This window comes from Ochotona princeps, chromosome 20 (genome assembly GCF_030435755.1).
Source record: "Ochotona princeps isolate mOchPri1 chromosome 20, mOchPri1.hap1, whole genome shotgun sequence".
Classification (NCBI taxonomy): domain Eukaryota; kingdom Metazoa; phylum Chordata; class Mammalia; order Lagomorpha; family Ochotonidae; genus Ochotona; species Ochotona princeps.
Genome location: NC_080851.1, coordinates 37,337,449 through 37,409,537, shown reverse-complemented (window position 1 = coordinate 37,409,537; position 72,089 = coordinate 37,337,449).

The window sequence follows — 72,089 nt, the reverse complement described above, 5'->3', positions numbered from 1 at the left end:
TAGCAGATTCTTCTCCTTGGGGCAGGTTTCTAAGCTCTGTCACCCACAGGTCTACAATGTGATTTTACTTATTGCCATTGTTACACAACTTTTGCTTGCAGCCACTTGTGCCACAACCTCCAGCGAGTTCCAGGTTTGGGTTCTTATGTCAGATTTTCACCGTCATCTCCACAGCCCCAGCTCTGGCTCACCACTCTCCACCTCCTGTGATACTGTGCTGAGGCTGCACCGTTGTCTCTGTAACCTTTCTCCCACTTCCGGTTAGAGCAGGTCCCAGGATTAGAGAAACCCAGGTGTCCTATATAATTAGGTTGTTGGTGGTGCTGATTTTGTCAGAACCTGTTGGATGTTAGGTCTCGGTGCCACACGGACCTATTTTGGCCGGTACAATGCCACAGTTTGTATTATTTTCCTGTGTGACCAGTGCAATTCACTGATGTCAGCAAGTTCTTGGAGCTCAGCACATGCACAGTTCACTGTTGTCCACTGCGGTCCCAAAGCTATTGCCACAGTGCGCAAAATGGCACCTGACGTACCCCACTACAGTTCTTGATCCGAGGGCTATCCCAGACCTGCTCCAGGTGGAACCCGTAGAATGCCACGTTGTTGCAGTTCACCGAGTCAGAAATGAGCTCACTCCCAGCTCAGCGCATGCTCCGTCCTTTCCCTTGCCCTTCCCCCCACCACGCAAAATGGCGCCCAATTCAGCTCTAGGGGGCTGACCGGGCTGTGAAATCCACCCTGTTCTCGCACTGCCCATCTGTGATCTGCTGCTCTGTCTCTGCTCCTGGTCAAATCAAACGGACCAGCAGGACGGACAGATCTTTGTCTGGGTTCACTTCCCGAGCTCCCAGTGAAATTCCCTCCCCACCTGGTTGCTGCTGGAGTTCCAGCTGCTGGTGGAGTTCAGATCGCCGTGCTGGAGTATCAGTCACTGCAACACCACACTGCTGTGTCCGCTGCTTTCCTGTGTCTGTCAGTCTCAAGGTACCCCTCTGCTGTTGATCTGTCCTTTCCTATTTCCTGAAATATGTTCTCTCTGCTTCATACTGATTAAATGTTTTTCCATCCGTTTAAATGTGTCCTTACCCTATTCCGCCATCTTGATTCTCTGGCTGCATCTAATTATGAATACCTTTCCAACATGACATTTTTAAAAAGCAGAATGACATATGACTTTTTGCTTTCAAACAATATCATTTTAATGATACTAATCTATTCAAGAGAATAAAGGCAAAGCAAGGCTGCATTTGGAAAATTTAACAGCCAGACATCATCAAATCAATTGAGGAAAGCTCATAACACTTTGAGGAAGTGGTGATTTATTTCTTTAGGAAATGCAATAGTCATTCTCACAATCAACAAAAATATGCACAGTCCAGAAACTGTGAATCTTTGGAAGGACAAGCCACACCCATTATTATGCTTTCTAGAGTAAGGACAGGTGTCAGTGAGTAACAGAATATGTTCAAATGTTCTATAGTAAGGCATTGGTGAATTACTTTAATTATATGGCTCACTGAATGCATGTCCATCTGATCTCGGGTTGGTCTATTTTCTTATGTATCTGGAATTATGATTAGTGAATTTCAGGCCCTTTTGAAGAAGTGGATTGTCACCTGCCAAGCAGTGATACCAATCAAGCTGAGGCTCCCAGATTCATTCCAAAGTCCTTCTTGGAGCAACGCTGAGGAACAGGTGTGGAGACGCCATGTTAAATAGCACGTAACTTCTAGTTCACTCTCCTGGAGCGAAAATCCAAACTTTTTATATTAGAAAATCTCATGAGGGATTGAAAATCATATGTTCTAGTAGCTTCACTCTTCCCATGATATAACTTTACATCTGATTTATTTTACTACTAATTTTATCCTTACTAAATGTGCAGAACACTTTTCTTCCTCCAAAACAAAGGTAACCTTTTGCTTTGTAGTTCTATTTTGGGAAAAAAATGTACTAAATGCAATAGTAAAGATCATAGTAATCAGAAACATATATATAAGCAAACTGTTTTACTTGAAGTACATCAAAACCACATCATGATTAAGAACCAATATTCTTTGTATAAAGGTGCATTTGTGGAGAACTACTCTCAATTTGCTCCTTTCGGAAGACACATTACAATATTATTCATTTGCTGTAAGGGAACATTAATATATTTCAATAATCAAATCATGAAAAATGACCACTGACACCTATGAGAATAAATTTTTAGATTATATGGAGAAAAAATGGGCACAGAGCATTTTTAAAAACAGTCCATTATTGATATTTTTTAAATTATTTGCTGGCTATTTTGGTTCTGTTGTTCCTTATTTCCACTGTTGTCTTATTCTTTATGATTTATTGAATTTTCACTGGTATATTCCAATTCCCTTTTCTTTATATTTTGTGTTTTTACTAAGCATTTCTTTTTTGTCATTACCATAAAGCTTAAACAGGCAGTTTCATAGTTTTAATATTCCACTTTAAAACACTAATTTCACTAAAAATTACATTTAGTCCTCCCTTCCTTCATGTTATATTATTGGTATTACATATTGTTTTGTGTATTAATAATTCATTATTGTAGCTACTGTTATTTTTATACTTTTTTTCCAGCTTTTGTACTAGGTTAAAGTGTGATGGATATACCACCCTTACAGTAGTGTTGTATGCGGACTTGGCTCTGTGCTTACCTTTACCAATGCGTTTTATACTCCTATGTTCAAACCTGTGCAACAAATTTGTTGTAAGGTGGTCCTCATGGTAATGGATTGTCACCATTCGTGTTTTTTTGAAGATGTTCACCCTTCCTTCATTGCTGAAGGACTGCTCTGCTAGGTATAGTATTCTTGGCTGGCAAGAGATGGCTCACCAAAGGCTTAATAGGAAAACAACAGATCTTAAAAACAGTACAGCCAAACAGATCTAACAGATATAAATGAGCGTTTGATAGAACTCTAGCAGGATATATTCTTCTCATGGGCACACATTCTCCAGCTTTGATCAAATATTAGGTCACAAATCTTAACAAATTTGAGGAGACTAAAATAATCTCAAATGTGTTTTATTTTTTATGTTTTATGTTTATTTATATGTAAAAATCAAAAGATGACTTCAAGCACAAATTAAAGCATTAGAATCAATAAATTCTTCAAGACATGAAAGCAACCTGTGAAAGTTATCTGTAGGGGCCAGGCCTGTGTGGCTCAACAGGCTAAGCCTTCGGTGGCAACATCCCACATAGGCACCTATTCATATACTGACTGTTGCACTTTGAACCCAACTCTATATATGTGTGTGTGTATGAGAGAGAGAGAGAGAGACAGAGAGAGTGTGTGTGTGGAGGGTATATTGCATCAGATATATATATATATATACACATACTATATAATAGGATAGCTTGCTGCAGGTGGTTCCCATGCTAGGGACAGATTCGGAACAGTGGTTAAATATTGCCTCAAGAAAGAGTCCAGTGTGAACTGAACTCACAGAGAACAAGGGAATGGGAAACAGGTGTGACTGACAGCCCAGCAGAATCAGAAAAGTGAGATTTTACAGAGGGTTAGCCATCTGTGTCTTTTCCCTGGCCACCAGTGTTGTTAAAATGCTGTCCTCCTGCAGAAGGTGAGCCAGGCCTGGGAGTTGGCAGGAATCAAGAGTGCAGTGCTCCGGCATTCTGGGTTTCCTAGTGCAAGGGCTGTAAACGGGGCTGGATCATCTTGGGGATGCTGCCTGGGACTGTTAGAACCAAGGAACATGACTCAGGAGAGCCTAGAGTTTAGCCAAAGAGAGAGAGGCTGCCACTTATCTAGGAGTACATAGTTAACAAGGAACAAATGTCTGAAGAATGAAGGTAATTTTTGGGCACTCGAAAGGTGGACAGGCTTTCCATGTATAGTTTTTTCATAATATACATTTTCATAAAGTTTCAAAGAACATTACATGTCAATTTTAACATAAGTGAGCCATTCCAAAAGAGTATGAGAGCTTTATAAAGGCCTAAAAATTTTTTTTCCTTAAAAATTGACACACATTTTGGATTTTTTCCCCACTCTTTCCATGCAGAGGAAATCACATTTGGAGGCATTTGCTGGGTCCTTCTGCTCTTTCAAGGCACTTGGAGCTTTGTGGATCTCTTGTGGATACTTGCAGCCTGAGCCGTGATGGGAGAACATTCTTCCATTCATGGTGAGTGACAACTGATGGCTTTCCCCAACAGATAAAAAAGGAAGAATTTCTATTGTTTACATGCATATGTGGGAAGAAGGAATACTTTTCCACATTTGGAAAATGAAGATAATCCCCAGTTCCATAAACAAAGCAGCAACCATGCTTCAAAAACCTTTCACCAGTGATTGTCATGGATTTCACACACACTGTTGTGTTGCCATGTAGTCAGGAAGCAGAGACAGTGTTCACAAAATACAGTATCAAATTAACTATTCATTTTGCCAAAATAAGATTTAAAAAGAGGAAACACTGTTTGTAAAATCTTTAGTTTCCTTCCAACATCTTTACTGGCTCTTTTAGGATACTCAGGAAATGGACTCTGTTGGAAAGACAATGGTCAACAAGGCACAAGGTTTAAATGACTCAAAAAGCCAGCCATTGATAATATGACAGCTCTTTTGCATTTGTTGCTCCATTTATTGCACATTTGTACAAGTCATTATTGCTATCACCATATTAATAATTTGACTTAACCAATAAATTTTTAGCCTTCCCTTGCTGGTTTAGAAAAATTCGTATACTTCTTGGGAGGAAAAAAGACTGAGGATTCATATTGCACATAAAAAATTAATTCTTGGTCCATTATTATTTTCATCCTGTGTTAATAATGTATTAGATGGGCTTATTGCATAGATGTGTATGTATGGATGGCCATGCTCGGAGGTAAGCTGGTCAGATATGACTCTGAGCTCATTCCTACTCCTAACCAAATCTAATGTTCATTGGGTTAATATCGTAAGAAATATGACTCAGCTCACGAAAGGGTGCTAGTCAAAGTGTGCTTACCAAAATGTTGCTCAATCATGACGATATTCCTGACATGATCAAACCATATTCCCTTGGTGCTATAATCACCGATTTATTCTTAAATTTTGTGATATGAGTAAGCCATCAAACAGCATTTTTAAAAGTACTGAAATACAAGTATACCCACCAAAAAAGACACCAACAACTTACATATTTCTTAATATATCTATGTTCATAGTATATGTTTCTTTTAAATAAAAGACTTGTTTTCTTTTTGTTTGAAGTGCAGAATTACAGGGAAATGGTAGAGACAGAGAGAAAATAGTCACCCATCCACTGGTTCATTGCACAGTGGCTGGACCTGAGCTCATGTGCAGCCAGGAACCAACAGCTTCTTCTTTTGTTGAATCCACCATATACAACAGTACTGCAGCTATTTTTCAAGAATATATAAGCCATATATTCCAAGAAATAAAGAATTGGCTAAAAATAAAGTAAAACCATAAGTAAGTATCAAATTCTTTATTGAAGTACATTTCATCCCGAAGAAAACCTTAGTTTTAGGAAATTGCATTTTACTTTCTGACTGAATTATTTTATAGCTTGATCAAATTAAAACATGCTGAGAATCTATTTCCAAGGTTAAATGTTTCTGATAATCACTTTTTAAGAATTTTTAAATATAAAAAGCATTAGAAGCTTAAATCATCTGAAAATCTCCTTGTCTTCCATACCTGAGCCATGAAGTGTGTGAGAACAGACATCATCCATGAAGACAGTGAGATGTGTGTAACTGCTCACCTCCGCCCATCACTGCAGCACCAGGGCAGCTGAGTTCCAAGACTAACTTCACTTAGAGTGTCTCTGATTCGCTTCTTCATTCAACAATAATTCCTTGAGTGTCTATAAAATGCCAGATCTCGAGTTAAACACTGGCATTGCAATGGTGGACAAAATACCCATAGTCTAGAGGATATAGTCCAGTCTTCAGTTGGTACCTGTGGAGTTTTCTGGAAGCATTATGTTATGAAACCTGAGTTGATTGTGGGATTCACTTTCAAAACTCAGCCTGCCCTTTGAATCATGGTCCTGCCACCTGTCTCCTGTTGTATCAGCCATGATTTAATGTTTTCTCTATAGTGCTGGCTTCAAGATTAAGAATGTCTATTTCCACGGAGCCAAACTATGACCTATCAGCAACAATAGAGTGTTGTAAGTGAATAAGAACCAGATTTCCAAAGGGGAGACGTTTGCTAAGCCAGATTTTTTCCACTGATCAAAGCTAAGGTGTAATAGCCTTTTAAAAGTAATACAAGATCATCAGTTTGTCAATCAGATTTCACCTTTCACTAAATTCCAGAAATTTGTATGCCAGAAAAATCCACTTTTAACTTCTTAGGCCGTCTAGTCTTGCTGTTTTTTTTTTTTTTTTTAATGTTCTTTTCTGTATTTAGTTCTCAAGGCCAATATTTTGTTCAGGGATATTAGATCATATGCTTTTGTGATATTCACTTTTCCATGATGCCTTTTGTGACAGTTCCACTGTACATTGATTGTTCTCCAGTGGGACCAAAGCCTTGGTTTCAGTACTTACTACATCTGAATGACCAGGCCTTCTCTATGTCAAATGTTCAGTGGTTGGAAAGCTGGGACACCAGAAAGGTATGTGTGGAACCAGAAGTTTAGCATATGTAACTAAAGACAATGTCACTATGCTTTAGCCATACAGTAATAGATCAGTTTCTCTAGTGTGTGTATGAGTATTAGGTATTCTCAGGATCACAGCACACAGTTTATTCTTCACTTTTTTCTTTACAGTTTTTACTTTACAGTTTATTCTTTATTTTGGAATATGATCTGCTCTAATTTGAAATAATATTCATGATGAGGTCATATACTTATATAGTTCCCAAATATGACTAAATCTACTCTCTACAATATTAAGCATCTGTCTCTCCACCTGCTTTGCAGAGTCGACAGATGATGGAGCCATTCGTGGACGAGATAGTCCTCTCCAGCCCATTGGGGGCGTTTCTTGCTTTGATGACACTGTTTCTTCCAGAGAAGACTGGTGTCCGAATGTACCTGTTGGCTGGTGCTGCATTCCCAGCTTTAAAGGATTTAACTGCCAGGAATTCCAGTACACTTTCAGAGAAAAATCAGAGATTTTCAAGGGCAGACACTGAAGGCAAACAGTCAGCCTCTATGTGTCTCCATATAATATGAATCTTTACTTTCAGATATTGGCAAATCTAAATGACATCGTTGAAACGCAGGATCATAGTTCCCAATGAGTCGTCTCCCTCTTGTATTGGGCAGACAATAAGTTCATTGAGAACTTGGCACCATTTTATAGCCCAGTAGAAGGCTAACTGTTCTTTCCTGTCTACTGGATTAGTCACAATAAACCAACTGTAGTTTCCACAGACAGTGATCCACAAAACCTATGAAAGTTGATTTATGTTACTTTGTAGAGCTCAATGTTATGTTAACATTTCCAAGGGTATATCAACATTCGACCTGATATGTAACGGCAGAGATTTCTGTTTATTACTGCATTCATTTTTTTAAAGAGTTATTTATTTTATTACAAAGCCGGATATACAGAGAGGAGGAGAGACAGAGAGGAAGATCTTCCATCTAATGATTCACTCCCCAAGTGAGCCGCAACGGCCAGTACGCGCCGGTCCGAAGCCAGGAACCTGGAACCTCTTCCGGGTCTCCCACACGGGTGCAGGGTCCTAAGGTTTTGGGCCGTCCTCGACTGCTTTCCCAGGCCACAAGAAGGGAGCTGGATGGGAAGTGGAGCTGCTGGGATTAGAACCGGCGCCCATATGGGATCCCGGGGCGTTCAAGCTGAGGACTTTTAGCCGCTAGGCTACGCCGCCGGGCCCTACTGCATTCATTTTTAAAAGAACTCCTAAAATAAACAAAACAGCTCTGTTTTTGCATATTTAAACTAAATTTACTGGACCCAGGATATATCTGTGAACAAGCTCCTACCTTCACAGAATTTTCTTTCTAGTATTGAAGGGAGGTTAAACATAAGCATATACATGTTCCACAAACGCTTAAGGTAATGACAAGTACTTTGCAGACAATACTCTGTTTTAAGTGGAGAAATGGCACTCCCCTTCAAGTAGATGAAAAATGATCAGGGAGGTGAATGCACAAGAAAGAGCAATCAACAATGTGGCTATCCACAAAAAACAAATCCAGGCAAAGGAAAACCAAAGGAAAGACCTGGAAGAAGAAGCAAGCTTGATGTTTCAAAGCAGCAAGGCCGGAGTGTTTACAGAGTGGATATGAAGATGTAGAGCAAGAAATGAAACTGGAGGAATTTGTTAGCCTTGAGAAGAGGCTGAGAACCTACATAAAGAAAATAGAAGGTTCTCGAGTATTTTAAGTGGGTGTACTGTGGTGTGGTTTGTGTGTTTTCTGACGCACAGACAAGGGCAGGATGAATCCAGACAGAGGAATCCCAACACAAGGCTCTTGGGATAGTTCATCAGCAGTAAGGGTCACAGAATAGGATGCGATGAAATAGGTGGTAAGAGGTTGCAAGAATGTATATGACGGACTCAGTACAGGGAGCCCTGAACAAATGTCTATTTCATCTGCATCCTAAGGGTTTTCTTCCCAGGTACCATTAGGATAAATCTTATGAAAATGTCCCTTAATGTTGTGGGTCATTTTTGTTCCTATAAACACATACACATGTATAGCCACACACCTGGTATATGAAACCAAAGCAGTCTTCTCTGAAATTGATGCTTGCTTGTTCCTCCAAATCAGCCCAGCAATGAGAGAACACCTGCATGAGGCTTCCTCTCTTTGCCACCCTGTCAGACAGAGCAGCATTCCAACGGGGAGCCTTACACATCTCATCTCATTCAGAGCAATACTCCAGGATACCAACCTGGGAACTAATATTAACAAGCAGGGCTCCTTACCAAGTTACAGACCTGTGCTTTGTAAAATAGTATTTTCTTTCTGAAAGCTCAATTACTATATTCAAGGCATGGAAATGTGAAATCACAAGATGATATTCTCATGTGTGTCTTCCCCTCCGACTCAAAGTCTCTGAAAACCCTAAGACACCCACACTTCCGTCTGCACTGACTCCGCCCCCAACTGCAGACACGTTCTGTTCATTTCTGCTGCAAATTTTGAGTCCATATGGCTGTGATATTGGGGAAAATCTGATCTTAAGTTTATGGAAAAACAAAAAAAAATTAAGAAGAATTCTTATAAGAATCCTTAAAAAGCAGTAATTTGAAAGTAGATCAATGCTCTGTGCTTTCTGTTGATTTTCCTTGTGCGGCACAAACACCGATGCATGAATTATGTCTCTTCGTTGTACAAAGAATCGTGCTGTGTGACCTAGCACTGCTGCTCCTGCAGCGACTCCTGTCCACACTCAGAGGAAACCACAGTCAACAGACGCTAGTACTTCCTCCTGACCTCTCGTTCAGACACAGGACTATTGTCCTCATAAATGAGAAAAAGGCAAAGAAACAACCACATAATCACAGATTTTTCTAGCAACATATCAAGCAATTTGAAAAACTTCAACTCCAAAAATATCTAGAACGTAGAAAACACAACTAATTTTTTTCATTTGTTCTCTTCGTATATGCTCATTTAGACAAATACCATCTACCCATCCGTTTCCATCTTATCCCTCTTCTAAACAAAAGGAAAACTTGGGAACAAAGTGTTTCTTAATGAAACTCAGTGCTACACAATGTCATAGTGTGGCTCCCTACCCTAGTAGTCATCTGTAAACATCACAAGCCTGGCCCATGTTCCCCTTCGATGGGGTCCACGTTCCTGCACATACAGACAGTAGCAGGCCTATACTGAGAGGAAAAATTCCCAGTCTTCCCAAATACCAGTTCAACCTTGCCATGTTGGCTTTTAATATTCTCCTCGATAATTTACCTAAGAGTTTCTTAGTTTCTAATCTTGCCCCAGTGCCTCAGCAATATCATGCTTTCTTTTTCATGTTTCATAATGTTAGGGCAGGACCAGAGAAATGCCCACATGTGTTAGCTTAAGACATTGAACTGTGAACATTGCAGGATTTGTTTTTGTTTCTTAAAAAATAGCATTATGATCTTGGCACAGTAGCCTAGTGGCAAAGCGGCGAGTGAAGTCCTCGCCTTGCACAGGGATCCCATCTGGGCACCAGTTTGTACCTCTGACGCTCCATTTCCAATCCGGCTCCCGGCTTGTGGACTGGAAAGCAGTAGAGGATGGCCCAAAGCTTTGAGAATCTGCACCCACATGGGAGACCTGGAAGAAGCTCCTGGCTCCTGAGTTTGGATCAGTTTGGCTCCAGCCATTGCAGCCATTTGGGGAGTGAACCAGTAGAAGAAGGATCTTTGTCTCCTCCTCTTTATAAATCTGACCTTCCAATAATACATAAATAAATCTTTAAAAAGAAACATATAATGTTCACAAAAATGTAGTCATATATGTAACTTATAAAACGACATTCCTAAGCTTAAGAATTCTTCTTTAAAAAAGATTTATTTGTTTTTATTGCAAAGTCAGATATACAGAGAGGAGGAGAGACAAAGAAGAAGATCTTCCATCCAATGATTCACTCCCCAAGTGGCCACAATGGCTGCAATAGCCTGAGCTGATCTGAAGCTAGGTTCTCAGAGCCTTTTCCAGGTCTCCCATGCGGGTACAGGAACCCAAGGCTTTGGGCCGTCCTTGACTGCTTTCCCAAATCACAGACAGGGAGCTGGATGGGAAGTGGGGCTACCAGGATTAGAACTGGCGTCCATTGGGATCGCGGTGCACGCAAGGCGAGAACTTTAGCTGCTAGGCCACTGCAGTGGGCCCAAGCTTAAGAACTCTTAATTGCATTGTGAAAAAATATATTTGTTATTGTTTTGTATTTTATTGTAGCTCAGCTCCTGAAAGCTTGATTTCTATGCATGAAAGTTTAAAGAAACTTGCATTTAATAAACAATTACTACAAACTCCCTGCCCATTAAATAAGAGAAACACAGAGATACATGGTCTGTATTTCTGTGCCTCATTTGGCTGAGTTATTCTACTACAAGACACAATTTTGAAAAGAAGAGATAGGCAGATTTTGCAGGCAGAACTAAGCTACATTCCACTTACACAAGTTTTGAAATGTGCATGGGAGCCATTGGAGTCGTAATAAACTAGACTTGAGTCTTATTAAAAAATGAAACACTTCTACGTTTCATTTTCAGAGTTTGGAACCGGATGCATCTTTCTTCTAGCTGAGAAATACTGAAAGCGTACCCTTCGCAATTATAACAGATTTGGGGATATTGCCCTGGCTACAGCATCTTACGGTTAGCTGAGTCTGATGGAAACAACGGAATGTCAGTAGGTAAAAGAGTCCCACAGCCGGGGCATTGAGAAGATGAAGCATTGACTTTGGGGTGATTTATGAGTGAAACTGATCAAGCAAAATGCTATGTAAAGGGCACAGATAACATTTTACTTGACTCTTGGGTCTGCTCATGAGAAGAGGTACAGCATATTCACCAACTTCGTCATGCTGTGTGTACTGCTGAAGGCAGTTACGCACAGTATTCAAAATTTTAATGGATACATATCCTTCTGGACTCATTGAGCAGGTTGTTTAAATTCTGCCATGACTTATTCCTAGCTTCTGTGTTTCTGCCTTCTCCACTGGACATGCATGCAGACAGTGGTTACAATGCATCCAGCTTTTCCTCTTCCATGGCCTCTTTCAGTTATACAAACGCAATTAAATCAAAACACAACCTAAACATACATGAAGGCTGGATAGTGGAGCTGGTTAGATGGAACAAGGTTTTAATACCCATTGACATGTATGAGAGCCAAATGGGATGTGGGACAGACTGGACTAGTCTGCCACACATACTGGCAAACCAGGGCAGGGGGCGGACCTGGTCGGGGTTATTGTGGGTCGCTCCAACTAGGTTGCAGCCCACATTGGTTTGTGTGAGGGTTTTGTATTGCTGGGCAGAACCAGGCTGGTCTGCGACACCCATTGGTTCCAGTGGAAGACAGGGATGGAAACAGAACCAACCCAGCAATTGCAACCACCAGCTGATCGGGCCAATGGACTGTGCCGGGCCCTGTGCTTGCTAGTATATACAAGAGTCTGGTCTGGGAACACCTCAGACAAACTTTCTTTGGGGATCCCCCAATCGAACTTCCTGACTCAGAACCCTACCCATCAAAAGACAGAGAACGGAACAAGTCAATCAACCACCTCAGCTATATGTTAGCAATGAAAATACTGGGCAAACGGAGACTCTATGATGGACTATGTCAATCAGGGGATTCTTCAACGACCTCATCGTGCTTGGAGTGGTGAGAGTGGCAGCAATTCAGAGCTGTTGAACTATCAAAACCACTTGAGCAAGACCCTCGAAGCATGTCCCACATCCAGGACCTGAGGAGGGTGGGAGACTGGATGGGACTTCTCCCTTAAAATCCCCTTTTACATGAGATGCATTAAGGAAACAATACAGCACTAATTGTTTTGCTCATCTTCCTGTAGCGCTTGAACCTTTTTACCCAATTATGTCAGGATTGTCAAAAAATAAATTAAAAAATACACAACCTAACATGGTTGTGTAAGACAATAAAAATGATAATAGGTAAAACTATTGAAAATAACAACAGTTATTTTATTATTATTATTTTTACGATGGTTAAATTGTTATTTGTAATATAGGCATGGAAAACATACTTGTGATGTTTAATTGCCATGATTCTACAGACAAATTTTTGGGTTCTAGAGTATCACTGGCATGAAGAGGAACATATTATTAGGCATTAAACTTGAATGCCAGTACTGAGATAAACTAACAAGTAAGAAATGACAGTGGAAAGCTGATCACAGAAACAGGGGAAGTTCCTATAATTGTGAAATATTTAGAGGACTAGCAAGGCCTAGTAAAACGTGCTTTCTTTCCAGGTGATTCACCTACAAATACCATCATGTGCTTTGAATGACAGCAAAGACACACCAACCCTTAGTCCAAATACTCGTTCCATGTACGAAGAGTTGAAGAAGTCAGTGGTTAACTTTCTTTACTTCATTGGAACATGGGAAAGCATCATATTTACATAAGGAAAATATATGTCATAAACAAAAATTATATTTTTAAGGATTTATTTTTTATTGGAAGTGGAGATTCATTTTTTAACATGATTTTTTTAATTTCTATTTTTATGGTTTTTTGATACAGTTTAGTTGGCTCTGGGGTCTCCGTTCCCCTCCCCCAATCCCTCCCCTCCCCTCTGTTCTCCCCTCTAGTTTCCCAATGGGTGTCTTTCATGGATTTTTCTAAGTTCATGAGATTCACCAAAAAAATGAACAACAGAGAGAAAGAGCTTCCATCCGCTGGTTCACTCCCCAGTGTCCAACACAGCCAGGTCTGAGCTAATCCAAACCCAGGAGCCAGGAGCTTCTTCCAGGTCTCCCACACAGGTACAGAGTCCCAAGGCTTTAGGCCATCTTCTTCTGCTTTCCCAGGACACAGAGCTGGTGGGAAATGGAACAGTCAGGATATGAGCTGGTTCCTTTTATGCAATGCTGGCACATGCAAGGCAAGGATTTAACCACTAGGCTACTGTGCCTGGCCAACAAAAATGATAGTTTGAAAGAAATGCTATTGAACTTTAATAAATCGCCTTCATTTGTCCATTTAAGAAAATCTTTTCACCTAAATATATAGTATTGTACATCAAAATGTGCAAATTATGTGACCAATTTATCTTTAAAATTAAAATCTTTTATTCAAAGACTACAAATTTTAGTAATCATATATCATTGAAACAACCGTATATCAACATTAGCAATCAAAGATTTAAAACAATTTTTCTAAAACACTATACTGCAAAACTAACATGTACAAGCACACATCTCTTCTTTTTCTGTTTTTTTTTTACAAAACAGCTCCTATATGTAAAATAGAGTACATGAGGTATAAGATGTTATAGATACCTTTCCAGAAATTTACATTGCTATAGACAAAGCTGTCATATTTATATACTAAATCTAATTGCCTAATTAATGAACCAACAACAACATGCTAATGCAGACTTTTTTTTTAAATTACAATCATGCATTTACTCATGCACATGTGAACTCATGTATACATTGCTTTCTTATGCAAATTTAAACACCTTTATCACCCTTTTGTTTTTCAATAGTTTGGAAAGGACCTCTGAGTGAGGATGGATAAAGTCCTGTCCACTAGTGAAATTTTCCTGTGAGAAAATACAGTGTCACACCAGGATATTTCTTTTCACTGGAAACAAGTGAAAGTATGAGCCAAACGCAATGAGATTCTATCATCATCATCATCACCGTCCCAATAGCCTCTGTTCCTTTGCTGCTAAGAGTTAAACACCCAAAAGCATTCACAAAACATTTCTTTAATCATGTAAAATTGAAATTGCCTGCTAATTTTGGAAGTTTCTTATTAGTGGAGTTTCCTGGCACTGATTCTCTTGCAGATCCTTGCATACATCTGAGCTGTTGAGCATTCTGGAAGGTTAATGCCCCATTGATGCTGCATAACTCAATTAAGATTCACTGTCATTTAGAAACTAAAGCTGAGATTCAAAAATGAGTAATGTTCACTTACGTTGGGCTAATATTATCATTTAGTATCAAATTATTTTGAAATTAGTGATTTTTAAAATGAAGCCTCAAAAATGATTATAAGCGTAAAGTTTTTTTTCCCAAATTTCTCATTGATTTTATGCAGTTCTGTTGTAATACTAATTAAGAAGCTCAGCTAATAAAAAAAAAGTCTTAGAAATCAATTGCAATATGGAATACCTATTAGACCTTTAACCTAACAGCTTAGCTATATTTCTAATGATATGTCAGAACAGTAGTGGCAGATCCAAATGTATTTTCAAATACAAATCAAATGTCTTTTCAATACAAATCAAACTTAATAGCCCACTAAGAGAAGTGTCAAATGGAAAAGAATAATAGAAAAAGCATTTAAAAATTTCTGAACAGTGCTTAAACATTCACACAGCACCTAGTGTCACAGTTCAACACATGCATACAAGCATGAATTGATTCCATCGGGCAATTATTATTTCCATTTGCTTGTCAGTTCTTTAGGCTTGGTGCCTATGGCATTCCATTCTTCTTTTCTTCCTGCTATAGATACTTTGAACAGTAGTCACCCCCTTGTGCTGTGAGACTGTGTTATGGTAGCTGTTACATATAACTCCATCTGTCCTGCTGACACTGCACAGCTCAGCCCATGAAGGTCACAGGTATGCATTCAGATGGCTATCTTTTAGCGTGCCATAATTATCTCCCTGTGACTGGTTCATTTCTTTTAGCAAAATAATCAGCAGTTCATCCATTTTTTTTGGCGAAACACAAAATTTCTTTTTTATGGCTTAATACTCCACTGTGTGTGTGTGTGTGTGCAAAACACATTGTTCTGTATTCATTAATCTGTTGATAGACATCTTGATTGCTTTCATGACTTACTATTGTTAGTAGTACTGAAGTAACCATGAGAGCGCACGTAGCTCTTTCACCCGGTGAGTTCATTGCCTTTGGAAGTATATCCACAGTATTACAGCTGGGCCACACAGTAGGTCTGTTTTTGAAGGATCTACATGTTGTTCTCAATAATGCCTAGGCTACCTTGCATTGCTGCTGCTTCTGTGTAAGGTTCCCAGCATTTTACATCCTTAACATGTCACCTTTGTATTTGTATACAAGTCGTTTTAACTAGGGTGGAACATTTGTTTCTCAATAAATCTCTGATTGATGTACAAAATGCTAATATTTTAGATGTTGATTTTGTATCCTGCTACCGTAATGATCAGTTTTAATTGTCATGATGAAATAAAGATACAGATATATCTGTAAACAGGGATTGATTTGGTTTTATCTTTTCTGCTTCTCTCACTTCTTCTGCTTCAGCGCAATCAGTACACTTCTTATTAGGTTTTCAGTTGTATGCTCATTTTTGATCCGTTCATGTTTTTATGTCTCCAAAGTTCAATTTTGGTTAATTACACGTGTCCAAGTATTCATTTATTTCTTCTAGCTTTTCCGCTTTATACTTGCTAATGTGGGACTACTGTAGTGTGACTGGGAATGCCTCGTTTTTTAACGTGTGATTTTATTTATTTGTGTCTTTTCTGCTTTTTCTTGATTAGTTTGTCGTTTGTCATTTTTTTCTTTTTCAAGTAACAGACTCTGTTTCCTTGATCTTCCATATCGCTGACTTCTGCTCAGATCCTGTTGTCTCTATACTCCAACCATTGGGGTTTATTTAGCTCTTGTTTCTCTGGGTTCTTGATTTCCATCATTTGCTTTCTTTCTAACTCTCCCTACTATAAACTTCCCCCTTAGAACTACTTTTGTGACATCCCATAGGTTTTGCTGTGACAGTTCTGCTCTTCCATCTGCTCATTGACATCTTCCTGTCACAGGCAGCCTGCTTCTTTCCTATGATTCTCCTGGTTCTATTGGTTCTACCACATTTCCTCTCCATCACATTGGCTACTTTGCCTTTTTTCAATGTTGCCTTGAACTTTAGGGAGTAGGACTTACTCGTATTTCCAGTTCCTTCTATTTCTTGTAAGTATTTAATATTATAATGATTTAGGTATTCTGTATCTGACAACTTCAAAAATGTAAGGCGGGTAGGCATTTGAAACACTTGCTGTATTTCCATCTCAATCGTGGTGATTTCTGCGTGGCTAGTAATTAATCTCACAAGTGGGAGCCTTTGGAGGTCGCTCAGACATGCTCCCTAATGGGAGTGGAGCACATTCCTTTCTAGCAGGGCAGGAAGCACCTCCACAAGGGGATTTCTCTGCTCCTCTGTGACCTCTAGCTCCAGCCTGGCATTCCTAGTTTACCTCTCAGGAAGCGGACTTCAGATTGCTACTCCATATAATCCAAAGTCGCTGACTTTTAGAAATTCCCACTCCCACCGCTCTCTGCTCTGCTGTACACTGTCTATCTCCAGTTACCGGAAGAGGCCTTTTACACAACTTGATCTGTGCGTAACCCAGCAACACAAAGCACTTTATAGGCTGTAATGTATTCATATATTAATGCAACATCTTATATTAATTTTACAAAGATGCTGGTGTTTGAGGTTGGGATGCTTTATTGCATGTAAATCTGACATGCTGTCGGTGGACATGACTAACAACATTTCATGCAAAAATTATTTGGATCCAGCACTGGATATTGGGGACATTTGAGAAGAGAACTACAATTTAACAGATGTGAGCTTTCTCTCTTCTCTCTCTTTCTCTCTCTCCCTCCAAAATAAACATTAAAAAGTTTACATAAAAGATAGATGAAGCTAAGAAAATCTGTAAGACAAAATAATCAATATTGCAATCTCAAGGTACTTTCTTACGCATGAATTTCTCCTTCATGTAAAACTGCTGTGCAGTATACTTATCCTATTAAGACCTGTGTTTTTTCTGATATTTCATTAGTTTTGAAACACGCTGTTTTCCTCTTCAGAATTAGAAAGGCAAAGAGTTGTTTTCAGAAAACAGCTGTGATTTTTTTTTAAAAAGTATCCATGGAAAAGGCAAGTGCATGATCTTCAAACAGCTAAACCCATACTGGATTTTCAAAAGTTTCCTCTCTGGTTTACTGTGCTAATTTTCCAATGACAGCTCTGTCTTTGCAGAAAAGCAAGGCTTTTTAGGGGGAAAATTCTGTGCCTTCTAAGAAGCAAATGCAGTGTGGTCCCACAATGGGAGATCATAGGACGGATGTAAGTGGTCATTTGTCACTCTTGTCAAGTTGGATTTTTTTTAACAGAAAACAATTTAGATTTATGGTTTTTATTATAATCTATTCTTGCAAGGGGGTATGGAGCCGGTTGCTTGTCACAACAGAAGTAGAGACCTGTATGTCCTGATCTTTCTTGAGGTTAATTGCCGATGTTCAAGGTGGTAGCAGAGAGGTTGCACTGTCACATCCAGCCTGGAAATCAGTGTTAAACAAGGTCATCTATGCGTGATGCGATTTATTGGAGACTAAGTCCTATGCCTTCAATAGCATTGCTACCGGACTTGACTGTAATATCTGAAGCTATGTTTCTTGTCGACAAGAACCTGGGTCCTGGGTGTCCAAGCAGATTATTTAAAGATGGGTGTTTGCACCTCTCACTGCAGCTGACTCCCAGTGCAGCGCTGATGTTCTGCAGGTGGTTAATGAAGGTCTTCCGGGAGGAATTAGCCTCTCTGCTGCCTCCTGGATTCACTTGCCCCGTGGAGACTTGCAATCTGCCCTCTGCCTTCAGCCGGCTCCCTGGAGAAAACTGGAAACAGGTGTTAGGGATCTTGTCATTAATTCAGATCTGCAGTGTCAGTTAATTAAATGGAAGTTCTTTAACCCAGCTTTTTGCAGGAAAAGTTGGCAAAGAGTCCAAAATGATTAAAATGAAGCCCAGGTTTCTTGCCATCTCCTATAGTCAATTTGCTTCAACCTAATTACGTTTCTTACATTTTGTTAGATTTAACTCTGGGAAAATAAATATTAAATGTGACCAATTTATTAGGGAGACGATACCTTTAATCTACTAATCAATAGGACATAGAATATCATGAAATCAGAGATTTTCAGCACATACCCTTCCTTCCATAGGATGTTACCATGTGGCTCTTGGAAGAAAAAAGCTACTACAAAGCACAATAAAACTATAAATGCTGGGATTATCAGAGATTTCCTTGTTGTGGGGCACTACTCAGTGTAAAATGTGACAGGCAATGTGTACTATTATAAATCAGTCAGATGGTTATAACATGCAAGGGTAATATACAGTGAAAAATAGATTATTTGAATGTAAACTACTTTTCCTAAACCTTTGAATGTTATTTACTAATGGAATTTTAAGGGACTACAACCTCACATTTTCCTTTTTCAAGATGTTCATGTAGATATTTTCTTCCTTTTTTTCTATTCTTTCCCTCCTAGCAACCCTTCTGTGACTTTTTCTCTGGAGGATGGAGAGGTCTCAGTCTCCCCACTCGCTCAGAGCTGGGACCAACTCTTTTCTGATAGGTGTGTTTGTCACGCCTAAGTTGCCCACTTGAATTTCCAGTCTTTTTTTTTTTTTGCATTTGGCTGTATTTTAACATCAAAATAAAACATAAATCAGGGAAGTTGTTCTTCCAGCTATCCACTGAAGGCTGTAAGTATCCCTTTAAGAATAACCTAGGGTCTAGGAGATGCTGCTTCCTCTGCTGAAGTTCAGTGAGTGTCCGGGATGTACAAACACTCTCCTGTCTCAGTGGCAAGTATCCTGAGCAGGGATGGTCGTGTGAGAGGTGCCCTAATAATATGCAGGACACAATGGCTCTAAACTCCAAGGTGCTTCAGGATAGACCATATTGTCCCACAGAGTCTCCTCTGACGTGAGGCTAAATCATCCAGAATGTGTCAAGTGTGTCATTTTCAGCTTTCACGTTTTACTCTCAAAAATTAACCCCCCTACTTCTCTGAGCTCCAAGTCACTATCCCACAAAGAACACAAGCCTTTATCCTGATGGCTTATGCCTTCTGGTTTCTCACAGACATCCTTTCCAGAGAGTTCAAAGGAAGTGAAAGTACTAGAGTCACCTTCCTTGGCCGTTTTCTGTAGGTTTGCATTTGAAGCTTAAGCAAATTCATATTCCAGAGAACATATTGGTTTATGAAAATTGTAATTCGAACCCAGCACAGTAGCATAGTGGGTCTAAGTCCTCAGCTTGAATGCGGCAGGATCCCACATGGGTGCCAGTTCTAATCCCAACAATTCCACTTCCCATCCAGCTCCCTGCTTGTGGTCTGGGAAAGGAGCTGAAGACGGCCCAAAGCCTTGGGTTCCTGCACCCACATGGGAGACCCGGAAGAAGCTCCTGGCTCCTGGCTTTGGTTTGGTGCAGCTCCAGCCATTGTGACCACTTGTGGAGTGAATCGTTGGACGGAAGATCTTCCTCTCTGTCTCTCCTCCTTTCTGTACATTTGACTTTCCAACAAAGTCAATAAATCCTTAATGTATATATATACATATTTCATAACACTTTTTAAAGTTACTGTGTCTTGATTGAGAGTTTAGACTTGCAAGTGTAAGAACGTATGTTGTATCTCCATGCATGTGCAATATCCAACCTGTGCACTTGAACTTCATCTGACCAAATTAGCCCACACTTAGGGAGTTCTCACTTTCAAGTCCACAAGGACTGTGCATTGGTTTGATTTATATTATGCAATCAAAACACTGTTCTCAGACACAATTATATGGTACAGATATATTTTAGTGTAATAAAGAAAGAATTTCCTTGGTGGTTTGTGCTTCTTAGCTTAAGTCATGCCGACCAAAATTGTGGCCATTTGCTTTTTTCAATTATCTCATCCAAGTGCTTTGCTTTCTGCTTGTTCACTGATAATATTTTTATGTAATTATTATCTTTAACTCTTCATTTCCCCAATGGATTTTGAACTTTTGAAAAAGAAAACCTTTTTACTTTTCTTAATACCACCTGGTACCTGGAATTAACGTATGCTGTATGTTCAAGGGTGATATTTAACAAGAGTCCAGAGAAAGCATTCCTCCTATAAACTGACCTGTGACTTTAAATCTCATTCAAGTTCATCATCTGTGGCAGTGTCTGGTCCAGGAGTTAAGACATAGTACAGAAACCCACATGGCATATCAGAGTGTCTGGATTTGGACCCCAGCACCACCTCTGATTCCAGCTTCCTGCTAGTTCAGGCTGTGGGAGAGAGCGCTGATGGCTGTGGTCATTGGACTCTCACAGTCTTGTGGCCAAACCAACTGAGAGTTTATACAGCTTTGTTCAGACTGAGTCCCAACCATTTCAGGCTTTGGGGAAGTGAATTAGATTAAGGAAGTACGCCCTCTGTCTCTCTCTCTCTCTCTCTCTCTCTCTCTCTCTGCCTTTGTCTCTCACTTTGCCGACATCTCTGCCTCTGAAATGTTTAAGGTCTAATATCTGTAAGTTATTTAACTGTTATGTTCTTGGGGCCTCAGACATGAAATTAATGAAAACTTATTCTACATGTCTCATTCCAGAAAGAGGAACACTATAAAATGAAAATATATTTTATTTAATTATATTTGCCTCATAAACTCTACTAATGATATTCTTTAAGAAAGTCATGTTGTTTGTCTACGGAATAATTTAAAATAAATAAAACACTTTACAAGTACAATTGTATTAGGAAAAAGGGTTTTGTTCAGTTTAAAATTGTGCAGCAGTTGAAAAATCAATAGTTTTTGCCAAAATGTGATGCTATCATCTGACATCTTCTCAAAGGATTGGAAATCAGGTTCTCATTTTGTAACACAAATCGTTGCTTATTTAAGAGACTTGATTAAAAATAACAAAGTCCTTCACCTTCTCCTTTCTTATCATTTGTTTGGAATCTCTTTGATGATTTATATTTCAGACAGATATTGATTTCTACCTTCCTTTGCCATATAAATGCTGCTCTATTTTTGGTCAAGTGTGTTGAGCATGAGGTCAGCGCAAGGGTGGAATAAATAAAACAAAATGACTTGTTTTAAGTAGCAAAAGCAGCTCTAAAGCACCCAGCATTTTCTGTAACCAATCTTTTGATTGCCAAGTAATGAATATAAGACCAAGACTCAACCATAGATTAGCTGCTTATGTAATTCTAAGGAACTCTACCTTACTACATATTTCATACTTTCTTAGGACCAATGAAGATGTGTTTGCTTTTAAGTGTCATTCGCTTAGGGTGGTAGAGTATTCCTAGGATGCATTAAAATAATGACTTCCTAGTATTTCAGAAATAAAAACAGTACATCTTGGGGGGACTAAGAGAAATGCATTCTTCTCAAGGTCATTTAGGACCATGCCCCACTATTCACGTTAAGATTGGATTGCTGATTAAGAAAGAACAAGCCAGGGGCTGGGCATTGGGGGGTCACGCTCAAGCCATGTTATTACAGCCAATAGAGTGCAGCAGCTAACAGGTGTGCCCTTTCTTGAAGGAAGGGGATGTGCTAATGTCATACACTTGCAATGAGTGCCTTCCTGAAGGTTGTAGTGCTGCCTTGGGAAGTCATGTTAACTGATCAGCAGCAAGTGGATTGACTAAGCAAACTCTTTAATAAAAGACACACTGGAGTCCTTCACTCCAAACTCCTCCCAGATTGCAAATCTGAGCATTTATTTTATCAGGCATGTGCATGGATTAAGGTTTCCTGACAGGCAGGAGAATGAGCCCCTCGTACTCAATCCAAAGATACCCACATCTCAGACCTGGGAAACATGAGTAGGTTCACATGCATGGTCAAGGGCAATTAAGGTTACAGATGGAATAAGATCTGACCTTGAGATCTGGAGATTATTCCAGATTAACAACAATCCAAGGAATGAACTCTGTGTATTACAGAGAGAAAGAGAGAGAGAGAGAGAGAGAGAGGCGAAAGGTAGCACACAACCCAGTTTGTTAGGGCGTGAAGGTGGATAACACAGGTAATGAGTACAAAAACTGTAGCAGCTTCTAAAATAGGAGAAAGCAAGAAAAAGAAATGTCTCCTAGAGATGCGAGGAAAAAACACAGGCTGCTCCCTCACACTTTGATGTATAACCCACCCAAGCACAGCTGGGATTTCTCAGCTTCAGGACCGGAAGATCACAGTTTTGTGTTACTATTAAGATGCTAAGTTTGGCATCCAGTGCAATAGCTGAGTTACCAGCCTTGTTACCATCGTTGAATCTTGTCAGGCAGGTGTACAGCTCCGTGGGGGAAGTGTCCCTTCCTCTGGCAGCTCGTCCAGGTTGAAGATACAGAGACACAGGCTTGAGTTCTGGGATGCTGTCATGGATTCCTGTTCATCCTGCCCTCCACTGCTTCTTACTCAGTTTTCTCACCCACTGCAAGCCCTGAAGGTAAACAGATTTGCAGCAACCAGACAACACAACACAAGGTGACAGTCCTGAACAAGCTCCTATCAGCTTTTGTAAGCTCAAATATTGAGTCCTTACTCACACACACACACACACACACACACACACACACAAACCCTTCAGCTGCTCTGAGAACCATGTCATTTGACATGAAAAATGCAGGTTTGTTTTCTGACTTCCTGTAGTTAGAAGTAAGCTCCCTGAGGTAAGGAATTGTTCCTGTTTCCCCAATGGTCATTGTCATTACAGAATCTTCCTCTTGAGCAGCTCTCAGTGGGTATGAGGATATGCCAAAACTCATGGAAGTGTGATTCAAAGATCAGCTTATTTTGGAGCAAAAATATTTGAAGTCATTTCTCAACTTTCTGTTATTTATTTATTGATTTGAATGAGTCCCCATATAAATATATAAAGATGAGCAAAGATAAAGATAAGTAACAGTGTTCAAAATAGGGCTTGGTAATTTTAGCACCAAGAAAATAAGCCAGACAAGCTGTTACATGATAGAGTAAACTTTTTTTTCTTTACTAACAGGTTAAATGAGAGTCTAGTTCTATGTACTACCAAGCACTTGTCATGACAACTGAGAAGGTCATTGTCTCCCATCCAAGTCCTAACCAGGCCTGACCCTGCTTAGCTTCTGAGATGAGAGCGGGCATGTTCCAGGTGGTATGGCCGTAGATGGAAAGTTCTTCTCTGAACACTCAATCTGCATCATTTTGTCACCTGCTACAGACTAGTCAACACCACCGGCTCAGTCAATAACTGTTATTGCTAGCAAGGAAAAGAGCTTGTCAAGTCATTAGCTCTGTTCTGTTTAGAACTTCCTGTGTACTTGGAGACAGGCATTTGATAAAAGTGTGGAACACGCAATGAGACACATTAGTGCAACACGCGCTTGCCTTTTCTGCAGCAGTTTGGGTTCTGCCTGGAATATATTTGCTTCATGTGATGAATCTTCTCCCAAAGCAGTGGTGTTATTAATTAAACAAAGGAAAAGGCAACTGAAGTGGGATCGCGCTAAGCCAAAGTTGTTGAAAGAATAGGAGCTGTCACGTAGAGAAGGTTCCCCAGCGGTTAGCTTAAGCTGTCTCCATTTCAGTACATCAGAGGCAGTGTGCTCCAAAAGCTGTGTTAGTGTTGGCAAAGAATGATCTCATTTTAATTCCCAGCTCCTAAAGCTGACATCAATCCAGAAACTTTGCAGCTAAACCTGCCTGTGTGTTTGCTGCCCCGCCACTAATTGCGCTGAGAATATGACATAGGGAAATGGCGGTGTGCCTGACATCAGTGAAAAAAGCAAAAGTTACAAAAGAATGGTCTTAACATTCTAACAGGTTCAAGTCTATCAGAAGTTTTGATTCCTGGAAGTTCAATAAAGGACTCAGGAAAGATGTGTTTTCTCTGATTGCTCAACTAGATTATTTCCTGCCACTTCTACCAAAATGAATAGTATTAGAACACTAGATTCCCCAGCTGCCAATCAGAGTGAAAGAGCTGCGAAAGACCATAGTTGTTTGCGCCTGTGTGTTGTTTCCATTGCAGAAGTTAAGTTGGAAGTTTCAACACTCTGGATGGATTCCGTATTTGGGGTCTTTTCTCATCTTCCTTCTCACTCATGGAATGCAGTTGGATTGACTGTCCTAAAATGAAAATCCTTTCTCTCAGCTGTTTACTCAAAATGGGTTTTTCTTCATCTTGTGATTCAGTTTTCAATTGTTTGTCACAGTGATACTAGATGCATGATTAATTGCGGATTTTGAAAATGGTAAGAGTTTTAAAAATCCCAGCTTCCTTAGAGTTGTCTCAAGCAGGAGAGCATACCTGCTGAGAACAACGAAAAGATCCAACTGATTTTTTTTACTGAAAAGATGGAGATGATTCAAGCAGATTTCAAGTGAGGGAGGAAAAAATTAGTACTCAGTAGTTGGTGCTGGAAAAATGCCCCAACTCATGGAACATTAACTCGAGTGATTTTTAAATAGCTCTTATATCAAAGTAGATTTTAAATTCTAGTTGTAAAGATGTGTTAAACCATTTGATGATGTTAACTTGTGAGTCACAATGCTCTTACAGTTTGAAACAAAGACAGAAATCACTCCCACAAGCTCTCTGTTTTTCATGCAGCCTTCTTTTGAATATTGCCTCTGCATGGATTTGCCAATAGAGGGCGCTAGTCAGGCTAGCTATCATCTTTGCAGCTTCTAATGAGGCAAAAGGACACATCGAACCCTCATCTGAGTTTATGGATATTGCTGTGCAATTGCAGTGTAATTATGGCACACAACGGTTTCAGAAAATTATCTTCCAAGAAAACAGCTGGTTGTCTTTAACAAACTGAGATGTAATCTCATCAAGTAAAAAAAAAAAAAAGCCAAAGAAAATATTTCAAAAATATAGGGTGATAATAAAGAAGGAACAAAAAAAGAAATAGAATAAAATTTTAAATGGATAAGTCAGAGTTAGCAGCCATGAAAAGGAAGACACGTATTAGACACAAGATTATTAAGGTAGGAGGTATGCCGTTCTATACTACAGTGCAAGCAGATTACTTGGAAGGATGTTTCAAAGTTGTTTTTTCACGTTTCTGTTTTCATTTGCTTATATAACTGCAAATGCTTCAGTGCATATAATTCATATATGAAATAAACACAAAGATCTAAAAAATAAGACCTTTGTCATATACAATATTTTGCAAAAATTACGAAGTAACCTTTATTGTACATTCAACATTCATAATTTGCATTTTAAGTATTTATGTTTAATTAAATGTTTTTATAGCATTGCCTCTATACAAAAATTTAGAGATCCTAAATAGGTCACTAAGTGAATAATTATAGATAATTGTCTTTGACAAATGACTTATTAAAGCCCCTGGGTTGGCACAGTGGCATATATGCTGATCCTCATCCTACAGCCCTGGCATCCTTATGGGTCCCGGTGCCTGTCCCAGCTGCTACACTTCCAATCAAGCTTCTTGCTGGTGGGCCCAGAAATCAGTGGAGAATGGACAAAGTCCTTGGGGACCTGCATCCACACAGGAGACCCTGAAGAAGCTCCTGGCTCCTGCTTTCTGATCGGCTCAGCTTCAGACTTGGCAGCTATTGGGGGAGGGCACCAGTGAACAAGTCAGGAACACAGATGTTAATGTTTATTTCTTCATCAGAAGTGTGTTCATGTGGAAGGCAGAACAATCGGAAGAGGCAGAAACAAAAATGGAAGAATATCTTTCATCCACTGCTCATTCTCCGGTGGCCACTCAGTTGGGATTGGATCAGGCTAAGGCCAGAAGTCGAGAGCTCCCTGCACATCACCTACATGAGTGTAGGCTGCCCACGTACCGGAGACTTCTTCCACGGATTACCCAAGCTTGATAACAGAAAGCTGGATTGAAAATAGGCCAATTTGGGACTCCAATGGTTGTCTGAGGATGGTATGTAAGTGCTGCAGGCAGCAATCTAATCTACTGTGGCACCATGCTACTTAACATTATTTTTAAGGGCTACTGTTACTATATCATCCTCAACTCAAAAATCTGTTACCTGGGGGTGAGTTATACTTTGAGTGTAATCATGAAAAATCATTTTTTTACAGCATGGCATCTCATGGTGGTATTAGGTATCAGCATAGGCATCTCCTATGAATCCTTATTTTAAAACTGTTTTAATGAATAAACTAACTGGAGGAATTACTGTGTTTAGTGGTTAAAATCTAAACACAGTGTAAGAAATGAAAGACATTAGTGTGTTTGTGCACACTGGTGTGTGCAATATATCTGTATTTATGTGTAATATACATATCCAGGAGGATACACATTTAAATTCAATTAATAATTATATGCTAGGTTTTGTGCAGTATGCATTTGCATGTGCAATATAGTTCTTTCTATATATGCATATACATGAAACTTAAAGTATTGTGTATGTTTATATCATTTTGTAGCATAGCTAGATGGATGTATGTATGATACATATATGCATGACTCCTAAGTATAATTATGTATAATATACATAATAATATTATATATAATGATTATATCCCATGCCTTGTTTATGCAGGACGTGTTAGATTTCTGTCTAACCGTGCACACTGATTCTCAGTTCATGGTCATTGCACCCTTAGGCACCAAGTAGCCTGTGAACTTGCTGCCTCCCAGTCTGTCCTCATCCCAGACTGCTGAATCAGAACTTTAGATGTCTCCAGTGACCTGGGCTTAAGCTGAGTGCTTAACCCTCATCTCCACCTTCCCCTTCTGACAGGTGTGGTGTTATCTGTTCTATTGATAACATGAGCCTCAATTACACACTGCCAAGAAATATCACGGAAGCCTGAAGTCAGATGCGGAATGGTGCTGTGCAGTGTGCTTTGTGGGGGTGGGGAGTGTGATGTGTCCCTGAAAGTTAGCTGTCAGTAACAATCAGTGATACAGCAGTGTTGCCAGGTGGAATCCAATAGGAGTTCCTGAAGCCTGTGTCTTTATGATTGAACTAATGTAGTTATCAGAGAAGTGAGTGCAGTTGTGGGAAGGTTTAGCCATCCCATGCCCCAGCTTTTTTTTTTAATTAAATTTATTCATTGATTACATTGTGTTGTAATTACATAGAATCTGGGATTCTCCCCCCCACCCTCCCCCCATGTGGGTTCCTCCACCTTGTTGCATAACCATAGTTCAAGTTCAGTTGAAATTCCCTCTTTGCAAGTATATGCCAAGCATAGAGTCCAACACCTTATAGTCCAGTCAAGTCCAACTACTTATTGGGTAGACCCTCTCTGGTCTGAGGGCAGAGTCAGCAGAGTATCATCCCGGTCAAATAAAAGCACTAACATACCATCTGCAGTACTTAACATCGTTATGGAATTAATTGACATGGTATTGAGCAGTCAACATGTTGAAAATAAATGCGAGTTCTTAACCACTTTCTGTGACCCCCCATTCACAGTTCAATTTTAGTTTATATATGACATATGACATAAAATCCATAACATAACATGTTATGCTTAACATCATATCATCTTAAATTAAGGCAAACATGTGGTGTCTAACCTTTTGGGATTGGTTCATTTCCCTTAGCATTATGGTTTCCAGTTTGGCCCATTTGGCCACAAAGAACTGCATTTTGTTTTTTTAATAGGTTTGTAGTATTCCATGGAGTAGATGAACCATAGCTTTCTTATCCAATCCTCTGCTGATGGGCATGCCCCAGCTTTGACCCTCACATGCCCCTTTGCCTTCCATCTTGCAATGATGCAGCAGAAAGTTCCTCTCAAATACCAACCAGCATCAAGGTCTTGGACTGCCTCCACTCCAGAAGCATGCGTTAACAGCCTGTGTTCTTTAAACAATTCCCTCAGAACATGGATTAACATATGGTAAAGAATTCTCTGCTATTTAATCCAAGAAATCAAGTCTTCTATTTCATCTTGCTTTCCAGGATTTTTTCCCTGTCCTTTTGACCATCCTATAGTACCTGGTGTGTGACAAGTGACCAATATCAGTGTCAAATAAATGCAATAGTTGAAAGAAAATCTGAATGATAAGTATTTAGTTTTCCAAAAGTAATCCAATAGCAAAAGATGAAACTGAGCATTTTGAATTTATGTGCTTTGTGACAATGGAAACAGAGATGATTTGCATGCAATGTAATTTTCTTTATAACAACATCGTCTCAAAGCTTGAGACTTCCTTTCCACTTGAGAAATATTTTTTGAAGCTTTCAGTGAAGCAGATGTTGCTGTTGACCTCATAAGATTTACAGGAAATAAAGGGACATGTCAGAGCTGACAGTTGGTGAGCTCCTAGGCTCTCATTCTTCAACATCTAGCCAGTGACACATAGTTATCTGCCATGTATACTCACGGACTATCGTCCTGCATGTCAAATAATGGCCATTTTCCCTTCTTTGATCTCTCTTTCAATACACAAGATCTCATGTGCGAACGGTATGTCCATGAAAGCCACAGGTTCCCTTCACCAAAGTTCTAAGGAGCCCCATTATAATCTGACCATTCCCATAAAGAATTCACTTAAGTTCCAAGGGCCCCACTATAATCTGACCACTGCCCTGATGAATTTGCTCAATCTCCAATGAGTCATGTGCCCTTTGCTTGCCAAGGATAGCATAGCTCCTGCTTAATGTTAATCTTAACAAATCCTCTTAATGCATTCCTAGGAACACATCCTGGAAAACCAGAGTAACACAATTAAGACTACCATACACTTCTGTATAAAATAAATGCAAGTGTCCCTTTACCTCATCATAAAATCATGGTTGAATATGAAAAGGATGTTAAAAGTTGTTTCATATCAGGTAGAAAACTGTTTCCTCCAGAATGGTGTACTTGCAGTTTGCTGTACATCATGAATTACCATCAGGTACAAATTGGCATAATATTGGGAATACTCATGGACAATTTGAATAGTTTAGCCATGAGTGAATTTTAGCTCATTGGTCTCATTGGTTTTTCTGAGTTATTTATAGGAGAACCTGTGTTAATGGGCAATAACTAACAGAAGCTTCAGAGTGAACAATCTATATGGTAAGCATACTGCTAGCATTCTGATACAATGGTTTAAACTGCTGAATGCAGTTTTGGCATCCTATGGGCTGCTCCACTTTTAATCTAATCGCCTCTTAATGTACCTGGGAAAGCAGCAGAAGGTAGCACAAGTGCTTGGACCCCTGCCAGCCAAATAAGGGACTGGGAAGAATCTCCTAGCTTCTGGCTGCCCTCTGTCCCAGCCCAGGATATTATAGCAATTTGGAGAATGAGCTAGAGTGGATGGAAGATCTCTTCTCCCAAGCTGTGTCACTCTGATTCCAAACAAATGTAAAGTATGCTTGCAAAAAGGTAAGTTTCTTGCAGCATGCAGAACTACTCCTTCCTACCAAGGCTGAATCTATTGTTAGATGCAATTGCCCATTTATAAAGAGGGTAATTCTTGAGAAAGACATCTGTCATACTTTTCGCAATTTCTCAAGATCTCCTGATACACTTAAATCACAAATAAATTTAACTCAGTCAGCATGAAACAGGAAATCAAGATCACACGTAGAAACTCAAACATTTCCAACTCAAATTGAAACTAGGCTTTCGACCATGCAGACAGTGTCATGCAAGACTAGTCAATCATTACAGCTGTTGGACTCAACTTGATCATCTTAACTTTTAAGAAAACATAATAGTTATCATTCCTTTATATTGCAGAAATTTCAAAACATACATGATCAACTGCATTGTATGTTTAATTACATAGAATCAGATAATACTTGATACACTTCTGCATAAAGTAAGTTTGCAGAAGCAGGCCTTAGCTTTTCATCTACACCCCACATTAAATTCTAGCTTCTTGATAATGTAGACCTGGGGAGGGAATGTAATGGTTAAGTGACTGAGCTCTGGTCACCCTTCTAGGGGCTTGGGTTGAGTCCCTGTCTCACGTTTGTCTCCAGTACAGTCATAGCCAGCACACCCATTTGAAGAGTGATGGCAGTAGTAGCAGACCTGTCCACCTGTAGCTCTGATTCTCATTTAAGTAAAATTGTAGCAAATGTAGAATCCATTCTTCATACTTCCATCTGAAAGAGACAGAGAGAAAGAGAATGGAGAGAGAAAAATGAGACAAAGAGAGGGAGAATCTTCCATTCTCCCTTTCATTTCCCAAATACCCCAACACCAGGGTTGGGCTGGGCTGAAATCAAAAGCCTAAACTTCACTGGGATCTCCTTCACAGGCAGTGGGGGCCCAAATACTTCAGTTGTAATCTGCTGTCGTCTTGGGAACAAAGAATTGGGTTGGGAAGCAGGACTCGAATCAGGCATCTTGGGTGTGAGATGAGCACAGTAGAAGAGCTGGCTTTATCTTATACACCACAACTCCTGTGTATGAATGAGCGAATCATAACAAACGAAATCAAAACATATGAAAAAAAATCACAGGAGAAGTGCTTGTGAGGAAGTGTTTCTAGCATCGTTCCCCAACATTCTTTGGGGAAAAGGACATGGTTTACTGCATAAATGTCTACTTTAAAATGCACATCAAAAACTCAAATGAAAATATGTTTATTTTAGTGCAAAACATTGTGAAATCTGTGTATGATTTCTCCTAATACTCATTTGGAAAATTTTTGAAGACCTTCATCATAGGCATAGATCTCAAATTCCTTTTGTGTCCAAATAAACTTAGATTGAAATGACATTTTCCATGAACTTTTTGAAGAACATGTACTTCGCAATACTGGAAAGAGTTTATGAGAGAATTCTCAGAAACAAGTAGGCATTGCTACAGTCTGATACCTCTTTTCTGAGAATGCAAGGTAACTGAAATATTACGTGGATAAATATTTAATTCTTGTTTAGAGGAAAAGATAAATTAAGCAGAGTGATAGCCATGTGGAGACACGCTCGGACTGCTGCACTGAGTGGTTAATACCGCATGAAGGAATACAGCAAATGCTTTAATTGAACCAAAAAAAAAAAAAAAACCCTAATCGCATCAAAGTTCACAGTTCTAGAATATCTAAACCCAAGTCAACGTTTATTGATATTTAAAGCAATGAAACCACTTTCATAGATCAATTTTGTGTGGTGGATGATGTGCTTCAGAGACACATCTATAATATGCTGTGCAAACCACTGTAAGTGGTGCTGCCCATTATGAAACTAAATGTTGGTATTCCAACCAAGTTTTAACTGATGACTTAACTTTGAGACAGATGACTTTAAACTGCTTCTTAAGGTGCTTCATCTAGGATTTAATATTAAAATCAGTTTTCTTAACTGACTCAATTATTAAACCACTCCTTTTTATGTAGCACAATACACACCCGGTTCTCCATTATTCTATAAACTAACAGCTTGTCCATTCGGTATGGGAGACAAGCATTTATCTTGAAAATCTAAACAACAAATATTCAACATAGCTTAGCTTCTATCTGAAAATAAAAGAAATAGATAACAGGTAGTTGACAGAATAAATGCAAGCTTTGTGCCTGGACTTACACAGGTGAATAAGCAATAAGAGCATTACTAATTTGTTCTTCATCATTTTGATTACAAACTGATAATGTCAGCACCAAGTCATAAGCTAAAAATCAGAGCTAGATTATTATCCATCAATATTGTCAAAGCATCTTTATAATTCCTAGATTAGGATGGTTTTAAATCAACATAAAATCACAAAATAAGTCTTTTTTTCCACTTCCAAATAATCACATCTTCCAAATCCATACACTAATCATATAAATTTAGGAATTCCAATTAAGTGAAAAGAGCAACAAAATGGTAGCAAATGGTTGACTGCTGCTGGCATTGTCATCGTTGTTGTTAGCAATATCATCATCTACTTGAAGATAATCAGGATGGAAAACACTGTTGACCACACCAATATCCATGACAACTGTGGCACAAATGTTACATTAGCAACCACACAGAACTGTTTCACCCTTTAGACTTTCTATTGCCAATACCCTAATATTCAGGTGCTTTTATGAAATAACGTGAGTGATATCTGCTTCTTCCATTCTTCTTTGATGAACACAGGTTCCTAAAGTAAGCAATTTGCTTTAATTCTCCAGCTAGAATTCTTATCTCCTATACTTTTTTACTTGTTATTCTATTACATTTACTAATTTAATTTGGATGTTGTATCATCAATTCAAATTGCTACATAGTACTAATGCCCACACGTTAACAGTTCAAGGGCCGGGCATTTGACCGAGCAGTTGGACTGTTGGTCGTGATGCCCTGTTACAAGTGGTGGCACCTGAGTGGCAGATATTTGGAAAATCAACCAGAGGATGAGAAAATATCTCTCTCTCTCTCTTTCTCTCTCTCTCTCTCTCTCTCTCTCTCTTTCTCTCATGACTTCGTCTCTGCATCTCAAACAAATTAAATAATAAAAGATTCTCAAATCAAGCTCCAATTGCCTTGATTAAGAGTACAAGCACTGGGCCCAGTACAATGGCTCAATGACCAAGTCCTCACCTTGCAAGCACTGGGATACCATAAGGGCACCAGCTTACCTCTCAGCTGCTCCGCTTCTCATCAAGCTCCCTGAGTGTGGTCTGAGAAAGTAATGGAGGATGGCCCAAAGCCTTGGGACCCTGCTCCCACAGGGATACCCAGAAGAAGCTCCTGACTCCTGGCTTTGAATCAGCTCAGCTGCCATCATTGCAGGCATTGGGGTGTGAACCAATGGATGGAAGACCTTTCTCTGTGCCTCTCCTTCTCTCCATAAATCTGTTATACCTTTCCAATAAAAATAAGCAAATAAATGAAAAGGAAAAGGATTTACACAGGTATCCTGGATGGGGGTAAAAATTCTTACATTATGTAAATCAGAGCAAAATTGATAAATACTGACTCCTGGGCATCTTTGCAGTCCAACCAGTTAAGCTCTCTCTCACTTCATCTTCAGAAGTTTTTAATAAGCCTTCCAGTCCCTGCACTCTTTTTATCTCATCTTTAGTTCTACTTCCTTTATCCGAGACTCTTCTAGTTACACACAATAATCCAATACCCTTATTTATACTTACGTTTATATCCATACCTATTAGGCATTAGACAATCTAAGAAATCAGACTAACAAAACCTCTTTCATAGAAGACTGAGAACGGGGGAGGAAATAAGAAGAAATGTTTAGGTCAATGTTAACAATTGTTATGTATACCCATGCCCAATATGCTTTCCTTTGAGCCATTAGTTCTCGGTGGCTCTTTTAGTTCCTCCATCGCATCTTTCTTAACTACCTTTGTCTCCCTTTTTCTTCTTTCATCCTACTTAATATTTCATGCAATTCACACATCAGCTAAGGTGTCAACATCATTAGCGAATGACTACTGTTGCAGAAAATGATTTATTGCACAAGGAAACATAAGCTCTGAAAATGAGATTTTGGGATGAGTTATGTCATGGAGGGCCACTGGTTTTCATAAAGGCAGTGATGTACACTCATTCAGTGCCTCTGCGCAGGGAGGGAACATCACAGATCCTCAGATCAGCTCGTCCCATGACCCAGCAGGTGCCAGTGGTGAATCCTGCCATTCTGAATACTGTCCACAGCTTGGTTCCTACCAGAAGTACATCTGGCTTTGCCCTATGAAAAACCCAAAGAGCCTAATAGTTGGCAGTTTGGTATTTTTCCATGTGCTTTATCCATAGTGTCTTCCTATTGTTATAGGTATAGGGGCAGTTTGGTATTCTTATTGTTGAAGCGGGCTCATGGAGGAAACTGAACATTTTTCAATCCTTTAAATCATATTTCATGTAGTTTTCTCTTATTCTGACAACAATATACACAGTGATGACCAGTATTGTGCCCACTGTATTCCAATTCTTGTGATATGTGTCTGCATGATCATCCCATTCTAATCTCAGTTGGTAAATGGTGGGTACTATTGAACTTCGTGTTGCGTCTGGCATGTCTCTCCCCTCTTGGCAGCAGGAATTTGCATGGACAACTACCTTCTACCTGCATCTGACATTCCTATTGTTTTCTCATTGCAGGCATCTAGGATTGGACCAGTGCTTTAGAGAGTCAGTGGCTTGTCTTCTCATTCAAAATGGCATTGTACTCAACTAAAAGCACTTCTGTGGTCATTGATTTATCACGCTTATCATTTAATTCCATGCATAGAGCTGAAATTTTGGTTTCATAGCTAAGTGCACTCAAGGGGCTTTCCCCACACTAATGTAGGTCTGTGGCAATGTCTTAGAGTTCTGAATTGATACAGTTGACAAACTCTAAGTGCAGCCATTGCGTGGTGTGCATCTGCCGATGGAAGTACATTAATGAAGGCTCAGAGGTTAGCTCGGTTTGTATCCACAAGTGAAGTAAAACAAGTCATAAAACAGGAAATTACCTAGTTCTCCAAGTAATGAAAAACATTCATGTCTAGGAACAAGTGAAGAAACTCAAGTGTGAAGAAATGCCATGAAGAACCTACAAGCCCTTGAGGACAAACAGACCAACAATCTCATCAGTCTATTTTGGAAAATGAAGCATCTCCCTATTGGCTTTAATCATCCTATTCCTCTAACTACATGCACTCTTAATCCTGAGTAAATACCAATCAGTGTAATCTTCAGGACAATCTCCTAGTCTGTTCATTGAATTGGTTATTGCGAATGATGCAAAGCAGCATACAAGTTGAATCTTCTTCCCTGACATTTCACAGGATTTGGGAAAAAAAATAAGCATTTTGGGCCTGGTTCAGTAGTCTAGTGGCTAAATCCTTGCCTTGCATGTTCCAAGATCCCATATGGTACCGGTTCATGTCCTGGTTGCCCCACTTCACATTGAACTCCCAGCTTGTGGCCTGGGAAAGAAGTAGAGCATGGTCCAAGCCCTTAGTACTCCAAAGCAGGGTCAGAAACTTGAAAGAAGCTCCCGGTTCCTGGCTTTGGGTCAGCTCTGCTCCAGCCATTGCGGCCACTGTGGGAGTGAGCCAGCAGATGGAAGATCTTTTTCTCTCTCTCTCCTTCTCCCTCTAAATTCGCTTTTTCAATAAAAACAATGAATAAATCTTGCCCTGGTGCAGTAGCCTAGTGGCTTGTGTCATTGTCTTGCATACACTAGAATTGCATATGGGCGCCAGTTCATGTCCCAACTGCTCCACTTTCCATCCAGCTCCCTGCTTGTGACCTAGGAAAACAATAGAAGACAGCCCAAAGCCTTTTGATCCTGTCCCCTTGTGGGAGACCCAGAAGAACTTCCTGGCTCCTGGCTTCGGATTGAGTCCACTCTGGCCATTGCAGCCACTTGAAGAGTGAATCAGCAAGCAAAAACTCTTCTGTATATCTGACTTTCAATTAAAATAAATAAATCATTTTAAAAAATAATAAATCTTTTAAAAAGCATCTTATTTACTAGAATAGCACATATACCCTGTACATTAAATGCTTATTTTTAAACATGTTCAAATTTCACCAATTTTAAAGTAGAACATTTGGTAATAACAGCTATCTGCTATTGGCCTAATATGCTACATTCTAACAGGGCTTTTGCAAGAATTGTATTGAATGTTTCTTTTTGACCCAAAAGCTAGTTGGTTTTCATGTTCATTACAGTTTAAAAAAATATTCCTCAAAAAGAATGGTTATTTATTGGATTCAGGAAACAGTACCCCCAGACTATGGTCCCTGTGTATCCACAGTATTCTAACATGAAGGAAATGAAAAAAAACCTCAGAAACAGTAAGGTGCCTGGGGACTTTTCCTGCCCTTGTCTCCAGAGAGAACATGACTCAAGCAGGTCATTGCAGAGGCGTCCTGCTCAGACTCAGAGAAAGACTGTCCTTCATTGTCAGCATGCAGGGACTTGCAGAAGATATCTGAACAAACAGACAGTCAAGTCTCCCATGCCCGTGCTCCCACGGAGCTCTGCGGCAATGTCAGCTAACATGCAGTTCTCCTTGCTTCCTGGGCGTTTGCAGGTTTGGAGGCTCCCATGACCCACAAAAGGAATGTGAACTACATTGACTTATGTTCCTTTTTGATTATCTGTTTTATTATAACCATCTCAACCTTGAATTTAGGAAGAGTAAAAACCAGGTCTGGGCCACAAACAAAACAGATTATTTCAATACATGTTTCTTAAATCCAGCAAATTTTTAAGTTTAACCCTACTACCTATTAGGTTTGCAGTGTTCAAATTTGTAAACCAAAAAATTTTCTTTATTTATGCCAGTCAAGCAAAAGAAGTGCCTATACTTTAGTGCTCTTAGATAACTGGTAATATTACAAGAAAGAAACATGATCAGAATGTATTTGAAATTTACATATAACGGATGATACTGTAAGGCCTGTGTTATGAGTTGAACCGACATTTGTGACACAAGCTGTCTGTATCTTACCTGGTTACTTTGTCTCTGAGCCTCCTCCACTCTGCCACCAAGTTTGCCCTGATTTCAAATAAATAAGCATGTTTGGAAAAAAATAACTGTGTTGTAATTGTGCTTCTGAGTGTCTTACTTATGAAACATAGAGAACTTTCTTTAAGATTTCTTTATTTTTATTACAAAGTCAGATACAAGAGAGAAGGAGAGACAGAGAGGAAGATCTTCCACCCAATGATTCACTCCCCAAGCTCAATGGCCAGTGCTGTGCTGATTCGGAGCCAGGAGCCAGGAACCTCCTCCCGGTCTCCCACACGGGTACAGGGTCCCAAGGCTTTGGGCCGTCCTCGACTGCTTTCCCAGGCCACAAGCAGGGAAGTGGATGGGAAGTGGAGCTTTATGCATTTTTTTTTGTTGTTTTAAAGCACCATTGATTATGAAGGTGATAATTTTGTAAAAGCCATTTTGAGAAAAAAAAAATGTTTACCTTATTGATACGTCAGGATTTCAGAATGACAAGGTGGTAGATGCCCAATGCACACATCACATTCTATGCACATAACTCAACACATACACATGCCCTTACAAACACACACACACACACACACATACCATTCAAATATAATTATTTCTAGAGTATCTTAAATGTTACCTACATTTCTGCCACCAATAAGAGAAAAGAGAAATGTGACTCATTGTGACAATCCTGCAGGTACGGTTTATACAGTTCTGGACTTAAAACACACATTGCTCCACAACAGAATGGGAGAATCACTCACCTTTGCTTTTTAGAAACATTGCGATGACGGGCCCGGCGGCGTGGCCTAGCGGCTAAAGTCCTCGCCTTGAAAGCGCCGGGATCCCATATGCGCGCCGGTTCTAATCCCGGCAGCTCCGCTTCCCATCCAGCTCCCTGCTTGTGGCCTGGGAGGGCGGTCGAGGATGGCCCAAGGCTTTGGGACCCTGAACCGGCGTGGGAGACCCGGAAGAGGTTCCTGGTTCCCGGCATCGGATTGGTGCGTACCGGCCCGTTGCGGCTCACTTGGGGAGTGAAACATCGGATGATGGAAGATCTTCCTCTCTGTCTCTCCTCCTCTCTGTATATCCGGCTTTCCAATAACAATAAAATCTTAAAAAAAAAAAAAGAAGAAACATTGTGATGAACACAATGATTAATGTTAGGTATACATGTTTATATCTAGAGAAAAAATATCCAATGTATCAAGATGAAGTGTTTTCCAAAGGGTGGCATTCTTTCTGCATTAGTGCAACCTACAAGCATTCTAACCCACCCAACCAGTCTTCTTCTCCATGAACGAATGAGTCCAAATTGTGTTTATTTATCATGATGAGCTTCCCACATCCAGGCAGATGCTGCACAAGTTATGGCATGCTGTTGCTCCCCTGTGAGCACTAGTTCAAGCTCCCGTTGCTCTACTTCTGACCAGCTCCCTGCTGCTGCACCTGGGAAAGCAGCAGAAGACGGTCCAAGTGCTTTGGACCCCTGCCACCCATATGAGTGACACAGATGGAATTCCAAGCTGCTGCATTGGTAACATAGATCTCTGGACACATATCTGACTGTTGATATATCACGCTCCTTATGTCAACATGTTTTTGTAAGCATTAGTTTTACAATGGATGGAAAGAGCTTTACAGGTCAATATGCCAGTTTATAAGCATTTTCTGATGTCTACCTAAATAATAGTTTCACAGTAATTAGATCCCTGTATAATCCAAGCTGGTCTCTATGACTTAGTAATATCAGAATAGTAGAAAATAAATCACTGAAAATCATTTGTATTGCCACCTCAACATAAAGTTAACTTAGGTTTATTTTAAAAGACCTTACGATAACAGTGTCAACCTCAATCTATGGCTTGTGTTTGTCAGGATTTTTTGTTTTTGTTTTTGTTTTACTTCTTCAACTAAAATACCCAAGAAGAACCACTTTAGGAGGATTAGGGTTTATTTCAGCGAGTGGTTTTGGAGGTGCACCATCCGACATGCACTCTGGCATCGCCTGAGGTTGGATGCACACAGGAGGAGGCTCTTTTAGTGAACTGGGAAGCAGAAAGAAGCAAGGCTCACACTCATTCTCCACAGCCATGAGGATTCCATCTCAGGACTACACACCAATCAGATCCAATTGCGTCCCCAAGAACAACTCAAGCCTCCTCACTAATTTACTAACCATTGCAGTTCTAATAACCCATAACATGAGGGTTTATGTGTCTGTGTGAGTTTGGGGAGCCAATTTATGTGTAATGTGCAATAATATTTATGCATTTTCCATCATTTAAAACATATTTAGCATTGATAAGGTGTTAGCATTTAACACTTGTGTATCCCAGAGACAAAAATATAGTATGCTATTCTTGAGGGCATGTATTTTGAGGAAGAAATAGAAAATAAACAAAAAAACCTTTGTTGGACAATTATAGAGGCCCACAGAACACTATACAGAAAGTAGGTCCAATCCCATTGTTTTAGGTGGGGGTAGTAAAGAAATCTTTTCTAAACTGTGGCATTCAGACAAGACCTGAGGAACATGAAGAGGAGGAGGTGGAGCATCAGTGATGGAGGCTGCAGCGGAGCTGCGTCTAGTTTTGTTTTTTTGTTTTTTTGTTTTTTTCCTCCAGCAGGCTTGCTGTCTCTCTCAAGGTCAACTTCCTGCAAGCACTCCTCCCTGAGTCCCTGGCTAGGCTCACAGTGTAGACATCTATTTTTAGTGTCATAAAGCAATTTGGAAGAGGGTAGGTTAGGATAGCATGATTAACCCCCAGAAAAGAAGCCAAAGGAAAATATGAGGGTAGGAAGGCAAATCCAAGAGTTCAACATTAGTAAAGGCTTTCAAAATACAGTAACCTCTTCATTTTGGTTTGAGATCCGATACTGGCAATAGCCTAAAGTATAAGAATAGAAAGTATAACACCAAATAATAATTCTTTCCAAGGCCACCATCATGCTTTGAGTTTTCTACACCTACATAATTGAATGAACTTGATTGGCAGATCCCCAAAGTATTACTAAGAAACAAATGGAAATTGCCTCAGCAGAGCGACAGCATCCTCCCAGGCATTCTGTTATTTCTGTAAAGAGTTATCAGAGAAAATATTTCTTATATGATAAGTGTTCATCAGTGTGATTTAGGACTGGCAAAAATAAGTTGTAAAATAAACTGCTGTACTCAAAACAAAAAGAAAAACCAACAATTTTTGTAGATGGCATGTGTACTGCCAAGCTCATGTGAGTGTATTCAACATAATTATCTGGAATATGTCCAGTTCTGGATACCAAAGAGTATCTCAGGGCTTCAGGAAAATGGAGCCCACAGGGAGCAAATGTTAGTGTTGATTTGAAGCAACTGGAGTTTTTTTACACTGTTGAAATGCAAAATAGTACCACCTTTTCAGAAAATGCTTAGGAGTCCTTACAAATACAGTGCAAACAAAGGGTTCTTCTTTATCAAAGTAGTTAGAAACACAGTGAAATCTTCAGACAAATATTGACAGTGATTTCCAAAACACTGAAATATTCTAAGACACCTGTCTATCAGATAATGAAAAAAACTATTGTTAAAAAGAAATAATCTGCCAATGTATTAAAAACAAGGATGAAAATGTAGACATCATGTCAAACAAAAGGAGGCTTCTAAAACCACAATAAAAGCATGGTAGAATAAACCAGAATAGGGTTCTGTCTTGGATTGGGAGCAGAGACTGACATGGAGCGGCCATTAGAACACCCCTTCAGAGGGGCTAATGTTATATTCAACAATATATGTTTGAAGCATGGAGAACATTCTTTATATCTTTGAAGTGCATGTAATATTTCACTATACATAATGTTTACCAAAAATTTAAAACACTAAAAATTTATTTGTCAAAAGTATTTTATAGGGTACTACTGATTATTTTTAAATTAATAGTAAATAATAAAAATGATGGAATGAGGAATATATATGGTACATAAATGATAATGCTCAAACAAATGCATTATAAAGCTAATATGTTGTAGGTGGTACGTATATATGTATATTCACTGTTCATGTCTGTGTTGAAAATTTTGCATAACAGAAATTGAAAAGAAAAGAAGAAAAATTATGCATACCAAGGGAGAAGACAATATAAATATTAAATAGCAAAATAAACAAGGATTATATAAACCCACATATTCAGAACTGAATTTAGTCAAAAATCTTTTTTTTTAAGATTTTATTATTACTGGAAAGCCGGATATACAGAGGAGGAGAGACAGAGAGGAAGATCTTCCATCGATGATTCACTCCCCAAGTGAGCCGCAACGGGCCGGTGCGCGCCAATCCGATGCCGGGAACCAGGAACCTCTTCCAGGTCTCCCACGCCGGTTCAGGGTCCCAATGCTTTGGGCCGTCCTCGACTGCTTTCCCAGGCCACAAGCAGGGAGCTGGATGGGAAGCGGAGCTGCCGGGATTAGAACCGGCGCCCATATGGGATTCCGGGGCATTCAAGGTGAGGACTTTAGCTGCTAGGCCACGCCGCCAGGCCCTAGTCAAAAATCTTTAAAGCTATGCTTAAAATATGTGATGTGATAAAAAATAAAATTGAGAGTTTGTCTGGAAAGAATAAATCATTTTTTATAAAACCTTAACATATTTTAAAGAAAACTGAACATACATTCTATCATTAAAGCTGAAATAATTCAAAATATAGATCTAACGGCACGAGATAAAAGTAATGAACTGCTAAATAAATCAAATGAAAATTGTCTAAACTAAGCAGAGAGAGAGTTAACTGGAAAAACTAGGAGAATATTAACATCTCACATAAATATAAGTGTTTTTTCAAACTAAGGGACAAGTGTGATCTGCATTTTTTTAGACATATATGTGCCTATGTGAGTCTATATAAAAAACTTGGATAATTTATAAAACCTGGTCAAATGTGTGAAACCATAAACCAAGCCTCTAGGGGAACCTGCAAGCCCCAAGCATGGTTAGTGCCAATAAATGATACCTTGACATATCTGAGACAACACAATGCCAAACAGCAAGTGTTGGAAGTAATGCAGATGGGAGAGACATTTGGCCCAGTAGCTGCAAGGTCCTTCTACAGATCTGAATGCGGGCTCCACTCCCAGCGCCAGCTCCTTGCCACTGTTCAACCTGAGAAGATGGTGTTGGCTTAGGTGACTGGTTTCCTGACACTCACTCAGGAGATCTGGATCGAATTTCTGGCCCCAGGTCCAATTTGTCTATCATCTACTTATTCATCATTTATCTTAATCTCTGTCACTAAATCAGATTCTTAAATAAATTTTAAAAAAAGAAGTAAGACATTTTGTCTTTATAAAATATAAAAATGCTCAATAATAGATGCTACAGAGCAAGGAACACGAACTCTAAGCAGCTGAAAAAAATGCTTTTATAGGATATATACCCACTGAGGCAAGGCATTGTAGCACAATGGGTTAGGATGCTGCTTGGGGCATGCAAGCCCTCCTGAAGGGCCTAGGATGCAATGAGAGGCACATGGCAGCTCAGGTGCGGGGACCTCTGCTGTCGTACTGGAGCAGGATTAAGTTCCTGGCTGCCACATTCAGTCTGGCCTTCCTCTCAGTATCACAGATAATCAGGAGTGAGTCAGTGAATGGAACCTATCTGTATGGTATCTATTGAGAATAAAATTCACAAGTTGAACGTATGTATTTTATATAAATATTGAGAGATGAAGCAGTAAAATAATATACAAACACATAAGGTAGGTTATTAAAAGCAGAAATCATCCCTAATATACAACACAACGTCCAAAAATGCAGATGAGGTTAAATAGAAATATAAACATGAATAAATATCAGCTTGTCAGATAATAATTCAGTCAAATATACATTACAAATGTTTGAATTTATAATGTTCCAGAACCCATTGTTAGCTAGAAAGAGCTAAGTGTAGCACACCATTCAGCAGAGACTCTTCCAGAACATGTGGTAACCCTAGCACAAAACGAGGAGACTATGAGTCCCAAACTGATGAAGGAATTGTAGAATAATAACATCAATAAATAAAATATGGCTGTAAAAAGAGGCTAGGGCCTGGTACAGTGGCCTGGTGGCTAAGGTTCTCGCTTTTAACTCTGAGATCCCATATGGGCGCCGGTTCCAATTCCGGCAGCCCCACTTCCCATCCAGCTCCCTGCTTGTGGCCTGGGAAAGCAGACAAGGACAGCCCAAAGCTTTGGGACCCTGCAACCACGTGCAGGGAATCCTGGCTTCTGGCTTTGGATCAGTGCAGAACTAGCTGTAACAATCACTTGGGGAGTGAATCATCAGATGGAAGATCTTCCTCTCTGGCTCTCCTCTCTGTATTTCTGACTTTGCAATAAAAAGAAGTCTTTTAAAAAAAGAGGACAAAGCAGGAATCTTTTAAAGAGTATAGGAGAATTTATATATTTTAAAAATTGTAATTGTACTAAATACAAGTGATTTAAAATTTGCCATTAAGCAAGAATAATCACACTATCAGTTTTAAGTGCACAAATTATCAAATGAAAACTATACAAATCAACAAAATATCCAGAAATACGGAAGTTGAGCGATCAGTGGGAAAAAGTACATGAAGTAAAAGAGAACTCTTGTATCTATATTTATCTCAAAGTGGACTTTAAAGATTGATTTATTTGTAATATAATGTCACACTTAGAGAAAGAAGCAGAGACAAAGACATCTTCCATCCACTGGCTTACTCCCCAAGAGGCCACAAGCACTGGAGCTGAGCTCATCTGCAGCCAGGAGCCAGGAGCCTCTTCTGGGTCTTCCACACAGATGCAGCGTCCCAAGGCTTTGTGCCATCCTCTCCTGCTTTCCCAGGCCACAGGCAGGGAGCTGAATGGGAAGTGGGATAGCCAAGACATGAACTGACACCCACATGGGATCTCAGCACATGCAAGGCACTGACTTTAGCTCCTACGCTACCATGCCAAGCCCACAATGTGGATTTTAAAGTAAATATATTTATCTATTTTACATGCTTTTTGGGAGGGTGTGGATTTCTGATTAACCAGTGATCCTCGCGTTTTAATGCGATGCAGTGCACTATTTCTATGCCCTTACATTACATCAAGTCAGGCAACAGCATTTCCACAACCTTCTCTTTCCTGGGATAATCAATTATTGTCTCACAATGAGAACTTTTCGAATTAACAAGAGTGATAAGATGACTTGCTCTTCAAATATGGAAAGCACCAAAGCATGGTGACCCAGTGGCTAAATCCTTGCCTTGCATGCACTGAGATCATATATATATATAAAAATATATAAATATATTTGTATATTTATATAAATGTATAAATGTGAATATATTTATATATTTTATATTTGTATAAATATATTTTTATTTTTATTTATTTATTTAAATCTATAAATATATTTACATGAAAAGCAAGTTATTACTTAGTTATTGATAAATGGATGTAAACTTTACCTGGTGACAACAGTTAATAACTTGTATCCTGGTAAAATGCCAAGAGTGATAAACATTAAGAAAATGTTTGGCAGAATATTAGGAAGGGAGAGAAAGAGGAACTTCTTCCACAGTTCTCCCCATAAAGTGGAAAGTATCCAACATCACCAACCAACACAGTTAGGGCTGTGCGATATTCAACATCACTGAATCATTGAAAACCTGGACCAGAGTCACCACCACTTTTGTAAATAGCTTCCTTCTATCGAAAAAAATCAAGTTGCGAAGAAAAGATTGATGTATGTACAACTATAATGACCACCTAAGCCTCAATACACTAAATACAACTAAAGCATGCAGCAAAGCTTTCTGCAGATGGGCCAGCCCATTGCAAGCAGGACATCTGAGGTCACAGAGCCACACACAAAAGTGCTGAAATGACCAAGGGACTAGTAGCCTGGATCATCATGACCTTAAAATTAATTAGGGAGCCTTGGATTGCAGAAAACTGACACTACCCTCCCCAAAATTACCAAATTGATCCCTTGTTATTTGCAGTGTCCTGATTGACCGGGCATGAAGTAAGGTAAGAACAACACCACAAATGAACTGACTATATATGTGTGCAAATTATACCATCATTGCCTACCTGGAACCAAACTTGAGTGATGGATCTACACCATCATTGCCCACTTGGTGCCTAAACTTGAGTGATGGATTAATTTTTCAATAAATGTTTGCCCATACAGATTGCATATTTAATAAGATGCAAATTAATTCTAATCTTAGGGGATTCCTGCTTGCTGATGCACTTCATAAGAAGAAAGATAATAAAATAAAATTTAGATAAACAATTTCGCTTCTAGGTGACAGAGACCGTAAGAAAACATTTCGCTAGCTTAACAAAATGGTGCCATCTACACAATGCATATGATAGCTACAAGGAGATAGTGAACATTGTCTTACCCGTGAAAACTAGAAAGTTCATTCTCTATTTTAAGACAACTTTTTTTCACATAAAGTAGTTTTTTAACTCTTTTATAATCATCCAGCTTTATGTTGATGCTTTCCTCGGCCTTTGTAGTTTAATAAATAAAGACCTTCCGGACATGTAGTTTAATAAACATCAAAACTGCTGTGACATTTGCTTCCCATGGGGGTCACAATGATTTACCCTAAGTTTCCCAGAGGAGCCGTCTGCTGTGGGGCAGTGGCTGCTGGAGGAAACCTTCTTATGTGCTTGCCTCTTAGCCCACAATACACAAATGTGCTTCTAGGACCTGTTTTCCACCTGGTCCCTAAAACTAAACTTTGTCACTCCTAAAAAATGTCTTCATTTTTCCATTTGCCCCTCTTCCTTACAGAACAAAAACATCACTGATAATCTTCTGCAGTCTTGTAGGAACTTAGATGGCTTATTAGGGTTAAACATTTTTCAAACTTTCCCTTTAGTAAAGTTATAAATGTGGATCTTGCCTTTAAGACTGTCAACTTCTTGGGCCTCATCTGACTGCAAGGTGTACACAGGCACTCCAAAAACACGTTGAATTCTGGCTTCACCTGGCAGTCCTTAAAGTCCCAAATGGTCACGTAGGTCTGATTAGTCGGAAGGTACGGTGCCTCAGAGCTACACATGCCATTTCCCCCCACTGCTTCACTTTCCAACATTCTCAACTGGCCAGGAGCACAGCTACCGGGAGAGCCTCTGGACCAGAACAGCTGAAGCTGAATGATAGTGCTGCACTTGCATGTGCTCATTTGAGTCTAATGAGGTCCGCAGAGGTGACCGTATGACTCATAACATGAAGTCATTTTTCCAATTAGCATTCTGACAAATGCATTAGAAGGAGAGCCCTTTCAATAGATTTCCACAGCTGCTGAAAGGATCAGGTGTCAGAAGATTTTCAGCTTTGTTCTGCTGTTCTGGCCAAATAACAGATTTTTTACCCCAACTCTGCCTCTCGCTGCAGCTGGTGGCGGTCATCTGTCAAGAGTGTCTGAGTCCAGCTCAGCCAGCCTTTGTCACAGTGCTGCCTCTAAAGACGTGTTAGGAGTCAGCCTCAGCGTGTGATTGAATCACTCAAAACTGAAGCTATTTCCATGCAGTGTGCTATAAAACATTTTTAAGAACCATGCCATTCATGAGGTTTACTGTTTGCTTCTTTGAGATTGGCACAGAGATCAGTAGTGATAGGTCCCATCTGCTGATTCATTTCCCTAAATGCCTGCAGTTGCCAAAGGTAGGGCACAGAAACTGGAGGATAGATGTATTATCAGGAAGCAGGAATCCAGACACCTTAGAGGTAAGCCCCCATTAGAAGTGGAGCAAAACAAGGCCTTTGAGCCTGGACATTCTGCTATAAGATACTGTTATCCCAACTTGTAGGGCAACTGCTATGCTAAACACCTGCCCAAACCTTGCTAAGGATTAGCACTTGGTAAAAACCATGTATTTGCAGGCATAGTGAAATGGGCAATTTAATACCCATTAGTTCCACTAATTCCACTTTCACCCTCTCTATAACTGGTGCACATATCCTCATTTAGATGGATGAAAGCATTTCAAAATCATTAGCCTGGGGCCAGTTCTGTGGCACAGCAGGTTAAGCTGGAATTGGGAAAGGAGTTAGGACTTGAACCTCACCAATGTGACCACCTGAAGCAGTGTTAATTAGTGGGCCTAATGCCTAGCCTCCCTCATGTATCTTTTCAAACTGGCAATAAATTACATGTGTTTCTCATGTTCAACAGCATAATTTATATTTGTCCATATATGTGTATGTGCACATACACACATTGACTAACCTGGACTCAGTACCATGCACATTGCTTCACTTCGCAATTTCTGTGATAAGAGCATTTCAAGTCCACTCTCAGTGTCTTTAAAGAATGGAGTACATTGTGAGGAGAGAGTGTGACCATGTTGTACAGTGCATTTCTCAAATTTCTTCCTATCCAGTGGAATTTTCTATCTGTAGACCAGTAGCTCGTCACTGCCAGCCGTACTGCCTGCTCAAGCCTCTCCAAACCACCATTCCACGGTCCACTTGTCTGAGTTCCACCACGTTGGATTCCACAGGGAGATCACGTTTTCTTTCCCATTCTGTGCCTGGTTTGCTGCACTGAACATCACTTCTGTTGCTGTACATGGTGGAATTTCCTTTTGGAAGGCTGAATGGTATTGCACTGCAACCCATATTATTTTCTTTAGCCAGTAATTCATAAATGGGTATCTAAGGTGATACCATACATTTAACTAAAACGACTAGTGTTGCAAAGAACACAGGAGCATGGTTATTTTTTTTTTTTCAACGCACACTCTGTGTATATAACCAGCAGAATGACTTCGGGAACAGATTTCAGCTGTTTTTTGTTTGTTTGTTTTGTTTTGAAGGAACCTCAAACTCAAATGGTTTTCCATAACTTGCAGTGTTTTACTGAGTCCATGTGGACTGCACAGTCTTTACTGTCTCAAGGACACTACTCTTTCAAAAAATTCATAAGCTTACTAATTTACATTTATAATTTTACTCACAAAACACAAATTTCCATAGATTTAAAAGAGCTAAGTCAAAATCAGTGATAAAAATATTAGTGTGGAAGATAAGAAGAATTGCAAAAGGTTGACAAGAAACTGCCTCTTATAGAACTGCGATTCTAAAAAAAAAAAAAAAAAAAAAACCAGAATTCTATTTTCTCGAGTATAACTCAATAAGAAAATGGGTTCCAGTACTCTTCTGTTAGATAATCCCACATTAATCTAATCCCATCACTGATCATATCCTGTGAGCATTTGTTTTCTGACATTTCTGCTTCTTGTGCTTTATTTTATTTTATAACCAAAATCACATTTCAGAATATTTGTTGCATTCTAAAGCAGAGCTATGGTTGTCTGCACCACGTTCTCATTTCCTAGGGTTCACAGCGGAGTGTTGTATTTACTTTGCTAATTACTCAAAGATGGCACCACTCGTGTTAAGAAATGGAAACCACAATGCCAGATTCCTTAAAACAGTATGAATGCTACAGAATAAAATCAACAAGTTGAAACTAAAAATAAAACTATTCTGATAATTGTCTAAAATATTACTTCCCTCTCCCAACATAAAACAATTGCATCAATTATGATGTTCAAAAATATATTAAAGACTAATTTAAGGACAATTTTTTGTCTGGTCCCATTACACAAAGGAAAATGAGGAATGTTACTGAAAACAGAAAGTAGGAAATAGAATAACCATGAAGAAAAATGAGCTTGCTTTAAGGAAGGAATGCATCTACTTCAAAAGACCATTCAGGTCAAGCTTCACTTTTATCTGAAAAATAAAAACGTAGCTGTCTTCACATTTATGACACGTGGATGTTTCTAGTCAGAGTTTTCTTTGATTCTTCCATAGTCTTTAGCCTATGTATTTTATTTTTTTTTTTATTAATTTCATTGCATTATGTGACACTTTTTTTATGCACTGGGATTCCCCCCGCACCTCCCCTAACCCTCCCCCGACCCACGGTGGATTGCTCCACCTTGTTGCATTTCCATAGTTCAAATTCAGTTGAGATTCTTTCATTAGAGGTTTTGACCAATCATAAAGTCCAGCATCTTATTGTCCTGGTAAGTTCAATGGCTTCTTGGTGAGACCATCTCTGGTCTGAAGGTAGAACCAGCAGAGTATCATCCCAATCAAGTAAAAAACCCAACATAATATTTACAACCATTTACAACATTATGGCATTAATTGACATGGTATTGATTAACCAATATGTTACTAGGGAAATGCAGGTTCTCAACCACAACCTGTGACTTCCTCATAGACATTCCAATTTTGGTTTATATTCAACAATGTTCTATATACCTTAAAATGGCTATAGATTGCTATTCAGCTGTCTCTTGTCTATTTTAATACTAGTATTTAGCATTTTATAGCATTGAAGCATGATTTTGAATCCCTACTGCCAAGGAGACCATGGGCGAAATGGAGTGCCTTCGGAGGCCAAGAACTCTGAGGTCAACCACCCCCATTTGGATCTACAATGTGGGATGGAAGAAGCCCAATTCCTGCCTTGCAGGATCCAGGGTCATCGGAACAACAACCAGGATCCCTGAGCGGTCCGCAGAAACAGAAGAACAGTAAACTTCCTTCGGGACTAGGGAGAAGAGCTTTCTCTGGTCCTTGCCTGCTTCCAACTTTGGGTCCCCACCCTCTTTCGTAAGGACCATCAGGATCGCTCCAGAAACCCCTCATAACAAACAAACAAATGAACAAACAAACTAGAATAGATAGAGAACAACTAGGAAAGCTTAGAAACAGACAGGAAGTGGTCAGCCGGGATGCACTTATAACTCACTGGGTGGGACACAAAGATCAGTTACTCCTCTCTGGGGTGATAAAGATTTCTCTGCACACCCCTCCCCAAAACGTTCACCTAAGCTGTTGATATATGTCCTGTTAAAGTTATAGAGTTAGACTACCCAAAAAACAACCAGGTTTAGCCTATGAATTTTATCACAACAAGGCTTTAGTATTGAAGTGTCCTGAAAATATCAGAACAGCAGCATGAGCTCCATAAAAGTTGAAGAGCTATAGCTCCTACACTGCATCCATCCCATGTCTGCTTAGTAAATACAGCCACACCTCCCATGACACGACACAAAGGAGCAGCTATATGTAACTGCCCCAAGCTGAACATATACATTACCTGGATATTGACAAAATAAAAGCCTGCTGTCTCAGGATATACGTGTCCAATTTGTCTAATTGTCTTGTTGTAGACTGCATTTTTATCATATTGAGCTTAAGTGAAATTATGAATGGATCATGGATACAAATATACAAATCTGTAAGTCTACTTTTGTAAGTATACATAGAGATAGCTGGCTCCAAGTTGGAAGATTTGTCACAAGGGAAGCTAAAAAGGACAAGATAGTATTTAATAGGCTCCTTCTTTCAGGAGCAAAATTCTACATATCATCTTACACCTAAAAGTGATCATGGACTATAAATCAAACAAAGTAAAAATGTTACAGTTTCATTTGAGGTGTCCCATTTTAGACACATACATAGGTATGCTATTTCCTTTTTTCATTCATATTGACTTTCATAGTATTAGGTTTTACACATGATCGCAGGTCTCTCAAGATCACGCATCTTGAATGTTCTTTAAACTACCAACAACTTGACAATATTTAAAACGAACAGAAGAGCTTCTGAGAAACTACCAGATTGGGGTTTTAATCTGCATGAGAAAGAAACAAAATGGTAGATTTTCTTCCAATGTCATGAATTCCAGATGGTCAGTCTTTTTGTTTTGTTTTGTTTTGTTTTGTTTTGTTTTGTTTTGTTTTGTTTTGCTTTTCCAAAAATTAGTAGCTGAAGTAGAATGGAGTATCCAGTTTTTCCTTGTTTCACCTGCCTGGGTAGGCTGAGTGTTTGATGTAGCTGAGGGGATGTACTTGCGATATCTGTGTCTCATATTGGAATGGTTCCACTTCTGATCCCATATTCTATGATGGAATGGGTCAAGTCCTTAAGTCTCTGCCATTCACATAGGAGACCCAGACTGAGTTCTTGTCTCCTGGCTTCAACCCGGTGCACCTTTAACTTAGATGTTTGGGAAGTGAAACCACACACAGATTGTCTCTCTCCCTCTATCTTTGTCTCGACTCTCTGTGCCTCCTCTCTCTCTCTCTCTCTCTCTCTCTCTCTCTCTCTCTCTCTCTCTCTCTCTCTCTTTCTCTCTGTTTCCTTTTTAAGATTTATTTTTATTTGAAAGGCAGAATTACACAGGAAAAGAGAGATAGCTTCCCAATCCACTGGCTCATTCTCCAAATAACTACAAAGCTGAGTTGGGAATATTCAGAAATAGGATTCAGGAGCTTATCCTGGGTCTCTCATATGGTGGCAGGGGCCCACAGACTTGAGCCATCTGTCATCACTTTCCCAGACCTTATGCAGGGAGCTGAGTCAGAAATGGAACAACCAGGACACAAACTGGTACCCATATCAAATGCCAACACTTCAGGTGGAGATACAGCCTACTGAGGCAAAACATACGCCCACCCCCTCTCTGTTTTGCAAAAACAAGTAAATAGGAAATTATATTCTGCCTGGCATCCCGTTTCCAGAGAAGAATAAGATTCATAGAGTGCTCAGTTGGTCTAGGCCTCATGTTGGATAGCCAACTGTCAGGCTCGCTCTAACACTGGGGTAAAAGTGACCTCTAGGAAAACATCTGGGCTATTCATATAGTTGCACCTACATTCCTGAGCCATATTGAGTATACTTATTTCCACTACTTAGGGAAAACATTTCTCATACCTTCACCCATGGGTCTCTTACATGAGTCCTTCACCCCTTGGAGAGGAGAAGATAGGGAAGGACGGGTGTTTGCTTTTCCTCAAGGATCGTTTTTATGGCCCACACATCACCTTTTATTTTTCTATTGCATACAAGGTGATTGATATTCACATTGATTTTGGTAGCATACTAAAAATGTATAAAGAAATGGAATTTTCAGGTTTTGTTTTTAACCTATAACCAAAGAAAACAATAAAATGCCTCTTCTGTGTTCCAAGTGTATTATCCCACCTGGTGGTCTTCCTGAAGCTGAAATGACAAGGGTCCAGAAATGAGAGATCTCACAAGTGCCTCCTCCCTGCCTCCTGCACTCTTTTCAACCCTTGTTTAGTTAAGTCAACAGCTATGACCACAGAAATCAAAGATTTGAAGCCCACATGTTCTCTGGACCCAGTAATAGCCCAACAACACCCAATGAAATCGAAATGGAACCTTACCAGCTATGGTCAGGGTCACTGGGTATCCAGTGAGACTCCATGATAGCCTAACAGCAGAAGATATTTGTTGCTTAATGGGCAGGAGACACAGACATTGTGGAGGCACTGGCTCTCAATGACTGGCACCCTGAATAAGAAAAACTGGAGCAGTAAGATTCCAGAACAGGATGCTGTGGAAAACCTATGTAATGGAGACTATCACATCTAGTAGCATGTTATTTAACTTCATGGCATTGTAAATTTCTGTTTTTTCTTCCTGCTGTTGATTTTGTATTGTTGCTTTTCATTTAAGGAGATGTATAGTAACTGTGTAATGGAGACAATCATATCCAGATGTGAGGATATAATGCAGTATGCATCTCTACTTCCAGACCAAAGTTGGACTTCCAATGAAACTGTTAACTATATGTTGATAATAAGATGCTGGACTCTCTGCCATTGTCCATGCCTACAATGATAGACATATGACTGTTTATGAAGAACTATATAATAGTAACAATATAGGGGAACTCAGTGAGTGGGAAGGGGGATTGGGAGAGGATAAGGGAAATCCCAGGGCCTTTGGAACAGTATCATAAAATGATAATAACAACAATAATAAAAAGAAGTAAAATTTAACAAAAACAAGAAGAGAAAACTTTATCTCTGGTTGCTTTCATTGAATATTTTCAAATCACAGTTGAGCTCAAGCAACAAAAATCATGGGAAGAAACTACAGATAATGGGGAATTACTGTATATAATGCAAGTTGAAAGACACATGATGCTAACGCCATCTATTGATCTGTGGAAACTAGACAAAACAAGGATAAAAAAAAGTTGCCCAAATCAATGGATTTATATGAGCAAGGTCAACTCAAGAATACAGTTTGGAGGTGGGCATTGACCATAGTCAAGGCACCACTTGAAACGCCACTTTGAGTTTGATCTCTGATACAGATCCTGGCTTCCTGTTCAAGTGGTGGCTCTCGGACATAGGTGTCCGTGATCTGCTTGGGAGAACTGGATTGAGTTCTCGGCTCCTGACCATTGTGGGATGAATAAAGTAGACAAGGAGTCTCTGTCTCTTAAACAAAGTAAATTTGAAATAATACACATTTAAATCCATACAGTGTCACAAACAATGTTTTCCCCAACAATGTATGCCTACAAAAATAACAATTTTTCCTCAGACGTACACAGCAACTTTTACGTTTTTTAAAGAGAGTAGTTAAATATTAAAAACAATTCTGCTTCCAGAAATCTGCAGTTGTGTCTCTTTATTAATCACAGAGCACTGAATTCTCTTTATTTCACGCAGAACACAATTATGTCTCCTTTAGATATAACATCAAAACTAGGATATGTGTAACAAACATCTGTTTCTCCAGAAAAGAACTAAAAGAGTGGGATGGGCGGTTGGTCAGACCCTCTCGTTTGGCTCACCATGTGGTGTAGACACTTCCTCCCACATCCTGGTGCCATCCTCAGCAATGGATTAGGCAAGGCAGTCAAGTTGGAATAATTGAGTGGTTTTGTGTTTGGGATCCTGGTTGTCTCACTAAAGGTCTTTTAATGAAGACTTTAATGCATTTCTTAATTTCTCTCCATTTGTTCACCTACAGATGAGTATTTGGACAAGAAATACTGTATGTTTACCAGTAAAGCTTTATTTTTAGTATTAATATTTTGAAATAATTATCCTTTCATTGCTAGTAAAGCAAGATTTTTAACATCAACATTCATGTGAAATAATATGAGGAAGCAATGGCATACAAATATAATGCTAATAGTACATTAAAGCAAGTATGAATTTTGAAATGTATTATACTTACATCAGAAATACATTGCAAATGCAAATATTTCCATGAGCAAAATAATAGCAAATGAAAGGAACTGAACGTCAACTACTGATTCAATGACTGTGATCAATGCTAGTAAGGGTGTAGGAATAGATGCTTTAAAAATTTCCCAAGATTAGGTGGGAGCTTCCAGCAGTGTGGCAGCTGCTGGGGGTACCTGAGCCAGGTCGGACTCAATACTTGGGGTCCTAGCCATAGCCACTGCTACCAAACACTGCCAAGTCCTGCGTTTTTGGGTGGCCAGTGCTAATTGGCTGCCCAGTGGTGAGCTCTGGAGTTTGGTTGTGTGGAATTGCTGCTAAGACACATCCATGGACAAGACCACTGTGCATGTAGGTAAGGAATGAATCCTGAGGGACTCCAAACGACAGGGTCACTGTACTTGCATGTAAGCAAGGGGACTGAGACCTGGTTGTTTGGCGGGGGAAGACCAGATCTGTATGGGTCAGACCGATACACCACCCTACATGGGAGTACTGAGTAGGGCTTGTTATCATGGGACTTTGCTGACCCCACAAACCCGTTCATGTGAAAGCTAGGGCTAAAGACCTATCTAGTAGGGCTAGATCCAAGTACCTGGCTGAGTGTTGGAACAAGGGGCAATTGCATTGGGCATGGCCAAAGCACCAACCAGCATGAGAAAGAACTAGGTCCTGGGGTAGATTTTGTGGGGGATATGTGGATTCAACCTTGTAGAAATATAAGTCCCACTGTTTAGCTCAAGAGGTGAGGTGGGGATGGGTTGAGCCAGCTATGACCATAGAACCTGTCATCGCTCACGCGTACAGGGACAGAGAACAATCTGTGCAGATACAGGCTGCAGCACCCACATGTGTATTCTAAAACAAGGTATGGGGTGCACCAGGCCATATTCACCAGCTAATACAAGGCCAAGATGGAGGGGCAGACTATGCCGGGCAAGGACCTAACACCCGCTGGCATGCATAAGATCTGGGTCTGAGAGCCGGCCAAATGGAGGAATGTGGGAAACTCCCCTAGTGGGTCAGAGCTCCCACTGGTGACCACATTGTCCAGGCCTTAGGGTCAGGCATGCTGGGTAAGGTAGCTCCAACAGTTAGCTAATATGTGGGTTGGTTATGGTAGGGGGCAGACTGGGCAGAGCTGAGCAAACCTTAGCTCACTGACCTAGCCCAGCCTACCCCTAATTCTAGCTCAGGTTGATGGGGGAATGTGGAGGGCTCCCCTATTGGAACACCACTCCCACTAGAAAGCATTAGTTGGGATGGGGGCAGACCAGAACAGGCAGAGCTACAATATCTGTTGGTCTCAGGTGAGCTAGATCAGGGAAAAGCCAGGCTGGTTGACTATTCCTACTGGTGCAAGCATAAGTCAGAGTGGATGTGGGTTGGTTGGGCTTTGACAGAGTATCAGCTGGCAGATGCTGGCACGAAAGGCTAATTCTGTCAAGGCAAACTGCAGAACCTCCTGAAGAGTGCATATTCCGGGAGTAGGAGTGGGCCCAGTAGAGAAACAATGGGCACCTGGCACTTGGGTTGCCATTCCAACTGGTAAGCATGAGAATAAGGACTGGGACAGGCATAGCTAGACAAAGAGTGGCACCCACTACCATGTGTGTGAGTTGGAGAGTGGGACTGGTTGGATTGAACTAGGCTTTAATGTGAATTGACATGTATGAGAGATGAATGGCATGTGGGACAGACCGGACCAATCTGCTGTACATACTGGCAAGCACAGGAACCGGGGCAGGGGGCGGGCCTGGCAGGGGTTATTGTGGCTTGCTCCAACTAGGCTGCAGTTCCTACTGGTTTGCAAGAAGGCTGAGTGTGTGATGAGCAGGTTTGGGCTGGGCTCCAACACCCAGTGGTTTTTGTAGAAGACAGGGCTGAAACCAGACCTGACCCAGTAATTGCAACCAGCATCATATGCATAGGCTGATTGGGGTGATGGTCTGTGCTGGATCCTACACTGGCACGCACACACAGGAATCAGGCCTGGGATCTCCTCAGATGAAGTTTCTTTGGGGAACACCCCCAAATAAACTGCTGGACTCAGAACCCCAACCATGGAGAGAATTCCAGGTTCCATGGTTTGACCGTGGAACACATATATCAGATCTGGGCCTCCTCAGTGGCTTAGATGGAGCAGTGACCATCATATCAAGATGCACATGGAAGATATGACAGTACATTGGAGCCTGCAGAGGACATTTGGTATTATGACAGAGGACAGAATATATTGATCAACTACCCCAGCCATGCATTGGCAGTGAAAATCTGGGCAAATGGAGACTCTAAGGCAGACTATGTCATCCAATGGATTCTGGAGAGATTTCATCATGTTTGGGATGATGAGATTAGCAGCAGCTCTGAACTGTTGAACGATCAAAACCACTTGAGCATGCCCTTGGACATGCCCCACATCGGCTAACCTGGGATTGTTGGGAGGCTTGATGTGACTTCTCCCTGTCTCCCCCTACCCTATCCCCCCAGATATAGGAAGGAAAAAAAGGAATGTGGAAACAATTGTCTTACCCACTTTCCTGTAGCCCTTGACACTTTGTACCCTAATCAACTATATAATGATCATTAAACTAAAATAATAATAATATGTTTCCAAGAATGTTACCTGAAATGAATTCACTGTCTTGAGTTCCTAATATGCTTTCAATAGATGTACATGCTATTGGATATTTATAACCTACAATTAACACATTATACAAGTTTAATCTATTTTATGTATTTTACTTACATATTTTGTTATTTATACAGTAGTGAAAAATGCTAGCAGAAAAATTGTAAAATAACTCATATTTTCATTTATATTTAAGTTTTACCTTCCATTTTTTCCTACAATCCTCTTCTGACTTATTAAAACTTGAAGTTGCCTTCAAAAATTAGAATCACATACTTTTTCAAATCTAGTTAATGGACTCATGCTGCTCTTAAAAATCCTCCTATCTATACAATGTATTTTACAATTACAACATTAATAAGAAAGGATAATACATTTTGGTTTGTGTAATTATTATTGATTTGCTTTCACATTTAAAATATACTCTCAAAGCAGCCGGGTGCCCTGGTGATCCGACTTTATCCGAATTATGGTCATTTTTGCAAAGTGATCTTGTTCTTAGTCAGGACTGTTCAAATGAAGTGGAGTGATAATCAATGAAAGAAAACCTCACAGGAATTGTTTTAATCTTTATAGATTGGTTTAAGGATTTGTCCTCATAGCACATTCTCAAAGAGCATGCTCTGGAGCACATGTTTCATTTTTAAGAAACTATAGATTAGGAAAGTAAGGGAAGCTTGGAGGTGCACAACTTTATACTGAGTTTACCAACATAGCTTGCATATGATTTCAGAATTCTTTACTTAATATATTGGTTGCATTCTTAGTAGTTCACTTACCCCAGGTGTTACAGAACACGTAGCAAAAGCCCATGAAAAGATACATATCTTTTTCTTATTTGACAGAATTCAGCCAATGGGTTTTGACAAATAAAGCAAATTCAACCAGACAAATTTTGAAGCAAAGATAGACAATAACAAAGAAAAGATGGGTTTTCCGCCATCTGACTCTGATTTCTTTGTTTAATGGATTAGAAAAATTGACAGTTTAAGAACTGTGGAGGTTTCCCTATTTCAGGTACCATTCATTGTACCATTATTGTCTCGTGGGAGGCATTGTGTGACGCAGCAGTACTAAGCTGCCACTTTGGATGCCCACAGCTCAGTTCCTGGCTCAGTGCTTGGAGTCCTGCCACCAACCTTGAAGACAGAGTTGACGAGTCTGGCTCCTGGCTTTGACCTCAGCCAACCATGGTTGTTGTGAAATTCTGGGGATTGAACAAGTAGCTGTATGATTTCTCTCTCTGTCTCTTCCTCTGTCATTTTATCTTTTAGATAAACATTAAATTAATTCTTTGCAGAAAGTATTTTGGTCTCAAGTTTTCAGCATGACACACACAAAATGCTTTCTATGTTCCTTATTTTACTACATGGGTTACAATAGCAAGTTTACTTTGCTTTGACCAAAAGTGTTTTCTCTCTTACATATTTAATAATAAAAATGCAAATATAAAATTAGTTTTAGTTTCAACAATGTTTACTTATTTGAAAGTGACAGCAAGAAATCTTCCAGCTGTTGCTTCTCTCTCCAGATGCCCAACAGCTGGAATCGGGCCAGCCTCAAGTCAGAAGCCAACAAAACAATTTGGATCTCTCAAGTCGATCATTGACTCCAAGTACCTGAGCCATAAACTACTGCCTCCAGGCTGCACATTAGCAGGAAACTAAAAACAGTATTGGAGCTGGGACTGTAGTGCAAGAACTTTGATACGGGACTTGAATAGCTGCTACATTAAGTCCTGGTTCCTAAAAATGCAGTTTATTTATGCTGTGAGTCCTCTCTCAGGAGCATCCAACAAAGAGAAGTGAGTGATCTGAGATGGGGTCACCAAACCTTGTTTCTTTCCCCAGGACCCTACTGCCTGTGAGGACTGTAACTTGTTATGTATTTAAAATAGTGTTCTGCTGTAAGCATTGCACAGGGCCAAGTCCCTCTGGCAATGTATGGGTGCTATTACATGCAGCCAGAGGTGGTGTATTTTTCTAAGTCGCAAAGGTATAGAGTGTAGATCCTACTGTCCCAGACATCTACAGGAGATCATCAGAAGTACTGCCAAAGGAAAAGAAGGGGAGCACACAGCAGTGCAAAGACGTCAACTGATTTGTTTCTGGACTCAAAACCTGTCTTTGAAGTTCAAGAAAGATGCTATCTCTTTGAGAGGAAGCACTTTGATTTCCAAGAGCCTTGCTCTTTGGTGTTTCAAAGGATAAGACCTGAAAGCTATAAAAGAGACTGAACATAGAGTAGAAGCAATGCTGCTACAACCCCAGGAGCTCAGTGGGAGGAGCTCTTGCAGGGAGAGAAGAGATTATTTGAAGACAGAGTGAGGGACATCTGACTTGCCCTCTTTATCAGGTTCAAGGTTGCAGATAGGGCAGAAAATGAAATCCTTAGATGTCTGGAGTCCCTAAGAAGAAAATAAATGGTTTCTCGGCTTCAGTACAAGCATGACAGTTTTCCCAGGACCTGGAATGCTAAATTGCTGTGTTCATAAGGCATTATACCACAAGGGGATCAAAACAGAATGGGCAGCTACAAAACAGCTTTGTAGAATATCCAAAATACTTTCCATGGTTCTCAAGAAAATTCAAACGGGAACAGATGGATCTGGTGGATGTGAGGAGGTTTGAGACCAGAGTAAGCAGTTGAGTTCTAGCAAGGGAATCCCAGATAGCTAGTGAGGTCAGCTCTTGAAGTGTCATCCAGGTTAGGTCCTGAGAATGAATCAAGTGTTTTCCTTCACAGGTGTCTGGACTCCATTCTAGCCACAGAGAATTGAGATGAATTCAACAAAAGCTGTTTATACTAAACTCTTTTAACTCAACTAAAATAGCATCCTTCACTGAGATTATATGGTTTTAAACTTCATTATAGTTAGCTTATGTAAAGAGAGCTTGCAAGTTTGCAGCCTAATGAAATTCATATTCTATGAAAGGTTATTTTTTAAAAAAACCTTGCAGAAGAGAATCCTGAAGAATATGACCCAGATTCACTACATGGCTTTCAATGGCCATTAATGTGTTCTTGCTGTTTTTAAACATACTACTTGCTTTGTTCAAAGAACCGGTTACTTCCAACGGGAGTAGGGCACAGTGTCTAAGAAACCTCAGTTCTCATCACAGTTCATTCACATGTGATTGTAACTCAAAGACGTTTACTACTTGCTAGTGACATCTTCACATCTAAGAGGAGAAGTTGTGACTGATTGATTTACTCAGATTTTGCCTAGTCATTGTTTAGCACAAATCATCTGTCTGAAAACGCCATTGATTCACTAACATCAAAGACATGATAGATTAGCGGGACATACTAGTTTAGCTGTGAATGTAATTTTGGGGATATTTATCTATATCCTATGGATTGTGTATGAAGGTAAAGCCATCATTTGAAATGTCACAATCACTTTGATCTGTTGTTCAATTTTAGTACTATTGCTTCTCGGCTAAATAGAGGTAACAAATCCAATTTTCAATAAATCACAGTAAAGAGATCTGATAAAGAAATCAACTCTTACTGCAGGGTCCCCATGTGTGAAGCGTAGCATGGCCTCAGGCGTCATCACTGCATATTTTAGACAATATAATCTTTATGCTTGAATGTATTTGCCTAGCAAACTCATCTTTAATTATGATGTGTGAATGTATATATAAGATTTCAGCGAGAACACAAAATCAATCAGAAATTTCACCTAGAGTGAGAGATTAGATAAAATACAAGGCGTTTTTATGCCAGGTGTGAAAAAGCTGACTAAAATATTTACGTATTAATATCCCATTGCAAAGATCACTGTTAGCTCATTGGCCTTAAATTATTCACTAGGTACAATGATTATTATTTTTGGCTGCTGCAGTCAGACTTTATAAATACATTTCTAAGGTCATCCACTCGCCTTTTCATTTAATCTTTCTTCCTTTCTTCTCTTTTAAAAGTGAACATTAAATGAAATTTTCTGACATCAAACCTTAGTGAGTAAAACACTTTTTTCAAAAGCAAATGGAACTATCAGGATATTATCTTTAGGAAATAAGGAATTTTAGTGTCAACTTTAATAAATAGGATTGTTAAGTGAAAATCACCACAATACCTCACTTGTTTAAGAACAAAAATTATCATATCAAAATTCAGTTTTCACATGTTTTTTCTATTTCTCAGCGTTCATAGCTGTAAATAGATCCCTTACCTTTCTTGAGGGCACCTTTGCACTATTTTCAGAAACTAATGTCCTTGCCTCCCCTTCCATAACAGAGCTGAGTTAGAGAATGTGTTTTGAAAGCAGGAGACTCAGATCCAGTGGGCTAAAAGGGTCTTTTTCTTTCACAATATTCAAATTTCCCTTTGCTTTGGGTTCAAACAGTGGAAAGGTTACATTTTCCCACGTTGGTAGTTCAAGGATCTACTGAGAACACACTGACACAGATCAAAGAGCCAATGTAGACTTTAGAAACTTTTGCCCAAGAACGTGTTGAGAAACTCAAGGAATGAAACTGAACTCTTGACAGGTAGTTGATCTTATCAAGTCATTTATCCTTCATGCTTCAGTTGGATCATTGTGTTAGATGATGACCACCGACCAACCGCCCACTGGTGGAATAATATCGGCAAGTTGTTCAGAATTGTAATGGAAGCTGTATTGGAAATTCCGCTCCTGGGCCCCCTTTGCACAGAGGGGAAGGAAGAGGGAGGCGAAAAGGGCTGCTGAGAAACGTGTGGAGGAGTTTTATACCCCTCTAGACACGTAGGCAGGCAAAGGGGCTGTCTGTGCCCCAACTATGTGTGGAATGTCCATTTAGGTGTGTCATTGGTCAACTGGAATCCTGCCAGGTCGGTGATGTAACTGGTTCCTGTGGCCCCTCGTATTCCAGGCTGAAGCCTGGGAGACATGCCAGGTCCAGAGCAGACCAGCCCCTCATCTCCAGTGCCCTGGGAGACATCACATTGCAACTCCAGTCATCTCCTATTACCAACCACAAGTTCCGGTGAACAGCACTTCACAGAGTCGGCAATGCGCTTCTCTGTTTCTTGACTTTTGAGTCAAATGCTATACTTCTCCATGTCTCTGCATGTTGCCACCCAGAATTCATGTTTGTTCAGTAATTCATTACCTATGTGTCTGTGAATGGCAACCGGAGAGTAACCAACCTGTATCTGCCATGATTTTAAAATTCCCAGAGATAGGCTCCCAAAACTCCAGAAATATTTGCTTCTCTGATTCAAGGCCATTTTGCATGTGCATGTGTCTATCTGCTGCACAACTTCCAAGCAAGGTTTCTCAATAATCCTAGCCTCCCGGGCCATTCTCTCAATCACTCCAGAATTCTACTTTGCAATTTCTTGTCTGTTCTCTGATGCACCCTAACACCATGATTCCCAAATGAGCAGGCTGCACCTTCAGCTATCTCTTTCAAGACATGAGCACTGGGCCCGGCGGCGTGGCCTAGTGGCTAAAGTCCTCGCCTTGAAAGCCCCGGGATCCCATATGAGCGCCGGTTCTAATATCGGCAGCTCCACTTCCCATCCAGCTCCCTGCTTGTGGCCTGGGAAAGCAGTGGAGGACCGCCCAATGCATTGGGACCCTGCACCCGCGTGGGAGACCCGGAAGAGGTTCCTGGTTCCCGGCATTGGATCTGCACATACCGGCCAGTTGCGGCTCACTTGGGGAGTGAAACATCAGATGGAAGATCTTCCTCTCTGTCCTCCTCTCTGTATATCCGGCTTTCCAATAATAATAAATCTTAAAAAAAAAAAAAAGAAAAAGACATGAGCACTTGCTGAATGTAAAGACCCAAATGTTAGAAGGACATCTGTTGACATCTACCTTGGGTTACTGGGGGGACACTCCTGTCTTCACAGGGTAATAGACATACAGGACCTGGGAGGGAAAGTAGAATTTCTGATTGTTGACATAATATCCTGGCTATTCAAATGTGGCTCCCAACGGAAAGAAAGAGGTTTTGCTCAAAGAAAGAACTGCAGAGGGAGAGACAAACTGGATCTACTCATGCAAATGTAGGTTAACAAAAGAGGAAGAACATGTGTGTTTATTCATCAAATAGTTTAGGACATCTGGTGTCTGCCACATGCTAGCTTTCTGCGGTGTTACAGAGACATGGAAGGCATAATCAGGGAACTTGACCTTGTTGAGCACTTGACCTTTATGTTCTTAGTTAACACTCAAATACCTTGAAAAGCAGGGCAGTAGATGGAACGCTGCTCTCTGTGAGTAGGTTTTCCACCCGTTCATCCATAGCTAGTATTTGCGCGCTCTCTCTCTAACAGCTAACAGAACTCATTCAAATTTCCTGATTAACAACCAACCAATAGTAGCAGTGCTTGAGAGTGGCACGGAAAGGGAAAGTTGACAGTAGAAGATGTCTCACTAGCTGGACCAATGCTTCAACACAGTCACTTAATCAACCTGTTTCATATGGCACTCATTAGAACACACTGAGGTGAGATCCATGAAACTGGGATGCAAAGACCAGCTTCACAACAGAATATGAGCAGAGCTCAGTTGGAGGGTGGATCACTCTCATTCGCTACATCACTTAGGTAACCACTTAAGGTTGCAGCATCAGAGGGACCAAGTACTCTCTTCAGAGGCAATAGATCATGGGAGTAAAGACAGATGGCCCTGGTGCTAGAGCACCTGCGGCGTCCCATGGCACTGTTGCCAGACCACAGCATCATCCCTCTTCATTTAGCTCCTAAGTGTTGTAGAACCCTAGATAAGTTCCCTGACCTTGCTTCGCATCTGTTGCCTCCTTTGGGAAGGTCAGTAACTATTATCTGCAACTAAAAAGGATTAAAATAAGGAAGAATTAAATAAGGAAACTACTTAAAAGCATTCTTGGGGGACAGGTACAGTAACCTAGTGGCTAAAGTCCTCCCATTGCATACACCTGGATACCATATGAGTTCCACTTCCTTTCCAGCCCCAGGCTTGTGGCCTAGCAAAGCAATCGAGAAAGGCCCAAAGCCTTGGGACCCTGTACAAATGTGGGAGACCCAGAAGAAGCTCCTGGTTCCTGGCTTCAGGTCAGATCAGCTCCAGTCATTGCTGTCACTTGTGGAGTGAACCAGAGAATGGAATATCTTTCTCTCTGTATCTCCTTCTTTCTGTGTATCTGCCTTTCCAATGAAAAAATAAATCTTACCCAAAAAATTCCTGAGATGGGAATATTGAATATCTGAATCCAAATTCTAGCTTCACCTCTAAATCAGCTTCCTCTAAATACACACTCTGGGGGACAGCAGGTACTGGCTAATGCAGTATGTGTCATCCACATGGGAGACCTGAGGTAAGCTCACAAATAAAAACATTAGATGCACGTGTGTACATATATAGAAATAGATAAAGATACAGATATACATATACATACATACATACAGAGTATATGTTCCTTGGAGGAAGGTAAGGACATTTATTTTATAAGTGTATATATGGGAAAAAGACAAGCATTCATAGTGTTTTATGATTTTAATGATCAGTCACAATATTTAGAGATTTCCATTGGTTTTCATTTTTGCTATTGACACATTAACATGTTTTCCATTTCCCATTGCATAAAATATTTTTGTTTATTATTTATAATTAAGTTTACTATAAAACAGCAATCTCATCTTTGGAATTTGTTGAGATTTGCTTGATCAGCTCGTATGTTCTCAATGTTGATAAAATACTGTTTTTACTTGAGAAATGCATTTTCCATTTTGTAAATGCAGTGCCTATCCATGATTTTTGGATAAAGAGTGTTAGTTCTTATATGTGACTCAAAAACTTTCCTTATTTTCTGCATCTAACAAATTGACACACACAGAGGTAGTAAAATCTTACATTTTGATGCTCAGTTTTTCAAAATCTCTAATATTTTCTCAAGTGTGTTCTTACATTATCAGGCACATACTAGTGTGCTACTTTTAAGTCTCCCATAGTATCAGATTCTGGTACTATATAATTATAGTCTTTTCAATTTAATTCTGTGTTAATATATAGCAAGCAGAGCTCATAAGTTTCATGAATATGATTCCAACAGTGGAAAGATTAGATATCTGCCCCCGTTCATTTTCCCTTCTCCCTGCCTCTTACATTTTTAAATTTTTTGCTCTGGCATATTTTCAACTTGCTTTGTAATCACAGTCTCAGTCTCTTTAAAAAAACTCTACAAGTAAAAAGCAGAAAAACCACTGTTTCACAGGAACAGAGACAAGGGTTACACATACTAATCAAGCCACAAGTTGCCAAGAGTATTCATTGGCTGCCAGTGATTTTTATACTCTATCTTAACTGCCATAAATCAGGAAAACATGACATCTGTCTTTCACTAACTATAATTGTCTAGAGTTGCACCCGATGTGTCCTAGCAGGATTTCCACCTTTTTATGGCTGAACAGCATTCCACCCTCTCTATACACCATATCTTTATCCACTCACCAGCTGATGGAGATCCAAGATGATTCTGTATCTTGGCTATTTGTAAATTTATCTGCTATAAACATAGGGATATAATAACCCCTTCATGTCCTGAATTCACTTATAAATTTGTAGGAGTGGGATGGCTGCGTTGCATAGTGTATGTATTTTTGGGTTTCAAAGGCATTTCCATGATGTTTCCCATAAAGGTCATACTAGTTTATGTTCTCACAAACAGTGCATGGAGCTAATTTTTGGTCTACATCATCACGACAGTTTTTGTTTTTTTTTTTTAATTTGGGATGATAGCCTTTCTAATTGGAATGACGTGAAATCTCAACAAGATTTTATTCACATGTCCTTGATGGCTAGTGATTCTGTGTGTTTTCACGTTTGTTGACCATTGGTGTTTGTCCTCTGAAAAACGCCTGTTCATGTCCTTTGCCCATTTCTTAATTGTATTATTTTATTGCTGTTGAGTTTTTGAACTCTTTAGTCTTGGTATCAATCCTCTATCACTTGCATAATTCTCTCATTTTGTAGGCAGCCTCTTTGTTTTGTTGGCTATTTCCTTTTCTCTCAGAAGCTTCTCATCTTGATGTAATATCATTCATTTGCTTTGTTCTTATTGTGTGTGCTTCTGGAGGCGTACCCAAGAAGTCTGCCTAGCCTAATTTCCTGCAGTCCCCCCTCCTTTTTTATTCAAGTGCTTTACGCTTTCTTGTCTTAGGTATAGCTCCATTGTGATTTTGTGCTTTTTTGAGCCCTAACTTCATGGGAGGCTGATGCACTAATAGTTTTGTAACATTAGTCTGGTATTTATGTTTTTAACCCATTACCTCCAACATGCCTGCTTTTACTACAATGTATATATTTTATACTTAATATAATAACTCTTTCTAATCAAATTAATCATTTTATTTTTGCTTATTTTGATTACTGATTTCTGTTTTTCCTCATGTAATTGTTTTTCACATTTATTTACCTCCAAATATTTTCTTCTCTGCAAGTAGACTGGAAGTTTTGTGATCTATTTTTGTTTACTTCGTAATTTCTGAGATATTTTAATGTGGTATCTTTAATGAGAAGTATGTCTATCATCCTCATAGGACAATTATGTGATCCAGCTGAAAATAATCTCTTTTTTCTAATTTCCAATTCGCTGTTTTCAGGATTTTACAAACCTACTTTTTTATTTAGCTTCACAGATTCTATTTGATAGCAATTATGTCACAATTAAGTTCTTTTTAAATTGTATGGCATGTTAACCATTTCTTTGCTATGCATCTAGCAGGAACTTTGCAACTGATATTTAGTAAATTACTTTTGTTTCTGTTCATGTGTTTGCCTTTTCTTTGAACAGATTTTTGGTGGATATACATTTTTGGTTTTGTATGTAAGTCCTTCAGGAGATTGCTACCTGGTCAGTGAGCTTCCACTGTCTCCATTGAGAAAGATTCTGTAAATTCCTTCTGATCTTTTTTGGTCTTAACAATCAAATGCCTTGTACGTGTTGGAAACATGCAGCTTGCACAATACAGCATCTGTGAATTGATCCCTTCGTATTAATCATCATGGAAAGTTTCCTTCCTATTTACCTGTGATGTGTCTCCTGCAACTTCAGGAAAGTGTTCCTGGTTATTCCTTCAAGTGGTCTACCATCTGCCGTCCTCCATGTCTTCTGTCATTTCCTCCATAATGCTGAACAGCATGTGTCAGTGCTGCTCCAGGAATCATAGATTTTAGCCTCACCTTCATATGCCCCAAAATAACCATTATTCTGATGTTAAGCTGTGACTTATTGTCACAAATCTTTCTTATTATTTAATACCAAAAACTAGTGATGCTTTCCTAAACAGCTTGAAGCCACTCCTTTCCTAATCTACCTGGTTGTGTGTGTGTGTCTGTGTGTGTTACCATTTTCATTATCTATTTTTGTGGCTCCATCTTGAATTTACTTTATTATTTTTTCTATGTGTATTAATTCTAAGATGTGATATCCTGAATGGCAGAACTAGCATTTTGTTCCTGTTTGTTGTGCTTTAACAGTTTTCAAAGCAGTGTTAGGTTCACAGTAAAACTGAAATTTTCCTATCCCCTCTGTCCTCCTTATTAACATTTCACACCAGAGCAGAGCATTGGTTACAGTTGATGAATCTCTGCTACACCCCTAGGTTGGGAGTTCACATAGGTTCGCCCGTGGTGTATTTTATGAACTTGGACAAAGGTCTGCTACCAGGCATTCCCCAACACAGTTTCACAGAGTTCTCACTGCCCTAAAAACTCTGTGTTCTGCCTGTCCTTGCATCCCTACCCCCATCCTGGCAACCACTTGTTTTCTTTCTTCTTCTTCTTCTTTTTTTTTTTAATATGAGCTTGACATAATTAACAAACTTCATGTGTATCTGTGTTTAACTTGGTAGCTGTCAAGAACTCAGTTGGGAATGCTCCCTGAAGAAAGGATTCATGTTTGCCTCTATCAGGAACCAAAGGACACGCTGGACTCTGAATCACTGGCTGTCTCCCAGGACTCCAGCTGGCAGTGGTCATCCATCTAGATGACATCTTGCTTCTTTCGGCTACACCCTGGATTGTCTGCCCTCCTCCATCTGGCAGCAATGCCTTTCAGATCTGATCAAAAGTTTCCTATTTTCCAGGTTCAGCTTCGGATACAGTCAGTTGAAACATACTGGGATATTCCTCTTACTTCTTTCCAGCCAAGAAATTCCTTAAAAGTATATTTTACCAAGACTATGCTACTTTTTTTGTTATTAAGTTCTACTCTGAGCCTTCTAGGCTAGTCTACTAAATCTTCATTCCTTCCTCTAATTCCTCTATTATGCTTCTTATCTCCAAAATTTTAAGAGTCACTTAAGTAGATTTCTTTAGACATCTTCTGTCCTATTTTCAAAATCATTTATTTTTCATATTTATTTTTGATGATGTTTACATGAATCATCATGGTGACAAGGGTCCAGGATTAGGGGAAAGTGGGTAAGAACATTATTTTTCACACCTTTCTTATCTTCTTCCTGTATCAGGGGGAAGGAGGACACAAAGGGAGAAGCCAAACCTGCCTCCCAACCACCTCAGCACCAGGGGATGAGAAACAGCCACCCGATGTCATCCCCAGGGTCCCCGATGTAGAGCATATGCTGAGGGTTCTGTTCAAGTGGTTTCAATTGTTCTGAAATACTGTCAATCTCGGCAATCCAAAAATGAGGATATCATTCCAAGGCCCACTGGTTGACACAGTCCACCTCAGTCTCTCCATTCGCCCAGAAATTGGCTGTCAAGCTTTGATGGGGTGGTTGACCAATTTGTCTTGCCGTCCTTCCTCTGTTATGATGCCAGATGTCCTCCACGGGCTCTAATGAAATGCCAAATCCTCCATGTGCATCTGAGTATGCTGCACCATCTTCAGTAACTGAGGAGGCCCCGTTCAGACACATGCACTCCACTGTCAGATCACAGGTTCTGCCACTCTCCCAATGGTTGGAGTTCTGAGTCCAGTGGTTCATTTGGGAGAAACCTCAAAGAAATCTTACCTGAGGTGATCCCAGACCTGATTTTGTATGCATTCGCCAGTACAGGGTCCAGCTCATTCAGCCTACACACACTGATATTTGCAGTTACTAGGTCAGAACCATCTCTCCAGCCTCACCTCTTACACAAACCAATAGGTACTATGGCCCAGCCCAAACTTGCCCTCACACTTGGCCTTCATGTACACCACTGGGTGTCACAACCTAGTCAGAGCAATTCCCAATAGCCCCTACTGGGCCAGCATCCAGCCCTGGTTTCTGTGCCTGCCAGCATGTGCAGTGGATTTGCTGGTCTGTCCCATATCCCACTCAGCTCTCATACACACCACTGAGCATTGAAACCTAGCTCAACCCAACTAACTCAATCCTTTAACCCTCACTCATGCCAGCAGGTGCCACCGCCTGTCTAGCCAGGCCAGTTCCCAGTACTGGTTTTGATGCTCACCTGTGCAAGCTGCGGCCCAGCATGAGAGTTCCCACATCTCCATTACTGGGTTTGCAAACACCCTCCAGGTCTCAAATGTGCTGGTCGGTGCTACAACCCAGTCTGGCAAGGCTTACCAGCCCAGTCTGCCCCCAGTTTCAGCTTGCTCTGGCAGATGCTGCCACCCAACCAGCCCAGGCAGCCCCTAGTCCCGGCCCTAATGTGAACTGGCTGGTGCTAACTGCAACCTGACTTGACCTGTCCTACACCCTGTCCCGGTTCTCACATCTGCCAGTGGGTGTTATAAACTAGCCCAGCTTTGCCTTCCCCCACCTGTGTATTCCAGCAGGTACTATAACCTAGCCTGGTCTAGGCTGCTCCTTGCCTTGGTTCTAGTGCTCATCTGCAGGGGCTGCGTCCAAAGGAGTTCCTCAAGCTCCTTGATCTCCTCCCAGTGCCAGTTCTCATACATACCAATTAGTCTTTGGCCCAGGCTGACTTAGTCCATCTTCTATCATGGCCTTGCCCACCTGGCCCACACCCATTCTGGTTCTGTTGAGTGTTACAACCTAGCCACACTTGGTCCATGCCATGACACAGCACTTGCAGATTCAGAGGGAGCCAAGACCTAGGTCAGTGCATTCTACACCACCTTGGGTCTCACAAGCACCAGTGGGTTCCAGAGTCAAGTTCAGTCTGGCAAACCCCAGACTCCATCCACACCCATGCCAAGGGACACTGCAGTCATTTCCAACCCAAATCATTTCCCCCTTTTCCAGCCCTCACTCTCAGTAGTAACTACAACTGAGCTGGAGCATCTCCTTAGCTCCCCAACCAGGCCTATTCTCAGACACTGAGCTTGCATTTCCCAGTGGTTGCTCTGACTCAGCACAACAGAGCCCTTCCCCCATCTTAGCTTTTTCCATCTGATGCTTCAGCCTGTTCTGGCCCAACCCATCCCCCATCCGAACCCTTGTTAGTAGATGCTGCAGCCTAACCCTGCCCATCCTGCTTCCATCCCTGACTCTTGCAAAACTGGTAGGTGTGATAGCCTAGCCCAGCTTGACCCACACTCCAGCTGGATTCCTGCACTTGCCAGTGAGCTAAGATTGGACTGGCCCTGCCCAGTCTGCCCCTCATGAACAAACTGACACATTTGCAGGTGGGTGGAGATACATTGCCAAGCCTGACCAATACCCCGGCCTGAATCACATGCTCACCAGCAGGAGCTACAGCCCACCAGGGGAGTTTCCCATGTTGCCCTAGCAGTCCCACTGCCAGACCCAGATCTTGCATGGTCCAGGTTGTGAATACCAGGCCCTTACCTGGCACAGTTTGCCCCTCCATCCTGGCGTATGTATGAGCTAGTGGATGTTGTGGCCTGGCCCACCTCACACCTTATTCTTAGGTGTGCTTGTGGGTACTACAGCCTGGATCAACCCAACCCCAGTACCCATGAGTGTTGGAGGGTTCCGTGGTCATGCCCAGCTCAACCTGTGACACCCTCAGCTCTTAAGTAAACTAGCACACAAGAGAATCTGGTCTGGGGGACAGATTCTGTGTGGGGCTATGTGGGCCCCCAGACCTGATTCTCTTGTGTGTTGGCAGTGTCATGGCCCAGCCTAGCAATACTTGTCCCCTTTTCCAACTCTCACTGGCAGATATTGTGATCCAGCCCTACCAGGTAGAACCCCGGCCCTAGCTTTAGTGTGCACTACTGAGTGATATTCGGCAGTGGTCAATGTTAAGTAATGCAGCTCAGGTCTTCCACACGTGCTGATGCTTCGGTCTGACCCTTAAAGGTCCTCCCATTCCCCCACTCCAAACCATTTGGTCTCAGCCCCCTTGCTTACCTGCCAGTAGCCTTGTTGATGGAAGTTCCTCAGAAGTCATTTCTTGCCTGATTGTGAGTCCTTTCACACACACCCTATGCTATCCCCCAAACTCTTGGCAACCCCAGATCCTCAAGCCCTCAGAGCAGCCCTGGCTTGGCCTGGCACCAATAGGGCCACCCCGCTTCCCCTGCACACGTGTTGGCCCAAAAAGGACCCGGGCTGGGTGGCACAAGGCCTCACCTTTCATAATACTTTCAATCTTCCACTCCATTTCCCTATACACGAAACACATTTCTGCCGTGATCTATGAATATATGATAATACAGATGTCCGCATACTTTAAGACCATTGTGTGAGACTCTGCATTCAGTGTGCAATTCGGGGAATTGGCTGACTCTTTTGCTTGTGACCTGTTGTGTTTTTTCAGAAAGAGTGGCAAGCTCTTCTTTCTTGGAGCTTTGGAGGCACACCATTTGGCCTGGGTTTGAAGTGCCTTCTCTCCAGAAAGGATTTGTATGGACATTTTGGGAAAACCAAGGACTTCTTCCACCCTCTCAGGACAGCCTCGAAGTTTCCATGGGCGTCAATCGGAGCTCACAGGCAGGGAGAAACCCAGCTGGCATTACACTGTGTACAGACTGTAGTCTGAATTTTCTCAGCATGAAATTATTTTAGTTTGTTGTCTTTTACTATGATTTAATATCAACTAAATCCTCTCTCTCTCTCTCTCTCTCTCTCTCTCTCTCTCTCTCTCTCATGCTGTCTTTCTTGATCTTGCTCTCTTGTGCTATGTCTGTAAATTTTCCCTGGAAAATATTTTCCTGGGTATTCACCAAAGACGCGGGCTACTTACTTCCCTTTAATCTTCTGGTTTTGTATCTGGCTTCAAAAGCTCTGCTTGCGTTCTTTGCCATATCAGTCAGACACAGAGGTTTTTTTTTTTTAATATTTAATTTTATTTGAAAAGTGAAGAGACAAAAGACACCGGGATTCTATTTACAAGATCGTTCCCCCAGATAGTCAGGATTGCGCCAGGACAAAGCCAAGAGCTGAAACACTCCTCTGGGTCTTCCATGGGAGTGACACAAAGCAGAAGACTTGAATCACCACCTATTGCCCCATGGCGTGTGGGTCAGCAGGAAATAAGAATCAGAAATTGAGTTCCTAGCACTCTAACCGGACACCCTAGCAAGAAATGCAGCTTTCCTAAGCAGCATTTGGCTTGCAGCACTGTGAACCCAGCACCACAGACTTGCATTTGAAAGCACTTTCCATTAATATCGCACTCGTGGTTTTTATCGACTGTAAATAAAAATCTTCTCCATGACTTTGGGAATAACTTCCCTAAGGCCAAGGTTATAGATTTTTTTTTCCATTATGCTGCACTTTGACGTAATAGATTGTGGCACAATTTCTGTATAATTCCCTTCAT